Below are 64,554 nucleotides of genomic sequence, written 5' to 3' on the forward strand. Positions count from 1 at the left end.
GGAAACAGCAAGCAGAAAGAACAAGAGAGGTTACATTGGGATGACGTTCTGTGGTAAAGAGAAAATGCTAGGAGAGAGCTTTCAAATATTAGAGGACATGAATTGAGGGAGCAAATGTATAAATCAAAACCTGAGGGGGAGGTATAGCACGAAAGCTTGCACAGCAGATTATAGTCTTAATGTTGCGTGTACCTGTCAGGGTATTCAAGAAGTTAAATTCTCACAAGTGCAGAGTTCATGATGAAATGCTGAATCTAGTCCCCCTCCAATTTAATTTTAATATAACTTTTCCATTCTTCATTACTGCAAAAAGCAAACAAAACAAAACCACATTGCATTACTATTTTCAAAATGGATTGAATGGCATATTCAACAGTGACTGTGTGATGCCAATATTCCCCACTCACTCGTAGTGAAGCACATATTGTACTAGTGTTGAAAGTAGGCCGGTAGAGTCAGGTACGCAGTACTGATAAAACAATAAGTGCCCGTCGTAAGTACCAGCTCCGCAACAGTGCGGGCATCACATTAGTGACGTGGATGAACATATATGGATAAGCCCATATTAAGGCATCACGTGACCAGAGCCGTCACTGACTGGGTATACGTAAAGACGCAGGGAGATGCAAGGAAAGGGAGGGAGAGAGACAGGGAGAAGATGTGAAACGGAGGAAGGCACGGATGGAGGGAGTTCTTCCGAGCTTCTGCGGGCCTCTCTCTTTCACTGGTGCATGCCGGGAGCTGGTCCCAACATCCACAAAGTGTGTGTGTATTATTGGTTGTATTTTATGGGGGTAGGAGGGTAGTGTGTATATTGTGTGTGTGGGAGTATTATATTGTGTGTAGAGGTGCAGAGGAGAGTACTAGATTGTGTATCTTGTGTAAGGGTGTTGTGTATATTGTGTTTGGAGCTATAATATTATTGGGGAGATTAGTATTGAGGAGGTATTATAGTGTGTATTGTGGGGAGTATTAGTGTGTGTATTGTTTGTGGGTGACAGATGCTGGGGGTATGCAGCAATCCCTGCACTGAGGTCCGAGGCGGCTCTGCATCGCTCGCACGCACTGTGGACGACCAAGCATGTGCCCATGATAATCATGGCCTTAGAGGGATGAGTGTGTCAGAGCCTAGAAGGGGTATATATATAATGGAGGAGGGAGGAGGAAGGAGGAGGAGGGAGGAGGAGATGATAGCTTTGTAAAAGTTAACAAGATAGTTAGTTTAAGCAGAAAGTGAGGAGAGGTTAGAGATAAGGGTAGATGTCAGAGGAGAGAGTTCAATTAAGCTGAGGTATCGAGTAGGACAGGGGTGAGGGGAATGAGAGGTGGTGGATGAGAGCAGAAGAGGTCATGTACAAATAGACCTTGTTAGTCAGAGAGCAGTCATTCCAGAGGGCACGTGAGAAGTGAAGAGTAAAGTGAGACATGGAATGTGGATTACATTAGATGGGTTAATACGCTTAGCAGGGAGGTGGAGAGAGAGAGGCAAGAGGCAGAGAGTGGTGCAGGGGTTGAGGAAGAGATGTTGCATGTACCTTATCAGAACATTAAAGAACATCAATTCACACTGGTGCAGAGTTGATGATGAATCCAGTTCACCTCCAATTCAATTTTAACAGAAATGTTTCATTCTTCATTACTGAAAAAAAAGAAAAGTAAAAAACATTTCATTACTATTTTCAAAATGGATTGAATTCCCCCAACAATGACTATGTGTTACCAATATATCCCTCTCAGTCCCACTGCAGCATATACTGTACCAGTGTGAAAGTAGGAAGGTACACAGTACCGGTAAAACAATACGTGCCGGTACTATGCACCATATGAATTATAAGGGGATGTAAATCTCCCAGTCTCTCTCCATATCCGCAACAGAGCGGGCTCCGGTCAGTGGCATGGATGCCCATATATGGGTATGCTCATATTTGGGCATCCCATGTCACTGACCGGAGCCGGCTCTGAGTATAGGGATATATGCGGAGACGCAGAGGTGCAAGGAAATGGGAGGAGGCACGGTGAGAAACAGGGAGAGACCACAGGAAGATAGAGGGCAACAACTTCCACAAGGTACTTGTATGGGTATAATTGTTTGTATTTTGTGCAGAGGGGGTAATTTCAGATAAAATACAATTCTCCACCCTCTACGAAACAATTCCACTTTGTTCAGTAAGCCAGAAAGTCTTGGTCCCATGTGGACTGAATTTAATGCAAATAAGGTCCTTAATACACAAGTAAAGAATAAAGTTACTTATTCTCTACTGTAAGAAGTGCCACATTGCCCACTATTTGGGTCCTGTGCCCAGATTGTGACCATGCATGGCAGAGGTGAGATTCCCCCAACTCCAATTTGCTACACTCTCCAAGAGAGATAATTGTGATCAGAGGTGGAACTAGGGGAGGGTGTGAGCAGGGTCACTGCCCAGGGAGTAACCTGACTGGGGGCACGGAAATCTCATTTAGTGCATATGTTGCGGCACTGCATTGATTGACCGGTCAATCTGCACTGCTGCCTGTCACAGTGACATCCTGATCGGGCACTGTGATCAGCTATAGCACTGACCCAGGTGAGATAGTTCAGCACTTTACAAGGAGGGAACAGATGTTGTGGGTGACAGATGCTGGAGGTAGGCCAAGACTGTTGGCCAGAGTAACGTGGAGACTTACTGCACTCTGCATGCCCATCCTCTCCCTGACATCAGGGGAAGGAAGTGGCCCTGGGGTGTGTGTAGGTATGCCAGATGTCAGTGTATGCATAAGTAAGTATGCCTGTGTAGTGGGAGGTGTAGGGGCGTTAAGCTGGAGGACTTAAAACAGGCACAAAAGCACATAGATACCTCTGATTATACCGCACCAAATGCTGATAATATCATGCTGTAGCTGCACTTTACAGAAGATGATGCAGATGTCATCATTGGTTGGTGGGTTCATTAAATCAATCCATCATATCATAACCACACTGTGCATATGATGTACTGAATCAGTAACACCAGGAAGACATCTCCATGTTAGGAGTAGAGTTGAAGTTAACAGAATATGTCCAGCACTGTGGTGTGTAGCCCATAAATAATAATTGTGCACATTACCAGAACAACATACTGTCAACTGCAAGATCATTTTGCTGCTTGTAGCGTATGCTCATCCTGTACAGTGTTGTAGTAGATCCGTCTCTTCAGTGTTCACTGCAACAAAAGTAAGACATTGCATTAATATTACAGACGTTTGGGGGCTGAAATCTCACTTCGCTGCGGACAATTTCCCTTTGCATAAGATTCTTGTGATTATGTCAATGATGATCAATAACTGCATCATAACACAGCCGCTCTATACAGAAGATGTACTTGCTCTCAATGGTCATGGAGGTAATACGTCACACAATGTACAGATATAGCAAGGATTATTTCTCCCACTGGTGCATTATGGCATTATGATGGGAAATGTTGTGAGATTCTGCATTATCAGCATCACTGAATCTTTTGGAAATTAAGTGATATTCTATGTTTTAATGCAATATTATGGATGATCAGCCGGTAAAATAATAATAGCTTGCTGTATCTGTAGCCATGCTCTACCCATGATGTGCTGAACCAATGACTGCAGAGAGATTCAGAGTGGTAAACATGACTGGAACGCATCTCTGAATAATGGGCAGCAAAGCAGTGCAGAATAGGAGGTGAAAGTATTTAAAATGGAAGATCCTTAGCAGCTGTGTGGGGAGTAGACAGTACAGACTGACCAAGTAAATGGTAAAAGGAGTAACTTCAACATTACTTGGCTTTGTTCTCCACATTGAAGCTTTCCTCCTCTTTAAATCACTAATACTGATGCCATGTGTAACCTGTACTGAGAGTTATATAATCTACTGGCCTAGATGAAACCATATGATGCAAACAGGATCCATCCCACTCCAGATTCATAGAATTGAACCACCTCAACCTTTCATAACAATCACATAGAACTGCAGCTGTGCGCTACTGCACATGTTCTTGTTATGAATGGTAGTAGATGTGGTCCTTGGGTCTTTACTTCATACTGTAGCCACACTCTACTCATGATGTATTGAATCAATGAAAACTTGCATGGTTCAGATCACAGGAAGGGGTAGAGTAGAGATGAAAATATTCAATGTGAAACCCGTAGCAGCCGGATTGTGTGGAGTCAATAAAACGACAAATACTAAATGGTAAATGAGAAATATACACATTGCTTATCTGTCTCTGTGTAGTAATTTTCCTTCTCTTCAACTGTCCTTCAAATTTTCTCTTTTGCAAGAAAAGGAACACATGGCTTCAATATTCACTTCTGTTCTGCAGTCATCCCTCCTGAAATAAAAGTTAAGCATTGCATTGTTATTATGATAATACATACAATAAACCTTGCTCCAAACCATTTGATGCAAAGCAAATCCACCTCCCACCCACAGCTGTGCTCCTTCTAGAGCATGCATGTCAAACTCCAGTCCTCGAGGGTCCCAAACAGGCCAGGTTTTCAGTAGGGATATCCTGAAAACCTGGCCTGTTTGCTGCCCTCGAGGACTGGAGTTTGACATCCTTGTTCTTGAGCTTCTACCACGCAAGTCATCCATGTGAGTGACACTGTACTGCAGTCCTGGTCTGCACACAATCTACTGAATCAATGACATCACACTGTAAAGGCAATCTACAAGATGTATTAGTTGTCCACACTTCCGAAATGTTACTTTTATGTCCAAATCACTTATTCCCATGACCTGATATTTGTATTTGTTATTTATAGGATTGTCACAAAGAGTTGATGAGGTCACCAAATGATAGTATGTAGAGAGAAAGAGAGATCTCAGAACAGAGCCCTGATGTATACCCACAGACAGATCAATAGAAGACGAAGACATGTTAGCAACAGAGATGGAGAATGTGTGACAGGAAAGTTATGATGAAAACCAGGATAGAACTGTGTTACGGATACCAAGAGAGAGTTTAGAATATGAAGGAGGAGAGTGATTGAGAGCATCAAACGCAGCAGATAGATCAAGTAGGATTAGTAGGGAAAAGTGACCTTGGGAATTTGCTTTAAGCACAGTCTGTAGAACGAGCTGTACGAAAGGCAGGTTGTAAAGGATCCAGGAGGGCATGTGATTTAAGAATGTTGACATTCTAGCAATTAGGAGACAAACAGCAGGAGGGATACAGGGCGGTAGTTAGTAAGGCACATAGGGTGTAGGTTGTTTCTGAGAAAAGGGTGACCACTACAGGCTTAAAGTAAGAGGGTAAAGAGCCAGAGAATAGGGAGGAATTGAAGATGTGGGTGAGAGTGGGGACTAAGAGATGCAGTAAGGTGTGAGGGGATACGATCTAGAGGGCATGTGGTAGAGGGAGAAGAGAAGATGATTAGCTTCCAGCTCTGTAAGAGAAGAAAAGGAGTCAAATGCAGAAGGAGAATTAGGTAGAAGGAGAGAAGGGGGAAGGGACAGAAGGAATCTCCTTGTGGGTGGCATCCACCTTGCCTCTGAAGTAGTCAAATGCTTGAGGAGAAGTGAAGGAAGGATGGCAAGTGTGAGGAGAAGGTTAGTGGAGGGAGTCAAATACAGGGAAAAAAAGACAGCGTAAATTAAATTTGAGTGTTGATGAATGTGAAAAAAAAGTAGTGTGGTTTGGCCCCAGAGAGCAGCTTTATACAGGACTGGAGACATTTTTACTGTAGAAAAATCAAATATCAATTGTGTGATTTCCTTCATAGGCATTAAGAACAGCGAGTGGAAGTGTGATGAACATGTTTGGGAATTTAGCCAAGGGTGTGGGCTAGAGGGACAAGTGTGTCAGAGCCTAGAGGGGGCATATAGATAGGAGGATAGCATTGTAAGAGTTAATAAGATTGTTAGTTTAAGCGGAAAGAGAGAGAGAGCAGAGAGGTTAGAGTAGATGTCAGAGGAGAGTTTAATTAAGCAGAGGCAAATCAGTGGGACAGGTAAGATGGGGTGAGGGGAATGACTGATTGTGAATGATGAGAGCAGAAGAGGTCATGTACAACTAGAGCCTTGTTAGTCAGAGAACGGACATTCCAGATGGCATAGGAGAAGGGAAGAGAAAAGTAAGGAAAGGAATGTGGATTACATTAGATAGGTTAACACTCTAAGCAGGGAGGCAGAGGCAGGGAGGCCCGATGTGTATATGAGCAGGTTCAAGATTATAAGAGATATCCCACACATCAGCAAACATAGAAGGAGACACAGAGATAGGTGTAGAGAGAGACAGAGATAGCTCTATGTAGAGAGAGAGGGACGTAGAGAGAATGAGACAGATAGGCGCAGAGAGAGGGGGCGCAGAGAGAGGAGGCGCCAAAAGAGGGGGCGCAGAGAGAGGGGGCACAGAGAATAGGATATTAAAGAGTGCTTTTCATTGAGCAGTGCAGAAATAGCTGCAATAGAGGTCTGTACAAATGGTGCAGTGTGTAGACACATGCAAAGGTAGGGGAAGGAAAGAGGAGAACATGTGGATAAAAGCAGGAGTGTGGAAGTTAGAGAAATTAGAAAAGTTTAACAGAGGAGTGAGGAAACAGCAAGCAGAAAGAACAAGAGAGAGGTTACATTGGGATGACGTTCTGTGGTAAAGAGAAAATGCTAGGAGAGAGCTTTCAAATATTAGAGGACATGAATTGAGGGAGCAAATGTATAAATCAAAACCTGAGGGGGAGGTATAGCACGAAAGCTTGCACAGCAGATTATAGTCTTAATGTTGCGTGTACCTGTCAGGGTATTCAAGAAGTTAAATTCTCACAAGTGCAGAGTTCATGATGAAATGCTGAATCTAGTCCCCCTCCAATTTAATTTTAATATAACTTTTCCATTCTTCATTACTGCAAAAAGCAAACAAAACAAAACCACATTGCATTACTATTTTCAAAATGGATTGAATGGCATATTCAACAGTGACTGTGTGATGCCAATATTCCCCACTCACTCGTAGTGAAGCACATATTGTACTAGTGTTGAAAGTAGGCCGGTAGAGTCAGGTACGCAGTACTGATAAAACAATAAGTGCCCGTCGTAAGTACCAGCTCCGCAACAGTGCGGGCATCACATTAGTGACGTGGATGAACATATATGGATAAGCCCATATTAAGGCATCACGTGACCAGAGCCGTCACTGACTGGGTATACGTAAAGACGCAGGGAGATGCAAGGAAAGGGAGGGAGAGAGACAGGGAGAAGATGTGAAACGGAGGAAGGCACGGATGGAGGGAGTTCTTCCGAGCTTCTGCGGGCCTCTCTCTTTCACTGGTGCATGCCGGGAGCTGGTCCCAACATCCACAAAGTGTGTGTGTATTATTGGTTGTATTTTATGGGGGTAGGAGGGTAGTGTGTATATTGTGTGTGTGGGAGTATTATATTGTGTGTAGAGGTGCAGAGGAGAGTACTAGATTGTGTATCTTGTGTAAGGGTGTTGTGTATATTGTGTTTGGAGCTATAATATTATTGGGGAGATTAGTATTGAGGAGGTATTATAGTGTGTATTGTGGGGAGTATTAGTGTGTGTATTGTTTGTGGGTGACAGATGCTGGGGGTATGCAGCAATCCCTGCACTGAGGTCCGAGGCGGCTCTGCATCGCTCGCACGCACTGTGGACGACCAAGCATGTGCCCATGATAATCATGGCCTTAGAGGGATGAGTGTGTCAGAGCCTAGAAGGGGTATATATATAATGGAGGAGGGAGGAGGAAGGAGGAGGAGGGAGGAGGAGATGATAGCATTGTAAAAGTTAACAAGATAGTTAGTTTAAGCAGAAAGTGAGGAGAGGTTAGAGATAAGGGTAGATGTCAGAGGAGAGAGTTCAATTAAGCTGAGGTATCGAGTAGGACAGGGGTGAGGGGAATGAGAGGTGGTGGATGATGAGAGCAGAAGAGGTCATGTACAAATAGACCTTGTTAGTCAGAGAGCAGTCATTCCAGAGGGCACGTGAGAAGTGAAGAGTAAAGTGAGACATGGAATGTGGATTACATTAGATGGGTTAATACGCTTAGCAGGGAGGTGGAGAGAGAGAGGCAAGAGGCAGAGAGTGGTGCAGGGGTTGAGGAAGAGATGTTGCATGTACCTTATCAGAACATTAAAGAACATCAATTCACACTGGTGCAGAGTTGATGATGAATCCAGTTCACCTCCAATTCAATTTTAACAGAAATGTTTCATTCTTCATTACTGAAAAAAAAGAAAAGTAAAAAACATTTCATTACTATTTTCAAAATGGATTGAATTCCCCCAACAATGACTATGTGTTACCAATATATCCCTCTCAGTCCCACTGCAGCATATACTGTACCAGTGTGAAAGTAGGAAGGTACACAGTACCGGTAAAACAATACGTGCCGGTACTATGCACCATATGAATTATAAGGGGATGTAAATCTCCCAGTCTCTCTCCATATCCGCAACAGAGCGGGCTCCGGTCAGTGGCATGGATGCCCATATATGGGTATGCTCATATTTGGGCATCCCATGTCACTGACCGGAGCCGGCTCTGAGTATAGGGATATATGCGGAGACGCAGAGGTGCAAGGAAATGGGAGGAGGCACGGTGAGAAACAGGGAGAGACCACAGGAAGATAGAGGGCAACAACTTCCACAAGGTACTTGTATGGGTATAATTGTTTGTATTTTGTGCAGAGGGGGTAATTTCAGATAAAATACAATTCTCCACCCTCTACGAAACAATTCCACTTTGTTCAGTAAGCCAGAAAGTCTTGGTCCCATGTGGACTGAATTTAATGCAAATAAGGTCCTTAATACACAAGTAAAGAATAAAGTTACTTATTCTCTACTGTAAGAAGTGCCACATTGCCCACTATTTGGGTCCTGTGCCCAGATTGTGACCATGCATGGCAGAGGTGAGATTCCCCCAACTCCAATTTGCTACACTCTCCAAGAGAGATAATTGTGATCAGAGGTGGAACTAGGGGAGGGTGTGAGCAGGGTCACTGCCCAGGGAGTAACCTGACTGGGGGCACGGAAATCTCATTTAGTGCATATGTTGCGGCACTGCATTGATTGACCGGTCAATCTGCACTGCTGCCTGTCACAGTGACATCCTGATCGGGCACTGTGATCAGCTATAGCACTGACCCAGGTGAGATAGTTCAGCACTTTACAAGGAGGGAACAGATGTTGTGGGTGACAGATGCTGGAGGTAGGCCAAGACTGTTGGCCAGAGTAACGTGGAGACTTACTGCACTCTGCATGCCCATCCTCTCCCTGACATCAGGGGAAGGAAGTGGCCCTGGGGTGTGTGTAGGTATGCCAGATGTCAGTGTATGCATAAGTAAGTATGCCTGTGTAGTGGGAGGTGTAGGGGCGTTAAGCTGGAGGACTTAAAACAGGCACAAAAGCACATAGATACCTCTGATTATACCGCACCAAATGCTGATAATATCATGCTGTAGCTGCACTTTACAGAAGATGATGCAGATGTCATCATTGGTTGGTGGGTTCATTAAATCAATCCATCATATCATAACCACACTGTGCATATGATGTACTGAATCAGTAACACCAGGAAGACATCTCCATGTTAGGAGTAGAGTTGAAGTTAACAGAATATGTCCAGCACTGTGGTGTGTAGCCCATAAATAATAATTGTGCACATTACCAGAACAACATACTGTCAACTGCAAGATCATTTTGCTGCTTGTAGCGTATGCTCATCCTGTACAGTGTTGTAGTAGATCCGTCTCTTCAGTGTTCACTGCAACAAAAGTAAGACATTGCATTAATATTACAGACGTTTGGGGGCTGAAATCTCACTTCGCTGCGGACAATTTCCCTTTGCATAAGATTCTTGTGATTATGTCAATGATGATCAATAACTGCATCATAACACAGCCGCTCTATACAGAAGATGTACTTGCTCTCAATGGTCATGGAGGTAATACGTCACACAATGTACAGATATAGCAAGGATTATTTCTCCCACTGGTGCATTATGGCATTATGATGGGAAATGTTGTGAGATTCTGCATTATCAGCATCACTGAATCTTTTGGAAATTAAGTGATATTCTATGTTTTAATGCAATATTATGGATGATCAGCCGGTAAAATAATAATAGCTTGCTGTATCTGTAGCCATGCTCTACCCATGATGTGCTGAACCAATGACTGCAGAGAGATTCAGAGTGGTAAACATGACTGGAACGCATCTCTGAATAATGGGCAGCAAAGCAGTGCAGAATAGGAGGTGAAAGTATTTAAAATGGAAGATCCTTAGCAGCTGTGTGGGGAGTAGACAGTACAGACTGACCAAGTAAATGGTAAAAGGAGTAACTTCAACATTACTTGGCTTTGTTCTCCACATTGAAGCTTTCCTCCTCTTTAAATCACTAATACTGATGCCATGTGTAACCTGTACTGAGAGTTATATAATCTACTGGCCTAGATGAAACCATATGATGCAAACAGGATCCATCCCACTCCAGATTCATAGAATTGAACCACCTCAACCTTTCATAACAATCACATAGAACTGCAGCTGTGCGCTACTGCACATGTTCTTGTTATGAATGGTAGTAGATGTGGTCCTTGGGTCTTTACTTCATACTGTAGCCACCCTCTACTCATGATGTATTGAATCAACGAAAACTTGCATGGTTCAGATCACAGGAAGGGGTAGAGTAGAGATGAAAATATTCAATGTGAAACCCGTAGCAGCCGGATTGTGTGGAGTCAATAAAACGACAAATACTAAATGGTAAATGAGAAATATACACATTGCTTATCTGTCTCTGTGTAGTAATTTTCCTTCTCTTCAACTGTCCTTCAAATTTTCTCTTTTGCAAGAAAAGGAACACATGGCTTCAATATTCACTTCTGTTCTGCAGTCATCCCTCCTGAAATAAAAGTTAAGCATCGCATTGTTATTATGATAATACATACAATAAACCTTGCTCCAAACCATTTGATGCAAAGCAAATCCACCTCCCACCCACAGCTGTGCTCCTTCTAGAGCATGCATGTCAAACTCCAGTCCTCGAGGGTCCCAAACAGGCCAGGTTTTCAGTAGGGATATCCTGAAAACCTGGCCTGTTTGCTGCCCTCGAGGACTGGAGTTTGACATCCTTGTTCTTGAGCTTCTACCACGCAAGTCATCCATGTGAGTGACACTGTACTGCAGTCCTGGTCTGCACACAATCTACTGAATCAATGACATCACACTGTAAAGGCAATCTACAAGATGTATTAGTTGTCCACACTTCCGAAATGTTACTTTTATGTCCAAATCACTTATTCCCATGACCTGATATTTGTATTTGTTATTTATAGGATTGTCACAAAGAGTTGATGAGGTCACCAAATGATAGTATGTAGAGAGAAAGAGAGATCTCAGAACAGAGCCCTGATGTATACCCACAGACAGATCAATAGAAGACGAAGACATGTTAGCAACAGAGATGGAGAATGTGTGACAGGAAAGTTATGATGAAAACCAGGATAGAACTGTGTTACGGATACCAAGAGAGAGTTTAGAATATGAAGGAGGAGAGTGATTGAGAGCATCAAACGCAGCAGATAGATCAAGTAGGATTAGTAGGGAAAAGTGACCTTGGGAATTTGCTTTAAGCACAGTCTGTAGAACGAGCTGTACGAAAGGCAGGTTGTAAAGGATCCAGGAGGGCATGTGATTTAAGAATGTTGACATTCTAGCAATTAGGAGACAAACAGCAGGAGGGATACAGGGCGGTAGTTAGTAAGGCACATAGGGTGTAGGTTGTTTCTGAGAAAAGGGTGACCACTACAGGCTTAAAGTAAGAGGGTAAAGAGCCAGAGAATAGGGAGGAATTGAAGATGTGGGTGAGAGTGGGGACTAAGAGATGCAGTAAGGTGTGAGGGGATACGATCTAGAGGGCATGTGGTAGAGGGAGAAGAGAAGATGATTAGCTTCCAGCTCTGTAAGAGAAGAAAAGGAGTCAAATGCAGAAGGAGAATTAGGTAGAAGGAGAGAAGGGGGAAGGGACAGAAGGAATCTCCTTGTGGGTGGCATCCACCTTGCCTCTGAAGTAGTCAAATGCTTGAGGAGAAGTGAAGGAAGGATGGCAAGTGTGAGGAGAAGGTTAGTGGAGGGAGTCAAATACAGGGAAAAAAAGACAGCGTAAATTAAATTTGAGTGTTGATGAATGTGAAAAAAAAGTAGTGTGGTTTGGCCCCAGAGAGCAGCTTTATACAGGACTGGAGACATTTTTACTGTAGAAAAATCAAATATCAATTGTGTGATTTCCTTCATAGGCATTAAGAACAGCGAGTGGAAGTGTGATGAACATGTTTGGGAATTTAGCCAAGGGTGTGGGCTAGAGGGACAAGTGTGTCAGAGCCTAGAGGGGGCATATAGATAGGAGGATAGCATTGTAAGAGTTAATAAGATTGTTAGTTTAAGCGGAAAGAGAGAGAGAGCAGAGAGGTTAGAGTAGATGTCAGAGGAGAGTTTAATTAAGCAGAGGCAAATCAGTGGGACAGGTAAGATGGGGTGAGGGGAATGACTGATTGTGAATGATGAGAGCAGAAGAGGTCATGTACAACTAGAGCCTTGTTAGTCAGAGAACGGACATTCCAGATGGCATAGGAGAAGGGAAGAGAAAAGTAAGGAAAGGAATGTGGATTACATTAGATAGGTTAACACTCTTAGCAGGGAGGCAGAGGCAGGGAGGCCCGATGTGTATATGAGCAGGTTCAAGATTATAAGAGATATCCCACACATCAGCAAACATAGAAGGAGACACAGAGATAGGTGTAGAGAGAGACAGAGATAGCTCTATGTAGAGAGAGAGGGACGTAGAGAGAATGAGACAGATAGGCGCAGAGAGAGGGGGCGCAGAGAGAGGAGGCGCCAAAAGAGGGGGCGCAGAGAGAGGGGGCACAGAGAATAGGATATTAAAGAGTGCTTTTCATTGAGCAGTGCAGAAATAGCTGCAATAGAGGTCTGTACAAATGGTGCAGTGTGTAGACACATGCAAAGGTAGGGGAAGGAAAGAGGAGAACATGTGGATAAAAGCAGGAGTGTGGAAGTTAGAGAAATTAGAAAAGTTTAACAGAGGAGTGAGGAAACAGCAAGCAGAAAGAACAAGAGAGAGGTTACATTGGGATGACGTTCTGTGGTACAGAGAAAATGCTAGGAGAGAGCTTTCAAATATTAGAGGACATGAATTGAGGGAGCAAATGTATAAATCAAAACCTGAGGGGGAGGTATAGCACGAAAGCTTGCACAGCAGATTATAGTCTTAATGTTGCGTGTACCTGTCAGGGTATTCAAGAAGTTAAATTCTCACAAGTGCAGAGTTCATGATGAAATGCTGAATCTAGTCCCCCTCCAATTTAATTTTAATATAACTTTTCCATTCTTCATTACTGCAAAAAGCAAACAAAACAAAACCACATTGCATTACTATTTTCAAAATGGATTGAATGGCATATTCAACAGTGACTGTGTGATGCCAATATTCCCCACTCACTCGTAGTGAAGCACATATTGTACTAGTGTTGAAAGTAGGCCGGTAGAGTCAGGTACGCAGTACTGATAAAACAATAAGTGCCCGTCGTAAGTACCAGCTCCGCAACAGTGCGGGCATCACATTAGTGACGTGGATGAACATATATGGATAAGCCCATATTAAGGCATCACGTGACCAGAGCCGTCACTGACTGGGTATACGTAAAGACGCAGGGAGATGCTAGGAAAGGGAGGGAGAGAGACAGGGAGAAGATGTGAAACGGAGGAAGGCACGGATGGAGGGAGTTCTTCCGAGCTTCTGCGGGCCTCTCTCTTTCACTGGTGCATGCCGGGAGCTGGTCCCAACATCCACAAAGTGTGTGTGTATTATTGGTTGTATTTTATGGGGGTAGGAGGGTAGTGTGTATATTGTGTGTGTGGGAGTATTATATTGTGTGTAGAGGTGCAGAGGAGAGTACTAGATTGTGTATCTTGTGTAAGGGTGTTGTGTATATTGTGTTTGGAGCTATAATATTATTGGGGAGATTAGTATTGAGGAGGTATTATAGTGTGTATTGTGGGGAGTATTAGTGTGTGTATTGTTTGTGGGTGACAGATGCTGGGGGTATGCAGCAATCCCTGCACTGAGGTCCGAGGCGGCTCTGCATCGCTCGCACGCACTGTGGACGACCAAGCATGTGCCCATGATAATCATGGCCTTAGAGGGATGAGTGTGTCAGAGCCTAGAAGGGGTATATATATAATGGAGGAGGGAGGAGGAAGGAGGAGGAGGGAGGAGGAGATGATAGCATTGTAAAAGTTAACAAGATAGTTAGTTTAAGCAGAAAGTGAGGAGAGGTTAGAGATAAGGGTAGATGTCAGAGGAGAGAGTTCAATTAAGCTGAGGTATCGAGTAGGACAGGGGTGAGGGGAATGAGAGGTGGTGGATGAGAGCAGAAGAGGTCATGTACAAATAGACCTTGTTAGTCAGAGAGCAGTCATTCCAGAGGGCACGTGAGAAGTGAAGAGTAAAGTGAGACATGGAATGTGGATTACATTAGATGGGTTAATACGCTTAGCAGGGAGGTGGAGAGAGAGAGGCAAGAGGCAGAGAGTGGTGCAGGGGTTGAGGAAGAGATGTTGCATGTACCTTATCAGAACATTAAAGAACATCAATTCACACTGGTGCAGAGTTGATGATGAATCCAGTTCACCTCCAATTCAATTTTAACAGAAATGTTTCATTCTTCATTACTGAAAAAAAAGAAAAGTAAAAAACATTTCATTACTATTTTCAAAATGGATTGAATTCCCCCAACAATGACTATGTGTTACCAATATATCCCTCTCAGTCCCACTGCAGCATATACTGTACCAGTGTGAAAATAGGAAGGTACACAGTACCGGTAAAACAATACGTGCCGGTACTATGCACCATATGAATTATAAGGGGATGTAAATCTCCCAGTCTCTCTCCATATCCGCAACAGAGCGGGCTCCGGTCAGTGGCATGGATGCCCATATATGGGTATGCTCATATTTGGGCATCCCATGTCACTGACCGGAGCCGGCTCTGAGTATAGGGATATATGCGGAGACGCAGAGGTGCAAGGAAATGGGAGGAGGCACGGTGAGAAACAGGGAGAGACCACAGGAAGATAGAGGGCAACAACTTCCACAAGGTACTTGTATGGGTATAATTGTTTGTATTTTGTGCAGAGGGGGTAATTTCAGATAAAATACAATTCTCCACCCTCTACGAAACAATTCCACTTTGTTCAGTAAGCCAGAAAGTCTTGGTCCCATGTGGACTGAATTTAATGCAAATAAGGTCCTTAATACACAAGTAAAGAATAAAGTTACTTATTCTCTACTGTAAGAAGTGCCACATTGCCCACTATTTGGGTCCTGTGCCCAGATTGTGACCATGCATGGCAGAGGTGAGATTCCCCCAACTCCAATTTGCTACACTCTCCAAGAGAGATAATTGTGATCAGAGGTGGAACTAGGGGAGGGTGTGAGCAGGGTCACTGCCCAGGGAGTAACCTGACTGGGGGCACGGAAATCTCATTTAGTGCATATGTTGCGGCACTGCATTGATTGACCGGTCAATCTGCACTGCTGCCTGTCACAGTGACATCCTGATCGGGCACTGTGATCAGCTATAGCACTGACCCAGGTGAGATAGTTCAGCACTTTACAAGGAGGGAACAGATGTTGTGGGTGACAGATGCTGGAGGTAGGCCAAGACTGTTGGCCAGAGTAACGTGGAGACTTACTGCACTCTGCATGCCCATCCTCTCCCTGACATCAGGGGAAGGAAGTGGCCCTGGGGTGTGTGTAGGTATGCCAGATGTCAGTGTATGCATAAGTAAGTATGCCTGTGTAGTGGGAGGTGTAGGGGCGTTAAGCTGGAGGACTTAAAACAGGCACAAAAGCACATAGATACCTCTGATTATACCGCACCAAATGCTGATAATATCATGCTGTAGCTGCACTTTACAGAAGATGATGCAGATGTCATCATTGGTTGGTGGGTTCATTAAATCAATCCATCATATCATAACCACACTGTGCATATGATGTACTGAATCAGTAACACCAGGAAGACATCTCCATGTTAGGAGTAGAGTTGAAGTTAACAGAATATGTCCAGCACTGTGGTGTGTAGCCCATAAATAATAATTGTGCACATTACCAGAACAACATACTGTCAACTGCAAGATCATTTTGCTGCTTGTAGCGTATGCTCATCCTGTACAGTGTTGTAGTAGATCCGTCTCTTCAGTGTTCACTGCAACAAAAGTAAGACATTGCATTAATATTACAGACGTTTGGGGGCTGAAATCTCACTTCGCTGCGGACAATTTCCCTTTGCATAAGATTCTTGTGATTATGTCAATGATGATCAATAACTGCATCATAACACAGCCGCTCTATACAGAAGATGTACTTGCTCTCATTGGTCATGGAGGTAATACGTCACACAATGTACAGATATAGCAAGGATTATTTCTCCCACTTGTGCATTATGGCATTATGATGGGAAATGTTGTGAGATTCTGCATTATCAGCATCACTGAATCTTTTGGAAATTAAGTGATATTCTATGTTTTAATGCAATATTATGGGTGATCAGCCGGTAAAATAATAATAGCTTGCTGTATCTGTAGCCATGCTCTACCCATGATGTGCTGAACCAATGACTGCAGAGAGATTCAGAGTGCTAAACATGACTGGAACGCATCTCTGAATAATGGGCAGCAAAGCAGTGCAGAATAGGAGGTGAAAGTATTTAAAATGGAAGATCCTTAGCAGCTGTGTGGAGAGTAGACAGTACAGACTGACCAAGTAAATGGTAAAAGGAGTAACTTCAACATTACTTGGCTTTGTTCTCCACATTGAAGCTTTCCTCCTCTTTAAATCACTAATACTGATGCCATGTGTAACCTGTACTGAGAGTTATATAATCTACTGGCCTAGATGAAACCATATGATGCAAACAGGATCCATCCCACTCCAGATTCATAGAATTGAACCACCTCAATCTTTCATAACAATCACATAGAACTGCAGCTGTGCGCTACTGCACATGTTCTTGTTATGAATGGTAGTAGATGTGGTCCTTGGGTCTTTACTTAATACTGTAGCCACCCTCTACTCATGATGTATTGAATCAACGAAAACTTGCATGGTTCAGATCACAGGAAGGGGTAGAGTAGAGATGAAAATATTCAATGTGAAACCCGTAGCAGCCGGATTGTGTGGAGTCAATAAAACGACAAATACTAAATGGTAAATGAGAAATATACACATTGCTTATCTGTCTCGGTGTAGTAATTTTCCTTCTCTTCAACTGTCCTTCAAATTTTCTCTTTTGCAAGAAAAGGAACACATGGCTTCAATATTCACTTCTGTTCTGCAGTCATCCCTCCTGAAATAAAAGTTAAGCATCGCATTGTTATTATGATAATACATACAATAAACCTTGCTCCAAACCATTTGATGCAAAGCAAATCCACCTCCCACCCACAGCTGTGCTCCTTCTAGAGCATGCATGTCAAACTCCAGTCCTCGAGGGTCCCAAACAGGCCAGGTTTTCAGTAGGGATATCCTGAAAACCTGGCCTGTTTGCTGCCCTCGAGGACTGGAGTTTGACATCCTTGTTCTTGAGCTTCTACCACGCAAGTCATCCATGTGAGTGACACTGTACTGCAGTCCTGGTCTGCACACAATCTACTGAATCAATGACATCACACTGTAAAGGCAATCTACAAGATGTATTAGTTGTCCACACTTCCGAAATGTTACTTTTATGTCCAAATCACTTATTCCCATGACCTGATATTTGTATTTGTTATTTATAGGATTGTCACAAAGAGTTGATGAGGTCACCAAATGATAGTATGTAGAGAGAAAGAGAGATCTCAGAACAGAGCCCTGATGTATACCCACAGACAGATCAATAGAAGACGAAGACATGTTAGCAACAGAGATGGAGAATGTGTGACAGGAAAGTTATGATGAAAACCAGGATAGAACTGTGTTACGGATACCAAGAGAGAGTTTAGAATATGAAGGAGGAGAGTGATTGAGAGCATCAAACGCAGCAGATAGATCAAGTAGGATTAGTAGGGAAAAGTGACCTTGGGAATTTGCTTTAAGCACAGTCTGTAGAACGAGCTGTACGAAAGGCAGGTTGTAAAGGATCCAGGAGGGAATGTGATTTAAGAATGTTGACATTCTAGCAATTAGGAGACAAACAGCAGGAGGGATACAGGGCGGTAGTTAGTAAGGCACATAGGGTGTAGGTTGTTTCTGAGAAAAGGGTGACCACTACAGGCTTAAAGTAAGAGGGTAAAGAGCCAGAGAATAGGGAGGAATTGAAGATGTGGGTGAGAGTGGGGACTAAGAGATGCAGTAAGGTGTGAGGGGATACGATCTAGAGGGCATGTGGTAGAGGGAGAAGAGAAGATGATTAGCTTCCAGCTCTGTAAGAGAAGAAAAGGAGTCAAATGCAGAAGGAGAATTAGGTAGAAGGAGAGAAGGGGGAAGGGACAGAAGGAATCTCCTTGTGGGTGGCATCCACCTTGCCTCTGAAGTAGTCAAATGCTTGAGGAGAAGTGAAGGAAGGATGGCAAGTGTGAGGAGAAGGTTAGTGGAGGGAGTCAAATACAGGGAAAAAAAGACAGCGTAAATTAAATTTGAGTGTTGATGAATGTGAAAAAAAAGTAGTGTGGTTTGGCCCCAGAGAGCAGCTTTATACAGGACTGGAGACATTTTTACTGTAGAAAAATCAAATATCAATTGTGTGATTTCCTTCATAGGCATTAAGAACAGCGAGTGGAAGTGTGATGAACATGTTTGGGAATTTAGCCAAGGGTGTGGGCTAGAGGGACAAGTGTGTCAGAGCCTAGAGGGGGCATATAGATAGGAGGATAGCATTGTAAGAGTTAATAAGATTGTTAGTTTAAGCGGAAAGAGAGAGAGAGCAGAGAGGTTAGAGTAGATGTCAGAGGAGAGTTTAATTAAGCAGAGGCAAATCAGTGGGACAGGTAAGATGGGGTGAGGGGAATGACTGATTGTGAATGATGAGAGCAGAAGAGGTCATGTACAACTAGAGCCTTGTTAGTCAGAGAACGGACATTCCAGATGGCATAGGAGAAGGGAAGAGAAAAGTAAGGAAAGGAATGTGGATTACATTAGATAGGTTAACACTCTTAGCAGGGAGGCAGAGGCAGGGAGGCCCGATGTGTATATGAGCAGGTTCAAGATTATAAGAGATATCCCACACATCAGCAAACATAGAAGGAGACACAGAGATAGGTGTAGAGAGAGACAGAGATAGCTCTATGTAGAGAGAGAGGGACGTAGAGAGAATGAGACAGATAGGCGCAGAGAGAGGGGGCGCAGAGAGAGGAGGCGCCAAAAGAGGGGGCGCAGAGAGAGGGGGCACAGAGAATAGGATATTAAAGAGTGCTTTTCATTGAGCAGTGCAGAAATAGCTGCAATAGAGGTCTGTACAAATGGTGCAGTGTGTAGACACATGCAAAGGTAGGGGAAGGAAAGAGGAGAACATGTGGATAAAAGCAGGAGTGTGGAAGTTAGAGAAATTAGAAAAGTTTAACAGAGGAGTGAGGAAACAGCAAGCAGAAAGAACAAGAGAGAGGTTACATTGGGATGACGTTCTGTGGTAAAGAGAAAATGCTAGGAGAGAGCTTTCAAATATTAGAGGACATGAATTGAGGGAGCAAATGTATAAATCAAAACCTGAGGGGGAGGTATAGCACGAAAGCTTGCACAGCAGATTATAGTCTTAATGTTGCGTGTACCTGTCAGGGTATTCAAGAAGTTAAATTCTCACAAGTGCAGAGTTCATGATGAAATGCTGAATCTAGTCCCCCTCCAATTTAATTTTAATATAACTTTTCCATTCTTCATTACTGCAAAAAGCAAACAAAACAAAACCACATTGCATTACTATTTTCAAAATGGATTGAATGGCATATTCAACAGTGACTGTGTGATGCCAATATTCCCCACTCACTCGTAGTGAAGCACATATTGTACTAGTGTTGAAAGTAGGCCGGTAGAGTCAGGTACGCAGTACTGATAAAACAATAAGTGCCCGTCGTAAGTACCAGCTCCGCAACAGTGCGGGCATCACATTAGTGACGTGGATGAACATATATGGATAAGCCCATATTAAGGCATCACGTGACCAGAGCCGTCACTGACTGGGTATACGTAAAGACGCAGGGAGATGCTAGGAAAGGGAGGGAGAGAGACAGGGAGAAGATGTGAAACGGAGGAAGGCACGGATGGAGGGAGTTCTTCCGAGCTTCTGCGGGCCTCTCTCTTTCACTGGTGCATGCCGGGAGCTGGTCCCAACATCCACAAAGTGTGTGTGTATTATTGGTTGTATTTTATGGGGGTAGGAGGGTAGTGTGTATATTGTGTGTGTGGGAGTATTATATTGTGTGTAGAGGTGCAGAGGAGAGTACTAGATTGTGTATCTTGTGTAAGGGTGTTGTGTATATTGTGTTTGGAGCTATAATATTATTGGGGAGATTAGTATTGAGGAGGTATTATAGTGTGTATTGTGGGGAGTATTAGTGTGTGTATTGTTTGTGGGTGACAGATGCTGGGGGTATGCAGCAATCCCTGCACTGAGGTCCGAGGCGGCTCTGCATCGCTCGCACGCACTGTGGACGACCAAGCATGTGCCCATGATAATCATGGCCTTAGAGGGATGAGTGTGTCAGAGCCTAGAAGGGGTATATATATAATGGAGGAGGGAGGAGGAAGGAGGAGGAGGGAGGAGGAGATGATAGCATTGTAAAAGTTAACAAGATAGTTAGTTTAAGCAGAAAGTGAGGAGAGGTTAGAGATAAGGGTAGATGTCAGAGGAGAGAGTTCAATTAAGCTGAGGTATCGAGTAGGACAGGGGTGAGGGGAATGAGAGGTGGTGGATGAGAGCAGAAGAGGTCATGTACAAATAGACCTTGTTAGTCAGAGAGCAGTCATTCCAGAGGGCACGTGAGAAGTGAAGAGTAAAGTGAGACATGGAATGTGGATTACATTAGATGGGTTAATACGCTTAGCAGGGAGGTGGAGAGAGAGAGGCAAGAGGCAGAGAGTGGTGCAGGGGTTGAGGAAGAGATGTTGCATGTACCTTATCAGAACATTAAAGAACATCAATTCACACTGGTGCAGAGTTGATGATGAATCCAGTTCACCTCCAATTCAATTTTAACAGAAATGTTTCATTCTTCATTACTGAAAAAAAAGAAAAGTAAAAAACATTTCATTACTATTTTCAAAATGGATTGAATTCCCCCAACAATGACTATGTGTTACCAATATATCCCTCTCAGTCCCACTGCAGCATATACTGTACCAGTGTGAAAATAGGAAGGTACACAGTAGCGGTAAAACAATACGTGCCGGTACTATGCACCATATGAATTATAAGGGGATGTAAATCTCCCAGTCTCTCTCCATATCCGCAACAGAGCGGGCTCCGGTCAGTGGCATGGATGCCCATATATGGGTATGCTCATATTTGGGCATCCCATGTCACTGACCGGAGCCGGCTCTGAGTATAGGGATATATGCGGAGACGCAGAGGTGCAAGGAAATGGGAGGAGGCACGGTGAGAAACAGGGAGAGACCACAGGAAGATAGAGGGCAACAACTTCCACAAGGTACTTGTATGGGTATAATTGTTTGTATTTTGTGCAGAGGGGGTAATTTCAGATAAAATACAATTCTCCACCCTCTACGAAACAATTCCACTTTGTTCAGTAAGCCAGAAAGTCTTGGTCCCATGTGGACTGAATTTAATGCAAATAAGGTCCTTAATACACAAGTAAAGAATAAAGTTACTTATTCTCTACTGTAAGAAGTGCCACATTGCCCACTATTTGGGTCCTGTGCCCAGATTGTGACCATGCATGGCAGAGGTGAGATTCCCCCAACTCCAATTTGCTACACTCTCCAAGAGAGATAATTGTGATCAGAGGTGGAACTAGGGGAGGGTGTGAGCAGGGTCACTGCCCAGGGAGTAACCTGACTGGGGGCACGGAAATCTCATTTAGTGCATATGTTGCGGCACTGCATTGATTGACCGGTCAATCTGCACTGCTGCCTGTCACAGTGACATCCTGATCGGGCACTGTGATCAGCTATAGCACTGACCCAGGTGAGATAGTTCAGCACTTTACAAGGAGGGAACAGATGTTGTGGGTGACAGATGCTGGAGGTAGGCCAAGACTGTTGGCCAGAGTAACGTGGAGACTTACTGCACTCTGCATGCCCATCCTCTCCCTGACATCAGGGGAAGGAAGTGGCCCTGGGGTGTGTGTAGGTATGCCAGATGTCAGTGTATGCATAAGTAAGTATGCCTGTGTAGTGGGAGGTGTAGGGGCGTTAAGCTGGAGGACTTAAAACAGGCACAAAAGCACATAGATACCTCTGATTATACCGCACCAAATGCTGATAATATCATGCTGTAGCTGCACTTTACAGAAGATGATGCAGATGTCATCATTGGTTGGTGGGTTCATTAAATCAATCCATCATATCATAACCACACTGTGCATATGATGTACTGAATCAGTAACACCAGGAAGACATCTCCATGTTAGGAGTAGAGTTGAAGTTAACAGAATATGTCCAGCACTGTGGTGTGTAGCCCATAAATAATAATTGTGCACATTACCAGAACAACATACTGTCAACTGCAAGATCATTTTGCTGCTTGTAGCGTATGCTCATCCTGTACAGTGTTGTAGTAGATCCGTCTCTTCAGTGTTCACTGCAACAAAAGTAAGACATTGCATTAATATTACAGACGTTTGGGGGCTGAAATCTCACTTCGCTGCGGACAATTTCCCTTTGCATAAGATTCTTGTGATTATGTCAATGATGATCAATAACTGCATCATAACACAGCCGCTCTATACAGAAGATGTACTTGCTCTCATTGGTCATGGAGGTAATACGTCACACAATGTACAGATATAGCAAGGATTATTTCTCCCACTTGTGCATTATGGCATTATGATGGGAAATGTTGTGAGATTCTGCATTATCAGCATCACTGAATCTTTTGGAAATTAAGTGATATTCTATGTTTTAATGCAATATTATGGGTGATCAGCCGGTAAAATAATAATAGCTTGCTGTATCTGTAGCCATGCTCTACCCATGATGTGCTGAACCAATGACTGCAGAGAGATTCAGAGTGCTAAACATGACTGGAACGCATCTCTGAATAATGGGCAGCAAAGCAGTGCAGAATAGGAGGTGAAAGTATTTAAAATGGAAGATCCTTAGCAGCTGTGTGGAGAGTAGACAGTACAGACTGACCAAGTAAATGGTAAAAGGAGTAACTTCAACATTACTTGGCTTTGTTCTCCACATTGAAGCTTTCCTCCTCTTTAAATCACTAATACTGATGCCATGTGTAACCTGTACTGAGAGTTATATAATCTACTGGCCTAGATGAAACCATATGATGCAAACAGGATCCATCCCACTCCAGATTCATAGAATTGAACCACCTCAATCTTTCATAACAATCACATAGAACTGCAGCTGTGCGCTACTGCACATGTTCTTGTTATGAATGGTAGTAGATGTGGTCCTTGGGTCTTTACTTCATACTGTAGCCACCCTCTACTCATGATGTATTGAATCAACGAAAACTTGCATGGTTCAGATCACAGGAAGGGGTAGAGTAGAGATGAAAATATTCAATGTGAAACCCGTAGCAGCCGGATTGTGTGGAGTCAATAAAACGACAAATACTAAATGGTAAATGAGAAATATACACATTGCTTATCTGTCTCTGTGTAGTAATTTTCCTTCTCTTCAACTGTCCTTCAAATTTTCTCTTTTGCAAGAAAAGGAACACATGGCTTCAATATTCACTTCTGTTCTGCAGTCATCCCTCCTGAAATAAAAGTTAAGCATTGCATTGTTATTATGATAATACATACAATAAACCTTGCTCCAAACCATTTGATGCAAAGCAAATCCACCTCCCACCCACAGCTGTGCTCCTTCTAGAGCATGCATGTCAAACTCCAGTCCTCGAGGGTCCCAAACAGGCCAGGTTTTCAGTAGGGATATCCTGAAAACCTGGCCTGTTTGCTGCCCTCGAGGACTGGAGTTTGACATCCTTGTTCTTGAGCTTCTACCACGCAAGTCATCCATGTGAGTGACACTGTACTGCAGTCCTGGTCTGCACACAATCTACTGAATCAATGACATCACACTGTAAAGGCAATCTACAAGATGTATTAGTTGTCCACACTTCCGAAATGTTACTTTTATGTCCAAATCACTTATTCCCATGACCTGATATTTGTATTTGTTATTTATAGGATTGTCACAAAGAGTTGATGAGGTCACCAAATGATAGTATGTAGAGAGAAAGAGAGATCTCAGAACAGAGCCCTGATGTATACCCACAGACAGATCAATAGAAGACGAAGACATGTTAGCAACAGAGATGGAGAATGTGTGACAGGAAAGTTATGATGAAAACCAGGATAGAACTGTGTTACGGATACCAAGAGAGAGTTTAGAATATGAAGGAGGAGAGTGATTGAGAGCATCAAACGCAGCAGATAGATCAAGTAGGATTAGTAGGGAAAAGTGACCTTGGGAATTTGCTTTAAGCACAGTCTGTAGAACGAGCTGTACGAAAGGCAGGTTGTAAAGGATCCAGGTGGGCATGTGATTTAAGAATGTTGACATTCTAGCAATTAGGAGACAAACAGCAGGAGGGATATAGGGCGGTAGTTAGTAAGGCACATAGGGTGTAGGTTGTTTCTGAGAAAAGGGTGACCACTACAGGCTTAAAGTAAGAGGGTAAAGAGCCAGAGAATAGGGAGGACTTGAAGATGTGGGTGAGAGTGGGGACTAAGAGATGCAGTAAGGTGTGAGGGGATACGATCTAGAGGGCATGTGGTAGAGGGAGAAGAGAAGATGATTAGCTTCCAGCTCTGTAAGAGAAGAAAAGGAGTCAAATGCAGAAGGAGAATTAGGTAGAAGGAGAGAAGGGGGAAGGGACAGAAGGAATCTCCTTGTGGGTGGCATCCACCTTGCCTCTGAAGTAGTCAAATGCTTGAGGAGAAGTGAAGGAAGGATGGCAAGTGTGAGAAGAAGGTTAGTGGAGGGAGTCAAATACAGGGGAAAAAAGACAGAGTAAATTAAATTTGTGTGTTGATGAATGTGGAAAAAAAAGTAGTGTGGTTTGGCCCCAGAGAGCAGCTTTATACAGGACTGGAGACATTTTTACTGTAGAAAAATCAAACATCAAGTGTGAGATTTCCTTCATAGGCATTAAGAACAGTGAGTGGAAGTGTGATGAACATGTTTGGGAATTTAGCCAAGGGTGTGGGTTAGAGGGACGTGTGTGTCAGAGCTTGAAGGGGCATATAGAGGATAGCATTGTAAGAGTTAATAAGATTGTCAGTTTAAGCAGAAAGAGAGAGAGAGAGCAGAGAGGTTAGAGTAGATGTCAGAGGAGAGTTTAATTAAGCAGAGGAAAATCAGTGGGACAGGTAAGATGGGGTGAGGGGAATGACTGATTGTGAATGATGAGAGCAGAAGAGGTCATGTACAACTAGAGCCTTGTTAGTCAGAGAACGGACATTCCAGAGGGCATAGGAGAAGGGAAGAGAAAAGTAAGGAAAGGAATGTGGATTACATTAGATAGGTTAACACTCTTAGCAGGGAGGCAGAGGCAGGGAGACCCGATGTGTATATGAGCAGGTTCAAGATTATAAGAGATATCCCACACATCAGCAAACATAGAAGGAGACACAGAGATAGGTGTAGAGAGAGACAGAGATAGCTCTATGTAGAGAGAGAGGGACGTAGAGAGAATGAGACAGATAGGCGCAGAGAGAGAGGGGGCGCAGAGAGAGAGGGGGCGCAGAGAGAGAGGGGGCGCAGAGAGAGAGGGGGCGCAGAGAGAGAGGGGGCGCAGAGAGAGAGGGGGCGCAGAGAGAGAGGGGGCGCAGAGAGAGAGGGGGCGCAGAGAGAGAGGGGGCGCAGAGAGAGAGGGGGCGCAGAGAATAGGATGTACATGAGTGCTTTTCATTGAGCAGTGCAGAAATAGCTGCAATAGAGGTCTGTACAAATGGTGCAGTGTGTAGACACATGCAAAGGTAGGGGAAGGAAAGAGGAGAACATGTGGATAAAAGCAGGAGTGTGGAAGTTAGAGAAATTAGAAAAGTTTAACAGAAAAGTGAGGAAACAGCAAGCAGAGAGAACAAGAGAGAGGTTACATTGGGATGACGTTCTGTGGTAGAGAGAAAATGCTAGGAGAGAGCTTTCAAATATTAGAGGACATGACTTGAGGGAGCAAATGTATAAATCAAAACCTTAGTTGGAGGTATAGCACGAAAGCTTGCACAGCAGATTATAGTCTTAAAGTTGCGTGTACTGCTGCGGCACAGTTTATTCGAGCATTTGCCCGTTCTGTGCCGCAGCAGTAGCCTGGCGCGCGCCCGAGTGTGACGGGCGCACGCCGGAGCAGCGGAAGAGCGCCCTCCGATCGGGGCGCTCTCCCTACCGCTGCCGGGTCCGCCGGGTCCCCCGGAACCCCCTGCCGCTGTCCCGCGATCGCGGGACACCAGGGCTCCCTCGGGGAGCCCCTGGACACGCGTGCAGGGGGCGCACGCTCCCGATGACGCGTGACCGCGCGTCTATGACGCGCGGCACGCCGAGGGGCGGCCACTAGCAAGCCGGGAGATTTCCCGGCTTGCGGTACCGACCACACTTCAATAAAGTGTGTCGGTAGTGTACCTCTCAGGGCATTCAAGAAGGTAAATTCTCACAAGTGCAGAGTTCATGATGAAATGCTGAATCCAGTTCCCCTCCAATTTAATTTTAATATAACTTATAACATTCTTCATTACTGCAAAAAGCAAACAAAACAAAACCACATTGCATTACTATTTTCAAAATGGATTGAATGGCATATTCAACAGTGACTGTGTGATGCCAATATTCCCCACTCACTCGTAGTGAAGCACTTATTGTACTAGTGTTGAAAGTAGGCCGGTAGAGTCAGGTACGCAGTACTGATAAAACAATAAGTGCGCGTCGTAAGTACCAGCTCCGCAACAGTGCGGGCATCACATTAGTGACGTGGATGAACATATATGGATAAGCCCATATTAAGGCATCACGTGACCAGAGCCGTCACTGACTGGGTATACGTAAAGACGCAGGGAGATGCAAGGAAAGGGAGGGAGAGAGACAGGGAGAAGATGGGAAACGGAGGGAGGCACGGATGGAGAGAGGGAGTTCTTCCGAGCTTCTGCTGGCCTCTCTCTTTCACTGGTGCATGCCGGGAGCTGGTCCCAACATCCACAAAGTGTGTGTGTATTATTGGTTGTATTTTATGGGGGTAGGAGGGTAGTGTGTATATTGTGTGTGTGGGAGTATTATATTGTGTGTAGAGGTGCAGAGGAGAGTACTAGATTGTGTATCTTGTGTAAGGGTGTTGTGTATATTGTGTTTGGAGCTATAATATTATTGGAGAGATTAGTATTGAGGAGGTATTATAGTGTGTATTGTGGGGAGTATTAGTGTGTGTATTGTTTGTGGGTGACAGATGCTGGGGTATGCAGCAATCCCTGCACTGAGGTCCGAGGCGGCTCTGCATCGCTCGCACGCACTGTGGATGACCAAGCATGTGCCCATGATAATCATGGCCTTAGAGGGATGAGTGTGTCAGAGCCTAGAAGGGGCATATAAATATATAATGGAGGAGGGAGGAGGGAGGAGGAGGAGATGATAGCATTGTAAAAGTTAACAAGATAGTTAGTTTAAGCAGAAAGTGAGGAGAGGTTAGAGATAAGGGTAGATGTCAGAGGAGAGAGTTCAATTAAGCTGAGGTATCGAGTAGGACAGGGGTGAGGGGAATGAGAAGTGGTGGATGATGAGAGCAGAAGAGGTCATGTACAAATAGACCTTGTTAGTCAGAGAGCAGACATTCCAGAGGGCACGTGAGAAGTGAAGAGTAAAGTGAGACATGGAATGTGGATTACATTAGATGGGTTAATACGCTTAGCAGGGAGGTGGAGAGAGAGAGGCAAGAGGCAGAGAGTGGTGTAGGGGTTGAGGAAGAGATGTTGCATGTACCTTATCAGAACATTAAAGAACATCAATTCACACTGGTGCAGAGTTGATGATGATTCCAGTTCACCTCCAATTCAATTTTAACAGAACTTTTTCATTCTTCATTACTGCAAAAAAAAAAGTATAAAACATTGCATTACTATTTTCAAAATGGATTGAATTCCCCCAACAATAACTATGTGTTACCAATATATCCCTCTCAGTCCCACTGCAGCACATACTGTACCAGTGTGAAAGTAGGAAGGTACACAGTAACGGTAAAACAATACGTGCCGGTACTATGCACCATATGAATTATAAGGGGATGTAAATCTCCCAGTCTCTCTCCATATCCGCAACAGAGTGGGCTCCGGTCAGTGGCATGGATGCCCATGTATGGATATGCTCATATTTGGGCATCCCATGTCACTGACCGGAGCCGGCTCTGAGTATAGGGATATATGCGGAGACGCAGAGGTGCAAGGAAATGGGAGGAGGCACGGTGAGAAACAGGGAGAGACCACAGGAAGATAGAGGGCAACAACTTCCACAAGGTACATGTATGTGTATAATTGTTTGTATTTTGTGCAGAGGGGGTAATTTCAGATAAAATACAATTCTCCACCCTCTACGAAACAATTCCACTTTGTTCAGTAAGCCAGAAAGTCTTGGTCCCATGGGGACTGAATTTTAATGCAAATAAGGTCCTTAATACACAAGTAAAGAATATAGTTACTTATTCTCTACTGTAAGAAGTGCCACATTGCCCACTATTTGGGTCCTGTGCCCAGATTGTGACCATGCATGGCAGAGGTGAGATTCCACCAACACCAATTTGCTACACTCTCCAAGAGAGATAATTGTGGTCAGAGGTGGAACTAGGGGAGGGGGTGAGCAGGGTCACTGCCCAGGGAGTAACCTGACAGGGGGCACGGAAATCTCATTTAGTGCATATGGTGCGGCACTGCATTGATTGACCGGTCAATCTGCACTGCTGCCTGTCACAGTGACATCATGATCGGGCACTGTGATCAGCTATAGCACTGACCCAGGTGAGATAGTTCAGCACTTTACAAGGAGGGAACAGATGTTGTGGGTGACAGATGCTGGGGGTAGGCCAAGACTGTTGGCCAGAGTAACGTGGAGACTTACTGCACTCTGCATGCCAATCCTCTCCCTGACATCAGGGGAAGAAGTGGCCCTGGGGTGTGTGTAGGTATGCCAGATGTCAGTGTATGCATAAGTAAGTATGTCTGTGTAGTGGGAGGTGTAGGGGCGTTAAGCTGGAGGACTTAAAACAGGCACACATCTCACTTCGCTGCGGACAATTTCCCTTTGCATAAGATTCTTGTGATTATGTCAATGATGATCAATAACTGCATCATAACACAGCCGCTCTATACAGAAGATGTACTTGCTCTCAATGGTCATGGAGGTAATACGTCACACAATGTACAGATATAGCAAGGATTATTTCTTCCTCTGGTGCATTATGGCATTATGATGGGAAATGTTGTGAGATTCTGCATTATCAGCATCACTGAATCTTTTGGAAATTAAGTGATATTCTATGTTTTAATGCAATATTATGGATGATCAGCCGGTAAAATAATAAAAGCTTTCTGTATCTGTAGCCATGCTCTACCCATGATGTGCTGAATCAATGACTGCAGAGAGATTCAGAGTGGTAAACATGACTGGAACGCATCTCTAAATAATGGGCAGCAAAGCAGTGCAGAATAGGAGGTGAAAGTATTTAAAATGGAAGACCCTTAGCAGCTGTGTGGGGAGTAGACAGTACAGACTGACCAAGTAAATGGTAAAAGGAGTAACTTCAACATTACTTGGCTTTGTTCTCCACATTGAAGCTTTCCTCCTCTTTACATCACTAATACTGATGCCATGTGTAACCTGTACTGAGAGTTATATAATCTACTGGCCTAGATGAAACCATGTGATGCAAACAGGATCCATCCCACTCCAGATTCATAGAATTGAACCACCTCAACCTTTCATAACAATCACATAGAACTGCAGCTGTGCGCTACTGCACATGTTCTTGTTATGAATGGTAGTAGATGTGGTCCTTGGGTCTTTACTTCATACTGTAGCCACACTCTACTCATGATGTATTGAATCAATGAAAACTTGCATGGTTCAGATCACAGGAAGGGGTAGAGTAGAGATGAAAATGTTCAATGTGAAACCCGTAGCAGCCGGATTGTGTGGAGTCAATAAAACGACAAATACTAAATGGTAAATGAGAAATATACACATTGCTTATCTGTCTCTGTGTAGTAATTTTCATTCTGTTCAACTGTCCTTCAAATTTTCTCTTTTGCAAGAAAAGGAACACATGGCTTCAATATTCACTTCTGTTCTGCAGTCATCCCTCCTGAAATAAAAGTTAAGCATTGCATTGTTATTATGATAATACATACAATAAACCTTGCTCCAAACCATTTGATGCAAAGCAAATCCACCTCCCACCCACAGCGGTGCTCCTTCTAGAGCATGCATGTCAAACTCCAGTCCTCGAGGGTCCCAAACAGGCCAGGTTTTCAGTAGGGATATCCTGAAAACCTGGCCTGTTTGCTGCCCTCGAGGACTGGAGTTTGACATCCTTGTTCTTGAGCTTCTACCACGCAAGTCATCCATGTGAGTGACACTGTACTGCAGTCCTGGTCTGCACACAATCTACTGAATCAATGACATCACACTGTAAAGGCAATCTACAAGATGTATTAGTTGTCCACACTTCCGAAATGTTACTTTTATGTCCAAATCACTTATTCCCATGACCTGATATTTGTATTTGTTATTTATAGGATTGTCACAAAGAGTTGATGAGGTCACCAAATGATAGTATGTAGAGAGAAAGAGAGATCTCAGAACAGAGCCCTGATGTATACCCACAGACAGATCAATAGAAGACGAAGACATGTTAGCAACAGAGATGGAGAATGTGTGACAGGAAAGTTATGATGAAAACCAGGATAGAACTGTGTTACGGATACCAAGAGAGAGTTTAGAATATGAAGGAGGAGAGTGATTGAGAGCATCAAACGCAGCAGATAGATCAAGTAGGATTAGTAGGGAAAAGTGACCTTGGGAATTTGCTTTAAGCACAGTCTGTAGAACGAGCTGTACGAAAGGCAGGTTGTAAAGGATCCAGGAGGGAATGTGATTTAAGAATGTTGACATTCTAGCAATTAGGAGACAAACAGCAGGAGGGATACAGGGCGGTAGTTAGTAAGGCACATAGGGTGTAGGTTGTTTCTGAGAAAAGGGTGACCACTACAGGCTTAAAGTAAGAGGGTAAAGAGCCAGAGAATAGGGAGGAATTGAAGATGTGGGTGAGAGTGGGGACTAAGAGATGCAGTAAGGTGTGAGGGGATACGATCTAGAGGGCATGTGGTAGAGGGAGAAGAGAAGATGATTAGCTTCCAGCTCTGTAAGAGAAGAAAAGGAGTCAAATGCAGAAGGAGAATTAGGTAGAAGGAGAGAAGGGGGAAGGGACAGAAGGAATCTCCTTGTGGGTGGCATCCACCTTGCCTCTGAAGTAGTCAAATGCTTGAGGAGAAGTGAAGGAAGGATGGCAAGTGTGAGGAGAAGGTTAGTGGAGGGAGTCAAATACAGGGAAAAAAAGACAGCGTAAATTAAATTTGAGTGTTGATGAATGTGAAAAAAAAGTAGTGTGGTTTGGCCCCAGAGAGCAGCTTTATACAGGACTGGAGACATTTTTACTGTAGAAAAATCAAATATCAATTGTGTGATTTCCTTCATAGGCATTAAGAACAGCGAGTGGAAGTGTGATGAACATGTTTGGGAATTTAGCCAAGGGTGTGGGCTAGAGGGACAAGTGTGTCAGAGCCTAGAGGGGGCATATAGATAGGAGGATAGCATTGTAAGAGTTAATAAGATTGTTAGTTTAAGCGGAAAGAGAGAGAGAGCAGAGAGGTTAGAGTAGATGTCAGAGGAGAGTTTAATTAAGCAGAGGCAAATCAGTGGGACAGGTAAGATGGGGTGAGGGGAATGACTGATTGTGAATGATGAGAGCAGAAGAGGTCATGTACAACTAGAGCCTTGTTAGTCAGAGAACGGACATTCCAGATGGCATAGGAGAAGGGAAGAGAAAAGTAAGGAAAGGAATGTGGATTACATTAGATAGGTTAACACTCTTAGCAGGGAGGCAGAGGCAGGGAGGCCCGATGTGTATATGAGCAGGTTCAAGATTATAAGAGATATCCCACACATCAGCAAACATAGAAGGAGACACAGAGATAGGTGTAGAGAGAGACAGAGATAGCTCTATGTAGAGAGAGAGGGACGTAGAGAGAATGAGACAGATAGGCGCAGAGAGAGGGGGCGCAGAGAGAGGAGGCGCCAAAAGAGGGGGCGCAGAGAGAGGGGGCACAGAGAATAGGATATTAAAGAGTGCTTTTCATTGAGCAGTGCAGAAATAGCTGCAATAGAGGTCTGTACAAATGGTGCAGTGTGTAGACACATGCAAAGGTAGGGGAAGGAAAGAGGAGAACATGTGGATAAAAGCAGGAGTGTGGAAGTTAGAGAAATTAGAAAAGTTTAACAGAGGAGTGAGGAAACAGCAAGCAGAAAGAACAAGAGAGAGGTTACATTGGGATGACGTTCTGTGGTAAAGAGAAAATGCTAGGAGAGAGCTTTCAAATATTAGAGGACATGAATTGAGGGAGCAAATGTATAAATCAAAACCTGAGGGGGAGGTATAGCACGAAAGCTTGCACAGCAGATTATAGTCTTAATGTTGCGTGTACCTGTCAGGGTATTCAAGAAGTTAAATTCTCACAAGTGCAGAGTTCATGATGAAATGCTGAATCTAGTCCCCCTCCAATTTAATTTTAATATAACTTTTCCATTCTTCATTACTGCAAAAAGCAAACAAAACAAAACCACATTGCATTACTATTTTCAAAATGGATTGAATGGCATATTCAACAGTGACTGTGTGATGCCAATATTCCCCACTCACTCGTAGTGAAGCACATATTGTACTAGTGTTGAAAGTAGGCCGGTAGAGTCAGGTACGCAGTACTGATAAAACAATAAGTGCCCGTCGTAAGTACCAGCTCCGCAACAGTGCGGGCATCACATTAGTGACGTGGATGAACATATATGGATAAGCCCATATTAAGGCATCACGTGACCAGAGCCGTCACTGACTGGGTATACGTAAAGACGCAGGGAGATGCAAGGAAAGGGAGGGAGAGAGACAGGGAGAAGATGTGAAACGGAGGAAGGCACGGATGGAGGGAGTTCTTCCGAGCTTCTGCGGGCCTCTCTCTTTCACTGGTGCATGCCGGGAGCTGGTCCCAACATCCACAAAGTGTGTGTGTATTATTGGTTGTATTTTATGGGGGTAGGAGGGTAGTGTGTATATTGTGTGTGTGGGAGTATTATATTGTGTGTAGAGGTGCAGAGGAGAGTACTAGATTGTGTATCTTGTGTAAGGGTGTTGTGTATATTGTGTTTGGAGCTATAATATTATTGGGGAGATTAGTATTGAGGAGGTATTATAGTGTGTATTGTGGGGAGTATTAGTGTGTGTATTGTTTGTGGGTGACAGATGCTGGGGGTATGCAGCAATCCCTGCACTGAGGTCCGAGGCGGCTCTGCATCGCTCGCACGCACTGTGGACGACCAAGCATGTGCCCATGATAATCATGGCCTTAGAGGGATGAGTGTGTCAGAGCCTAGAAGGGGTATATATATAATGGAGGAGGGAGGAGGAAGGAGGAGGAGGGAGGAGGAGATGATAGCATTGTAAAAGTTAACAAGATAGTTAGTTTAAGCAGAAAGTGAGGAGAGGTTAGAGATAAGGGTAGATGTCAGAGGAGAGAGTTCAATTAAGCTGAGGTATCGAGTAGGACAGGGGTGAGGGGAATGAGAGGTGGTGGATGAGAGCAGAAGAGGTCATGTACAAATAGACCTTGTTAGTCAGAGAGCAGTCATTCCAGAGGGCACGTGAGAAGTGAAGAGTAAAGTGAGACATGGAATGTGGATTACATTAGATGGGTTAATACGCTTAGCAGGGAGGTGGAGAGAGAGAGGCAAGAGGCAGAGAGTGGTGCAGGGGTTGAGGAAGAGATGTTGCATGTACCTTATCAGAACATTAAAGAACATCAATTCACACTGGTGCAGAGTTGATGATGAATCCAGTTCACCTCCAATTCAATTTTAACAGAAATGTTTCATTCTTCATTACTGAAAAAAAAGAAAAGTAAAAAACATTTCATTACTATTTTCAAAATGGATTGAATTCCCCCAACAATGACTATGTGTTACCAATATATCCCTCTCAGTCCCACTGCAGCATATACTGTACCAGTGTGAAAGTAGGAAGGTACACAGTACCGGTAAAACAATACGTGCCGGTACTATGCACCATATGAATTATAAGGGGATGTAAATCTCCCAGTCTCTCTCCATATCCGCAACAGAGCGGGCTCCGGTCAGTGGCATGGATGCCCATATATGGGTATGCTCATATTTGGGCATCCCATGTCACTGACCGGAGCCGGCTCTGAGTATAGGGATATATGCGGAGACGCAGAGGTGCAAGGAAATGGGAGGAGGCACGGTGAGAAACAGGGAGAGACCACAGGAAGATAGAGGGCAACAACTTCCACAAGGTACTTGTATGGGTATAATTGTTTGTATTTTGTGCAGAGGGGGTAATTTCAGATAAAATACAATTCTCCACCCTCTACGAAACAATTCCACTTTGTTCAGTAAGCCAGAAAGTCTTGGTCCCATGTGGACTGAATTTAATGCAAATAAGGTCCTTAATACACAAGTAAAGAATAAAGTTACTTATTCTCTACTGTAAGAAGTGCCACATTGCCCACTATTTGGGTCCTGTGCCCAGATTGTGACCATGCATGGCAGAGGTGAGATTCCCCCAACTCCAATTTGCTACACTCTCCAAGAGAGATAATTGTGATCAGAGGTGGAACTAGGGGAGGGTGTGAGCAGGGTCACTGCCCAGGGAGTAACCTGACTGGGGGCACGGAAATCTCATTTAGTGCATATGTTGCGGCACTGCATTGATTGACCGGTCAATCTGCACTGCTGCCTGTCACAGTGACATCCTGATCGGGCACTGTGATCAGCTATAGCACTGACCCAGGTGAGATAGTTCAGCACTTTACAAGGAGGGAACAGATGTTGTGGGTGACAGATGCTGGAGGTAGGCCAAGACTGTTGGCCAGAGTAACGTGGAGACTTACTGCACTCTGCATGCCCATCCTCTCCCTGACATCAGGGGAAGGAAGTGGCCCTGGGGTGTGTGTAGGTATGCCAGATGTCAGTGTATACATAAGTAAGTATGCCTGTGTAGTGGGAGGTGTAGGGGCGTTAAGCTGGAGGACTTAAAACAGGCACAAAAGCACATAGATACCTCTGATTATACCGCACCAAATGCTGATAATATCATGCTGTAGCTGCACTTTACAGAAGATGATGCAGATGTCATCATTGGTTGGTGGGTTCATTAAATCAATCCATCATATCATAACCACACTGTGCATATGATGTACTGAATCAGTAACACCAGGAAGACATCTCCATGTTAGGAGTAGAGTTGAAGTTAACAGAATATGTCCAGCACTGTGGTGTGTAGCCCATAAATAATAATTGTGCACATTACCAGAACAACATACTGTCAACTGCAAGATCATTTTGCTGCTTGTAGCGTATGCTCATCCTGTACAGTGTTGTAGTAGATCCGTCTCTTCAGTGTTCACTGCAACAAAAGTAAGACATTGCATTAATATTACAGACGTTTGGGGGCTGAAATCTCACTTCGCTGTGGACAATTTCCCTTTGCATAAGATTCTTGTGATTATGTCAATGATGATCAATAACTGCATCATAACACAGCCGCTCTATACAGAAGATGTACTTGCTCTCAATGGTCATGGAGGTAATACGTCACACAATGTACAGATATAGCAAGGATTATTTCTCCCACTGGTGCATTATGGCATTATGATGGGAAATGTTGTGAGATTCTGCATTATCAGCATCACTGAATCTTTTGGAAATTAAGTGATATTCTATGTTTTAATGCAATATTATGGATGATCAGCCGGTAAAATAATAATAGCTTGCTGTATCTGTAGCCATGCTCTACCCATGATGTGCTGAACCAATGACTGCAGAGAGATTCAGAGTGGTAAACATGACTGGAACGCATCTCTGAATAATGGGCAGCAAAGCAGTGCAGAATAGGAGGTGAAAGTATTTAAAATGGAAGATCCTTAGCAGCTGTGTGGGGAGTAGACAGTACAGACTGACCAAGTAAATGGTAAAAGGAGTAACTTCAACATTACTTGGCTTTGTTCTCCACATTGAAGCTTTCCTCCTCTTTAAATCACTAATACTGATGCCATGTGTAACCTGTACTGAGAGTTATATAATCTACTGGCCTAGATGAAACCATATGATGCAAACAGGATCCATCCCACTCCAGATTCATAGAATTGAACCACCTCAACCTTTCATAACAATCACATAGAACTGCAGCTGTGCGCTACTGCACATGTTCTTGTTATGAATGGTAGTAGATGTGGTCCTTGGGTCTTTACTTCATACTGTAGCCACCCTCTACTCATGATGTATTGAATCAACGAAAACTTGCATGGTTCAGATCACAGGAAGGGGTAGAGTAGAGATGAAAATATTCAATGTGAAACCCGTAGCAGCCGGATTGTGTGGAGTCAATAAAACGACAAATACTAAATGGTAAATGAGAAATATACACATTGCTTATCTGTCTCTGTGTAGTAATTTTCCTTCTCTTCAACTGTCCTTCAAATTTTCTCTTTTGCAAGAAAAGGAACACATGGCTTCAATATTCACTTCTGTTCTGCAGTCATCCCTCCTGAAATAAAAGTTAAGCATTGCATTGTTATTATGATAATACATACAATAAACCTTGCTCCAAACCATTTGATGCAAAGCAAATCCACCTCCCACCCACAGCTGTGCTCCTTCTAGAGCATGCATGTCAAACTCCAGTCCTCGAGGGTCCCAAACAGGCCAGGTTTTCAGTAGGGATATCCTGAAAACCTGGCCTGTTTGCTGCCCTCGAGGACTGGAGTTTGACATCCTTGTTCTTGAGCTTCTACCACGCAAGTCATCCATGTGAGTGACACTGTACTGCAGTCCTGGTCTGCACACAATCTACTGAATCAATGACATCACACTGTAAAGGCAATCTACAAGATGTATTAGTTGTCCACACTTCCGAAATGTTACTTTTATGTCCAAATCACTTATTCCCATGACCTGATATTTGTATTTGTTATTTATAGGATTGTCACAAAGAGTTGATGAGGTCACCAAATGATAGTATGTAGAGAGAAAGAGAGATCTCAGAACAGAGCCCTGATGTATACACTGGCGACACACTTTATTCGAGCTTGGCTAGTGCCACGAATTCGGGTATACCCGGGTGTATTGAGGTTTGTGACTGTTTTCTGCCCGAGTACATTGAGTTATTTTCCAAGCAGGGATTGAAGCATTTTATTCCCGCTGGCTGCAATACTGCACAGTATATATATATAAACTGCATTACAATTCATGAATTTATGCCATCTGGTAGACACGCGAAGCATTGCAGCCTATTAAATCCTAATCATTATCATTTAACAGATCAGCCGCCCATCAGCCAGGCATGAACCCAGGCTGGGAAGGCAAATGCAACGGGGCTTGTCAGAGGTTAGGAGTGGCGCATTCCAGGTATCTGCCAGGTACATACCGGGTATTTGCTCGAATAAAGTGTGTCGGTGCAGTACCCACAGACAGATCAATAGAAGACGAAGACATGTTAGCAACAGAGATGGAGAATGTGTGACAGGAAAGTTATGATGAAAACCAGGATAGAACTGTGTTACGGATACCAAGAGAGAGTTTAGAATATGAAGGAGGAGAGTGATTGAGAGCATCAAACGCAGCAGATAGATCAAGTAGGATTAGTAGGGAAAAGTGACCTTGGGAATTTGCTTTAAGCACAGTCTGTAGAACGAGCTGTACGAAAGGCAGGTTGTAAAGGATCCAGGAGGGAATGTGATTTAAGAATGTTGACATTCTAGCAATTAGGAGACAAACAGCAGGAGGGATACAGGGCGGTAGTTAGTAAGGCACATAGGGTGTAGGTTGTTTCTGAGAAAAGGGTGACCACTACAGGCTTAAAGTAAGAGGGTAAAGAGCCAGAGAATAGGGAGGAATTGAAGATGTGGGTGAGAGTGGGGACTAAGAGATGCAGTAAGGTGTGAGGGGATACGATCTAGAGGGCATGTGGTAGAGGGAGAAGAGAAGATGATTAGCTTCCAGCTCTGTAAGAGAAGAAAAGGAGTCAAATGCAGAAGGAGAATTAGGTAGAAGGAGAGAAGGGGGAAGGGACAGAAGGAATCTCCTTGTGGGTGGCATCCACCTTGCCTCTGAAGTAGTCAAATGCTTGAGGAGAAGTGAAGGAAGGATGGCAAGTGTGAGGAGAAGGTTAGTGGAGGGAGTCAAATACAGGGGAAAAAAGACAGCGTAAATTAAATTTGTGTGTTGATGAATGTGGAAAAAAAAGTAGTGTGGTTTGGCCCCAGAGAGCAGCTTTATACAGGACTGGAGACATTTTTACTGTAGAAAAATCAAACATCAAGTGTGAGATTTCCTTCATAGGCATTAAGAACAGTGAGTGGAAGTGTGATGAACATGTTTGGGAATTTAGCCAAGGGTGTGGGTTAGAGGGACGTGTGTGTCAGAGCTTGAAGGGGCATATAGAGGATAGCATTGTAAGAGTTAATAAGATTGTCAGTTTAAGCAGAAAGAGAGAGAGAGAGCAGAGAGGTTAGAGTAGATGTCAGAGGAGAGTTTAATTAAGCAGAGGAAAATCAGTGGGACAGGTAAGATGGGGTGAGGGGAATGACTGATTGTGAATAATGAGAGCAGAAGAGGTCATGTACAACTAGAGCCTTGTTAGTCAGAGAACGGACATTCCAGAGGGCATAGGAGAAGGGAAGAGAAAAGTAAGGAAAGGAATGTGGATTACATTAGATAGGTTAACACTCTTAGCAGGGAGGCAGAGGCAGGGAGACCCGATGTGTATATGAGCAGGTTCAAGATTATAAGAGATATCCCACACATCAGCAAACATAGAAGGAGACACAGAGATAGGTGTAGAGAGAGACAGAGATAGCTCTATGTAGAGAGAGAGGGACGTAGAGAGAATGAGACAGATAGGCGCAGAGAGAGGGGGTGCAGAGAGAGAGGGGGTGCAGAGAGAGAGGGGGCGCAGAGAGAGAGGGGGCGCAGAGAGAGAGGGGGCGCAGAGAGAGAGGGGGCGCAGAGAGAGAGGGGGCGCAGAGAGAGAGGGGGCGCAGAGAGAGAGGGGGCGCAGAGAGAGAGGGGGCGCAGAGAGAGAGGGGGCGCAGAGAGAGAGGGGGCGCAGAGAGAGAGGGGGCGCAGAGAGAGGGGGCGCAGAGAATAGGATGTACATGAGTGCTTTTCATTGAGCAGTGCAGAAATAGCTGCAATAGAGGTCTGTACAAATGGTGCAGTGTGTAGACACATGCAAAGGTAGGGGAAGGAAAGAGGAGAACATGTGGATAAAAGCAGGAGTGTGGAAGTTAGAGAAATTAGAAAAGTTTAACAGAAAAGTGAGGAAACAGCAAGCAGAGAGAACAAGAGAGAGGTTACATTGGGATGACGTTCTGTGGTAGAGAGAAAATGCTAGGAGAGAGCTTTCAAATATTAGAGGACATGACTTGAGGGAGCAAATGTATAAATCAAAACCTGAGGGGGAGGTATAGCACGAAAGCTTGCACAGCAGATTATAGTCTTAAAGTTGCGTGTACCTCTCAGGGCATTCAAGAAGGTAAATTCTCACAAGTGCAGAGTTCATGATGAAATGCTGAATCCAGTTCCCCTCCAATTTAATTTTAATATAACTTATCCATTCTTCATTACTGCAAAAAGCAAACAAAACAAAACCACATTGCATTACTATTTTCAAAATGGATTGAATGGCATATTCAACAGTGACTGTGTGATGCCAATATTCCCCACTCACTCGTAGTGAAGCACTTATTGTACTAGTGTTGAAAGTAGGCCGGTAGAGTCAGGTACGCAGTACTGATAAAACAATAAGTGCGCGTCGTAAGTACCAGCTCCGCAACAGTGCGGGCATCACATTAGTGACGTGGATGAACATATATGGATAAGCCCATATTAAGGCATCACGTGACCAGAGCCGTCACTGACTGGGTATACGTAAAGACGCAGGGAGATGCAAGGAAAGGGAGGGAGAGAGACAGGGAGAAGATGGGAAACGGAGGGAGGCACGGATGGAGAGAGGGAGTTCTTCCGAGCTTCTGCTGGCCTCTCTCTTTCACTGGTGCATGCCGGGAGCTGGTCCCAACATCCACAAAGTGTGTGTGTATTATTGGTTGTATTTTATGGGGGTAGGAGGGTAGTGTGTATATTGTGTGTGTGGGAGTATTATATTGTGTGTAGAGGTGCAGAGGAGAGTACTAGATTGTGTATCTTGTGTAAGGGTGTTGTGTATATTGTGTTTGGAGCTATAATATTATTGGAGAGATTAGTATTGAGGAGGTATTATAGTGTGTATTGTGGGGAGTATTAGTGTGTGTATTGTTTGTGGGTGACAGATGCTGGGGTATGCAGCAATCCCTGCACTGAGGTCCGAGGCGGCTCTGCATCGCTCGCACGCACTGTGGATGACCAAGCATGTGCCCATGATAATCATGGCCTTAGAGGGATGAGTGTGTCAGAGCCTAGAAGGGGCATATAAATATATAATGGAGGAGGGAGGAGGGAGGAGGAGGAGATGATAGCATTGTAAAAGTTAACAAGATAGTTAGTTTAAGCAGAAAGTGAGGAGAGGTTAGAGATAAGGGTAGATGTCAGAGGAGAGAGTTCAATTAAGCTGAGGTATCGAGTAGGACAGGGGTGAGGGGAATGAGAAGTGGTGGATGATGAGAGCAGAAGAGGTCATGTACAAATAGACCTTGTTAGTCAGAGAGCAGACATTCCAGAGGGCACGTGAGAAGTGAAGAGTAAAGTGAGACATGGAATGTGGATTACATTAGATGGGTTAATACGCTTAGCAGGGAGGTGGAGAGAGAGAGGCAAGAGGCAGAGAGTGGTGCAGGGGTTGAGGAAGAGATGTTGCATGTACCTTATCAGAACATTAAAGAACATCAATTCACACTGGTGCAGAGTTGATGATGATTCCAGTTCACCTCCAATTCAATTTTAACAGAACTTTTTCATTCTTCATTACTGCAAAAAAAAAAGTATAAAACATTGCATTACTATTTTCAAAATGGATTGAATTCCCCCAACAATAACTATGTGTTACCAATATATCCCTCTCAGTCCCACTGCAGCACATACTGTACCAGTGTGAAAGTAGGAAGGTACACAGTAACGGTAAAACAATACGTGCCGGTACTATGCACCATATGAATTATAAGGGGATGTAAATCTCCCAGTCTCTCTCCATATCCGCAACAGAGTGGGCTCCGGTCAGTGGCATGGATGCCCATGTATGGATATGCTCATATTTGGGCATCCCATGTCACTGACCGGAGCCGGCTCTGAGTATAGGGATATATGCGGAGACGCAGAGGTGCAAGGAAATGGGAGGAGGCACGGTGAGAAACAGGGAGAGACCACAGGAAGATAGAGGGCAACAACTTCCACAAGGTACTTGTATGGGTATAATTGTTTGTATTTTGTGCAGAGGGGGTAATTTCAGATAAAATACAATTCTCCACCCTCTACGAAACAATTCCACTTTGTTCAGTAAGCCAGAAAGTCTTGGTCCCATGGGGACTGAATTTTAATGCAAATAAGGTCCTCAATACACAAGTAAAGAATATAGTTACTTATTCTCTACTGTAAGAAGTGCCACATTGCCCACTATTTGGGTCCTGTGCCCAGATTGTGACCATGCATGGCAGAGGTGAGATTCCACCAACACCAATTTGCTACACTCTCCAAGAGAGATAATTGTGGTCAGAGGTGGAACTAGGGGAGGGGGTGAGCAGGGTCACTGCCCAGGGAGTAACCTGACAGGGGGCACGGAAATCTCATTTAGTGCATATGGTGCGGCACTGCATTGATTGACCGGTCAATCTGCACTGCTGCCTGTCACAGTGACATCATGATCGGGCACTGTGATCAGCTATAGCACTGACCCAGGTGAGATAGTTCAGCACTTTACAAGGAGGGAACAGATGTTGTGGGTGACAGATGCTGGGGGTAGGCCAAGACTGTTGGCCAGAGTAACGTGGAGACTTACTGCACTCTGCATGCCCATCCTCTCCCTGACATCAGGGGAAGGAAGTGGCCCTGGGGTGTGTGTAGGTATGCCAGATGTCAGTGTATGCATAAGTAAGTATGTCTGTGTAGTGGGAGGTGTAGGGGCGTTAAGCTGGAGGACTTAAAACAGGCACACATCTCACTTCGCTGCGGACAATTTCCCTTTGCATAAGATTCTTGTGATTATGTCAATGATGATCAATAACTGCATCACAGCCGCTCTATACAGAAGATGTACTTGCTATCAATGGTCATGGAGGTAATACGTCACACAATGTACAGATATAGCAAGGATTATTTCTTCCTCTGGTGCATTATGGCATTATGATGGGAAATGTTGTGAGATTCTGCATTATCAGCATCACTGAATCTTTTGGAAATTAAGTGATATTCTATGTTTTAATGCAATATTATGGACTATGGACTGTATCTGTAGCCATGCTCTACCCATGATGTGCTGAACCAATGACTGCAGAGAGATTCAGAGTGGTAAACATGACTGGAACGCATCTCTGAATAATGGGCAGCAAAGCAGTGCAGAATAGGAGGTGAAAGTATTTAAAATGGAAGATCCTTAGCAGCTGTGTGGGGAGTAGACAGTACAGACTGACCAAGTAAATGGTAAAAGGAGTAACTTCAACATTACTTGGCTTTGTTCTCCACATTGAAGCTTTCCTCCTCTTTACATCACTAATACTGATGCCATGTGTAACCTGTACTGAGAGTTATATAATCTACTGGCCTAGATGAAACCATGTGATGCAAACAGGATCCATCCCACTCCAGATTCATAGAATTGAACCACCTCAACCTTTCATAACAATCACATAGAACTGCAGCTGTGCGCTACTGCACATGTTCTTGTTATGAATGGTAGTAGATGTGGTCCTTGGGTCTTTACTTCATACTGTAGCCACACTCTACTCATGATGTATTGAATCAATGAAAACTTGCATGGTTCAGATCACAGGAAGGGGTAGAGTAGAGATGAAAATGTTCAATGTGAAACCCGTAGCAGCCGGATTGTGTGGAGTCAATAAAACGACAAATACTAAATGGTAAATGAGAAATATACACATTGCTTATCTGTCTCTGTGTAGTAATTTTCATTCTGTTCAACTGTCCTTCAAATTTTCTCTTTTGCAAGAAAAGGAACACATGGCTTCAATATTCACTTCTGTTCTGCAGTCATCCCTCCTGAAATAAAAGTTAAGCATTGCATTGTTATTATGATAATACATACAATAAACCTTGCTCCAAACCATTTGATGCAAAGCAAATCCACCTCCCACCCACAGCTGTGCTCCGTCTAGAGCATGCATGTCAAACTCCAGTCCTCGAGGGTCCCAAACAGGCCAGGTTTTCAGTAGGGATATCCTGAAAACCTGGCCTGTTTGCTGCCCTCGAGGACTGGAGTTTGACATCCTTGTTCTTGAGCTTCTAAAACGCAAGTCATCCATGTGAGTGACACTGTACTGCAGTCCTGCTCTGCACACAATCTACTGAATCAATGACATCACACTGTAAAGGCAATCTACAAGATGTATTAGTTGTCCACACTTCCGAAATGTTACTTTTATGTCCAAATCACTTATTCCCATGACCTGATATTTGTATTTGTTATTTATAGGATTTTCACATGTATTACTACTGTGAAACGCTATATACATTAATAGTGCTATATAAATAAATACATACACATTTATATATAATAATAATAACAGCATGTTCTTTTAAAGCGCTGCTAGTTTTACGTAGCGCTATACAGAGACATTTTGCAGACACAAGTCCCTGCCCCATAGAGCTTACAATCTATGACATTGGTGCCTGAGGCACAGAGGATATGAAGTGACTTGCCCAAGGTCACACACACACAAATATATATACATAAATATATACATATATACACACACACACACACACACACACATATATATGAAAACTAACACAGAAAAAAATAATCCCCTGAATAGCACTCTAACATACACAAATTGTATCAATAAAGGTTTATTAATCACATACACATAAATGGTTAAAATGAGGAGCAGTGGTGACCTACAAAGCTGTTATAAACTGAACCTTAAGGTGTGGGGAAAAATGCTACACTGCAGTAATAAGTACAACATGTGTAAATAAAGTGTAGAGGCAAGAAATATATGGAAATGAGAACACTCAGACCGGCCGGTCAAGTACTACCTAAGTTGAAGCCCCCTGTGTGAAGTGCTTGTATGAAACTAGTGTATAACTAACAAGCAAGGAAATGAATAAGTTAATTATATAAGTTAGTAATATGATCCAAGCCTATAGATATGAAACACACAGATGAGCAAAAAATTGGCAGATATAACTAACAAGCCAAAATAGGTAGCAAAAGTACTTAGACCAGTCCTGAGTGTACAGCAAAGTGTCCAGCAGAGTGATAGCATATATCCACAGCTTAACTGCTCGTAGGTTCAGGGAGAGTGAGTCTCAGCACATGCTCCCAGGGTTGCTTGGAGCACAGACTGCAAGATTCAGCGGAGAGAAGGAGAAACAGCTGAGATCACCACCACATCCTAGATGAGACAGACAAGTCCTGACATGCATGTTTCACCACTTGCTTGTCCGGGGGCTTAACATATAGACAGTTGATAGATGTATTTGAAGTTGCATATTCTGTGCCGTGGATTAATCAGTATACTGAAAGCAACTGAAGATGGTACAGTAGCTGTGATAGGTTGGCCTCATAGCTCCTCCTTCAATGGAGGAATCGGCTCACAGCAGTACTTAAAGTGAAAGTAAAATGAGAAATGAAATAAAATAAACACACACATTGAAAAATCACTCACCCGACTGAGAGCGCCTTCTACAGAGCGCTGTACCACTGCTCAGCTAGCAGCTAAAACGGTCTCATTTTCCCACCATTGAAGTTTACACATGTCCACGCCCCACTCTAACAAGACGCTGTGTACGGAAGCTCGCAGGAGACAAACTAGTGAGAGAAGGTGTAGCTGCTAGCCACACTCCACGAGGTGCATTGTGGGAAATGTAGTTCTTTGCCTGCTAGCTTCTCTGACTGGTTACTGATTACGTGATGTCACTAGGGGCGGGATTAGTGTGTTGCAATGTAACGGCCCGGCTGTATGATTGTCACAGAAGGGGGGAGCCTGAGAATGTCACGGATTTAATTACACATGTAATGATGTAATAACACAGCCATGAACTAAGACAGTATACATATGGTCATGTGATATTTATAATGCATTTATTAACATTATTGTGTGGATTTGGGCTGAATTAAACTTGTATGGGATTGTCACTTTAATATCACAGTACCACTACTGTTTTAACACTTATAATGACCTCCTGATTACAGATTATTAGGGACAGACTTAAAAAGGCCTGTGTAAATATTTATTATAGAGTGGCCTCTTTACTTTATAATATCAGGGAGTATCAGACAGGCCTGTGTTTATTTTTAATATACATTAGGGTGACCTGACTCCAGATTATTGGCCTTTCCCTCTGACAAATGCATATTTTCCTATACTGTGTTAATTTTGTTAGAACAAAATAAATATTCATGCGCTAAATGACAGTACCAGTGTGAGTCCCAATAAGAAGTAGTGAGGTAAAAACCATGGTACCAGCAACATATGTAACTGATGGGGAGGGTGCTAAAATATATGGAGTGTGGCGTCCTGATTGCTAAATGAGGTGTATTATATCATAAGTGCATATAACAATATCCCTCATAGCAATCTATTAAGAACCAACAAGAACTAGGTAGCACAATAATCAGTGCTGCAGTTATAGCCTAATAATAAGTATATATATATATATATATATATATATATATATATATATATATATATATATATATATATATATATATATATATATACAGTGTTCGACAAACCTATACATTTGCTCGCCCCGGGCGAGTGGATTTAACCCCCGGGCGAGTAAATATTGGCCCAAGCAGCACACGTTTGGTACTAGGTGGCGAGTAGATTTTTTTTGTGTGGCGAGTAGATTTTTTGGTGATTTGTCAACCACTGTATATATATATATATATATATATATATATACTGCTGCGGCCAAGTTTATTCGAGCATTTGCCCGTTCTTGGCCGCAGCAGTAGCCTGGCGCGCGCCCGAGAGTGACGGGCGCGCGCCGAAGCAGCGGAAGAGCGCCCTCCGATCGGGGCGCTCTCCCTACCGCTGCCGGGTCCGCCGGGTCCCCCGGAACCCCCTGCCGCTGTCCCGCGATCGCGGGACACCAGGGCTCCCTCGGGGAGCCCCTGGACGCGCGTGCAGGGGGCGCACGCTCCCGAAGACACGTGACCGCGCGTCTATGACTTCGAATAAAGTGTGTCGGTACTATATATATATATATATATATATATATATATATATATATATATATATATATATATGTAACCCATATTCCCCCACCCAATCGCAGATAGGGTGCATGTGAGGGGAGCTATATGTATTACCCAGTGTGGTGCTTTACCTGTGAGGCTCACAGGAGGCCTGAGCCTCCGCCAATGAGAGCCTGGGGTGTATCCTCCTGAACAATACTATATGGTGCAGCGCCTCCACCTGTGATGGCTCCAAGCAGAGCGGGAGTTGTTCCTCACAGGACAATAATATAATATCACGCACACAGCATATAAAAGAACAGTGACTTTTCTAACAGTAACATAACTATGCATGTCATACATTAAGTGTCTCTCTTCTAGGAGACACAGTAACTCACGTGTCTCGCAGGATGCAACCCCTCACCGTGTACCCACACCATGTCCAACTCCCCACACCACAACCCCACCCCCAAAGTAAGGTATGTGTGTGTGTGTGTGACTGCACAGCCACTATGTACTGATTTATAGTTGGTGCACTTATGGATGTTACCTGCCGAGCGCTCCAGCGCTAGGACCTGCAAACAGACTTCGCAAAGGATCCGACGGTGAAGATACGTCAGGGTTACCTTCCAGGGCGATCCCACCCGGTTGGTTGCTGCTGTGCTTGAAGAGGTCTGATCCTAAACCTCTGTAATGGTGCTGCGACAGTCTCTGCTTCCTTCACTTCTCTCTCTCTCTAAAGTGACAGGTTCCTGTACTAGGGCCTGTCCCTGTGACCACCCACCCTCACTAGTGGGAAGTCAGGGCCTCAACTCTAGCCTGGGGATTTCTGGCCTAGGGCAGAATCTCGCAGCTCTCTGCCCACCTTCTTTCCCCCTTTGTCCCCTAAGTCTCACTCACTCACGTGCTTCCCAGTCTGCTTCCTGACTGCACAAAACAATGTATCAAATTCCCTGCTGCAGAGAATCTGCAAGTCTCAGTGGCTGGTTGGTTGCAGGTGACAGGGAACATAGGGCATTCACCAGAGGCTGCTGGGGGATGTAGTCCACTCAGAACCTCTTTCCTATGGGGTCTGTGTGCGCGGTCTCTACTGCACCTGTGCAAAGCTGTAGTGGCCACCGCTACACATAACTGCACCTGCGCAACCTACCAGATCTCCTGTACACTTGTAATGGCCACCACTACCCTTGCCAACCTCTGCGTATTGCGCGAACCTCGCACCAAACACAACATGGCCGCTGTGGCTATCTGCGCATGCTCGAGCATCAGGGCCCCCGACGGCGCCGGCACAGATAGCGGCGCCAACTGGGAAAAGTCGCCATCCCCTTCCCCCACTGCCACAGGGGTAAGGCAAGGGGCAAAGGAACATCAGGGAAGCCGGGAGTGGCCCCCTTACATATATATATATATATATTGTGGTTGACAAATCACCCAAAAATCTACTCGCTGAACAAAAAAATCTACTCATCACCTAGCCCCGCCCCAGGCCCGCTTTAAAAAAAATTGAATAAATTCCTAGTAAGAACAACATTCGTTTTTGACATGTTTATTTATTGTATTACATTATACTACAATTAGTCCTTGTTAAGAGTGTGTGTGTGACACAGAGAGAGTGTGCGTGTGTGTGTGACACAGAGAGTGTGTGAGACACAGAGAGTGTGTGAGACAGAGAGTGTGTGAGACACAGAGAGTGTGTGAGATAGGGTGAGGCAGAGGGTGACAGGGTGAGGCAGAGGGTGACAGGGTGAGACAGAGAATGACAGGGTGATACCGAGAGATACAGAGGTTGACAGGGAGAAAATGGGTGACATGGTGTGACACAGGGTGACAGGGTGAGACAGAGGGTGACAGGGTGAGACAGAGGGTGACAGGGGGAAACAGAGGGTGACAGAAAGTGAGACAGAGGGTGACAGAAAGTGAGACAGAGGGCGACAGAAAGTGAGACAGAGGGAAACAGGGTGGGTGAGACACACACACACACACACACACACACACACACACACACACACTCTCCCTCTTACACACACACTCTCTCTCTCCCTCTCACACACACACACACACACAGACAGACATCAAACCCCTCCCCTCTGCGAGAGCGAGGGTCCGCCCTCACAAATTCCTCTATGCCTCTTATCAGCGGTGCAGACAGGAGATGAAATACAGCAGTGACCGCACGACCCTTCTTTTGGCGATGTTACATATATATACTGATAATAGTAAAAAGCAGAACAAATAATATAAAAAGGCAATTGCTTGCTTGGGAAGTAGCTTCTGCTGGGCCCAATTTGAGGAATCCCTTGTCAGTAGGGCCGCCAGCAGAAATCTTGGGGCCCAGGACAAATGCAAGGATCAGGCCCCCCTCCCTACCCCATAGCACACCTACCATGACATTTTTTTTAGGGCACAACTTTTACTCAAATGGTAGTGTTGCAAGGCCTATTTCACACCTCGCAAACCCCCCCATTTTACACTTTTTTATATTTTTATATATATATAAAAAGAGAGAGAGAGAGAGAGACAATCAAGTGGTTTCTTCTTCTCTTAGCCAAAGACGTACTACTCTATGTTCCTTTTCTCATTCTCCTATTTTTGTACCTTGGTATAATTGTATATACATACTTCACAGCATATGTTCCACCAAAGTAACTACGTCAGCGATGACAGCGACCAACAGTGGCACTACTGTGTTTAGGGTTCTACAGTGCACAGCCACCCTACACTACCCATCTGGTATTTCCACAGCCCAGATAGTTGAACAAACTGGCTGCGGTCCATATTACCTCTGACTCCAGCAATGCTTGGACAGTTTCCCCTATCTCTTTCTGCTCAATTTATTGGATACATAGCTTTGGATATATTTCAGCATTCTATGACACTCAGGATAGCGCTCATGATGTCATCAACAACCAGGGGACTCCCAATAGTTGCTATTATGTGATCAATTTTTACTGCACGCAGTCCTGAGTATACTATCAGCTTTGCCACAGTTGAGAGTCTGGCACATTTCTCTGCTGTACAAATGTGTCAGAGAACACATCCAGGCATTCAGTATACATCCCAGTTAGGCAGCGCTTATAGTAAGTGCGACGCGACGGGAGTAACGCTGGCGACTCAAAATTTGGAGCTGGGGAAATCAGATTTTTCAGAGGCTGTCGCCACATGTGACAGCCTCTGAACCAATCAATGCCCATGTCGCCAGCGACATCCCCGAAAGTTAAATTATAACTTTCGCAGGTGACGTCACCCGTCACTTCGCCAGTCGCGTTGCTGGCACTATAAGCATGACCTAGGGGAGGGCCCAGGAGACTCCCATACAACTCTGGAGAGTTTCTCTTAATTAAGGTAACTTTCCACTATGTGTCCTGTTCACAGCAATGCAGTACTAACTACATTTAAGCATGTCTGTAAGATACAAAAGTTAACCCATCATGCACCTTGGCCTAGGGAGGATTTGTTCCTATAAAGTACACCCAGTTTGGCAATGATTTTGGATGTCAGATTATCAATATGCAACTCAAATTTTAAATGGGAGTGAAACCAAATGCCAAGATATTTAAAATTAGTGACACTTTAGTTGGCTTCAATTAATTACTGCATTTATAAAATTCTGCAGAGCATCTAGTAACCTTGTAATATTAAGAGATGGCAGCCTTGGTATGTTATGCCTCTTTTTTCCTGTACACCGCAAAGGATTTTGTGGCCTATTCTAGTAACTCTGAAGTGAGGCAAACCACTTCTAAGTAGCTCTCTTTATGTGAATTGGCCTACTTTGCTATGCTGTAAGCCAGGCCTGCACAGTTCCAGTCCTCGAGAGCCGCAAACAGGCCAGGTTTTCAGGATACCCTAACCCTAACTTCTTTCACTGCAGCCATTGTAATCAGACACTGCTAATGGAGGGTATGATACATTCTCTACCACTGAAAGAATATACATCTCAGTGGTAGACGGCTGATAAGAAGCTGTTTCAGTCTGGTTCTGCCAATTCGATCGGTTTAAAAAATCCTCCATTTTCAGGTCTATGTATGTTGATCTGATTTCTTAGGCTTTCAAGACGTTATAGCAGTCCTGTTTTTAGTGCTCATTCTCTCCCCCTTTATCTCTCAACTTTTCTCTCTCCCTTTATCACTCACTCCCCCTTTATCTCCTTCTATATGACCCTTGCCCCACTTCCCCTGACTCAAACTAATCAATCTTTAATCACCTCTCTCTACCTCTTCTCCCTCTCCCACTCCCTTCTCGCTCCCTTCTCTCTCACTCTCCCTTCTCTCCATTTTTTCACTCGGACTCCCACTGGTATTAGTATCTCAGATTTATTTTGATTTTTGGTGTGCAACATTTTTCCACATTACATAGCACTTGTGAGCAAGACATCCAGTCCAGCCACGGCTGATGGGACACTGTTCTTTCACTGATCGCTATATCTGAGCTATTGGGAAACAATTTTAAACACTATTACATTCTCTGCTCTTTCTCTCAGCTGCTATCTCGGTCATTGTGCCCAGCATATGGCGTCATCAGGCATATTAATGCTTCCAACATCCCAGGAGAAAATGGTTATATTGTTTTGAACAAGGGGCCTATTTCTGATGACTTATTCCTGCATTAGTAATATGTGTCATATATCTTGGCTCAATCAGAGGCTTGGTTGAAAACTGAGCCCCTGATGGAACCACATGTGCTTAAGGTGGGATATCCTGAAAACCTGACCTGTTGGACAGGCTTGAGTACTGGAGTTGAGAACCCCTGTTCAAACATTTATCTTCCTACCAGTACATAGGTAATTTCAAGAAATTAAACAAAAAAAGGTAGAAAAACTTTAAACAGCAAAATAACCATACAGTAACTTGTAAACCTTGAGAAATGCATCTTAATAGGGTCATGTCACACTGAAAATATAGTATTCCCAGGTTTAACCCTTGCATTCATCAGCCAGATATGTTGAATCTTTAAGTTGCATTCATTGTTTTGAAATAGACTTGGTATTTTATGTCTCTTTTTTCCTGTACACCGTAAAGGATTTTGCGGCCTAGTCTAGAAACTCTGAAGTGAGACAAATCACTTCGAAAGAGCACTCTAGATGCGAATTGGCATGGTTTGCTATGCTGCAAGCCCTTCTCCCATGTCCAATCTGTATCTAAAAAGGCTTTGTACGAAGCTGTTTCAGTCTGGTTCTGCCAATTCGATCGGTTTTAAAAAATCCTTCATTTTCAGTGTATGTTGATCTGATTTCTTAGGCTTTAAAAACATTAAAGCAGTCCTGTTTTAAGAGCTCATTCTCTCCCCCTTTCTCTCTCCCTTTATCACTCACTCCCCCTTTATCTCTCTCGATATGACCCTTGCCTTACTTCCCCGACTAAAACTGCCCCCTCTTTAAACACCACTCTTTACCTCTGCTCTCTCTCCCTCTCCCTTCTCTCTCCCTCTCCCTTCTCTCTCATTTTCCCTTCTATCTCACATTCCCTTCTCTCTCACTTTCCCTTCTCTCCATTTTTTCACCCTGACTCCCACTCTATTTCTTTCACTCAACCCGTCTCTTGCTCTCACACATACTGCACCGACACACTTTATTAGAGCAAATACACGGTATGTACCTGGCAGATACCTGGAATGCGCCGCTCCTCACCTCTGACAAGCCCCGTTGCATTTGCCTTCCCAGCCTGGGTTCATGCCTGGCTGATGGGCGGCTGATCTGTTAAATGATAATGATTAGGATTTAATAGGCTGCAATGCTTCGCGTGTCTGCCAGATGGCATAAATTCATGAATTGTAATGCAGTATATATATATATACTGTGCAGTATTGCAGCCAGCGGGAATAAAATGCTTCAATCCCTGCCTGGAAAATAACTCAATGCACTCGGGCAGAAAACAGTCACAAACCTCAATACACCCGGGTATACCCGAATTCGTGGGGCTAGCCAAGCTCGAATAAAGTGTGTCGCCAGTGTACTCCCAAAGAGTAACCCTAGAAAATACAAGAGATATCTAGAAATCTAATTGCAAGGTAATAAGTCACATTAAGTGAAATGCACAATGGAATAGTCCCCCCCTTTTTTTTAAAAAACGGTAGATTCCTTACATTTTAGCTATTTGCACTTCTATATTTGTAACACTGGTAATTGCTATAATAACACTGTTACTTTTTTTTAGTTTGTACATGCACACACACAATTAAATGACCTACTGTATCTCAGTACCTCAGATAGACACAGACACACACACACGCCTATGCAGTAAGCGTTCATAAGCCACTTATCAAGCACTTAATGCCTACTGCTATTCAGTAAGCAGTGATAGTGGGTGATAAGGCGGGAAGGTTGGAAGAGATCACGTGCCACTACATGGGTATTCTGAAGTATACACAGCGTGAAGTGTTCGAATAAAGGCCGCTGCTGCTGCAGCTGTACATTCATATGTGCAATAATGAAAGAAAAATCAATGGCGTCTATCCTCATACAATGAGTTTTGGATTCAAATAAGGCATTTCATAGCACAAGGAGAAAAACATATTAGTTAGTAATTTTGCATTTAAAATGGGAAATGCTCAATAATATAATAATATAATTTATAATAATATAATATAGGTCCCTGCCCCATGGAGCTTACAATCTATGTTTTTGGTGCCTGAGGCACAGGGAGATAAAGTGACTTGCCCAAGGTCACAAGGATCTGACACCAGGAATTGAACCAGGCCCCAGGCTTCAAACTCTCAGTGCCACTCAGTGTCTTTTACTCACTGAGCCACTCCCTCTCCACAAGAGTGCAAGAGTGCAAGAGTGCAAGAGTGCAAGAGTGCAAGAGAGCAAGAAAGCAAGAAAGAAAGAAAGCAACTGTCTATACTTCCTAATGTGTGGATTCAGAATCACAAACATGAAAAAATATATAATTAAGCAATAATTAAGAGCGGAGAGAAAAATACTAAAATAATTCAGTCAATTCATAGTGAATTAAAAGAAATTAGAGAATTAGTACATGTAAAATATTTTTATTTGTTAAGAATAGATTGATTTAAGATGACACACACACATACACACACACACACACACACACACACACACACACACAATTAAATGACATATCCCTGGACCTCAGACACACACACTGACATTACAATAAGCAGAATAGATACATTTAGTTTTTGTTACAATTTGTCTCACTCCCAGTTGTAAGACATCAATCATTGTAAACTCTTGAACTCCAGGATGAGTTTGCAGCAAAGCTTCATGGGCACTGTAGTTTTTTTGTCTGCTACAAATTCTCTAATTGGTCACTGATCATGTGATGTCAGATGGGCCTGGGCTTTAATTCAAAGTGTTTAACCGAGTGGTGTGTGTCTCAAATACAGTAAGTTGCTTTATTTTTTTATCTCTGGGAATCTTCTGTGATTAAAGAGGGTCTGTTACTGAAAAAGCACAAAGCTGCTGATTACTTTCTGTTTAATAGAGAAATATTCATAAGGTATCAGTGTTTATTTGAGATGTGTCTGTACCTGAAAGGCTCAACCACCCCTGTTTGTGGGGCTCTTGTGTATGAAATAGCCCAGAGCAAGTACCCCTAGAGATAATATACACACATACACACCCACATACTGTAATGTGTGTGTGTGTGTGTGTGTGTGTGTGTGTGTGTGTATATATATCCACTTTTTATTGTCTCTATAAGAGTTCTGATAAAGATTGTAAATACTGTAAATGTTTATCAGTTGATCAAAAAAGATTTGATCAGAAGAGTTGCCCTGTAAATTATCTATTCAGAGCAGCAATACCAGTATATATGTTAGACAGTGATTGTGGTTTGAATGGTGAATTTTGCAAGTATCTATCTGCGAGTTAATAACATACAAAACATTTACAGACCTGCTGTTATTACTCTGTGAGTTATGATATGATCTCAAACTGTGATTTTTGCCAACATTTGTTTGCTAGCTAGCCACATACAAATCAATTACAGACCTGCTGTTATTACTCTGAGAGTCATGATATGATGATATATGGCAAGAGATCCAAATAATCCTCATCCTATTTACATATCAGCCACAAAAAGGGATTTTTAATCATGTATATGTGTTTTTAATTATCTATGTAGAATTAATAAAATGTTATTATTTTCTGATATCCGCAGTGATTCTGGCCAACCTGACAGATCTGCAGTAATATACTGCAAGACCAATTTGTTTGCTAGCTAGCCACATGCAAATCAATTACAGACCTGCTGTTATTACTCTGAGAGTCATGATATGATGATATATGGCAATAGATTCAAATAATCCTCATCCTATTTACATATCAGCCACAAAAAGGGATTTTTAATAATGTATATGTGTTTTTAATTATCTATGTAGAATTAATAAAATTTTATTATTTTCTGATATCCGCAGTGATTCTGGCCAACCTGACAGATCTGCAGTAATATACTGCAAGACCAATTTGTTTGCTAGCTAGCCACATACAAATCAATTACAGACCTGCTGTTATTACTCTGAGAGTCATGATATGATGATATATGGCAATAGATCCAAATAATCCTCATCCTATTTACATATCAGCCACAAAAAGGGATTTTTAATCATGTATATGTGTTTTTAATTATCTATGTAGAATTAATAAAATTTTATTATTTTCTGATATCCGCAGTGATTCTGGCCAACCTGACAGATCTGCAGTAATATACTGCAAGACCAATTTGTTTGCTAGCTAGCCACATACAAATCAATTACAGACCTGCTGTTATTACTCTGAGAGTCATGATATGATGATATATGGCAATAGATCCAAATAATCCTCATCCTATTTACATATCAGCCACAAAAAGGGATTTTTAATCATGTATATGTGTTTTTAATTATCTATGTAGAATTAATAAAATTTTATTATTTTCTGATATCCGCAGTGATTCTGGCCAACCTGACAGATCTGCAGTAATATACTGCAAGACCAATTGTTGTCTACCTTTACCATACGAATGACAATAGAGTGCTGTATATAAGGGGAACTCTTCTGATCAAATCTTTTTTGATCAACACTGATAAACATTATATCTATACCCCTTGAGCACCTGTCGTTTGATCCTATATACCTATTCATAACGGTGATTGCGGTCACATTCACGTACTTTAAATACTGTACATGTTAATTTTTCTTTGGTTTGAAATATGGTATTCATTGGTTTATCATCAACCAGCCCTGTTTGTGGGTGGCTCTTTGCATAGTTCTGTGTATTCTCTGTGTTTTTTCTGTTAAGTTTGCTGAGTAACCTTGTGATATAAAGAGATGGCAGCCTTAGTTTGTTATGCCTCTTTTTTTCCCTGTAAACCTCAATGGCTTTTGCGGCCTATCCTAGCCACTCTGAAGTGAGACAAACCGCTTCTAAAGAGTACTCTAGATGCAAATGTAAATAAAAAGTATAATAGAATTTGAACACATGGCTGCTCAACTCAAGTCCTTAAGCCACGAAACATGTCTGAATTTCAGGATTTTCCAGCTTCAGCACAAGTGGCTCAAACAGAGGCTTGTTTGAAGACAGAGACCCTGATTGAGCCACCTGTGCTGAAGCAGGGACTGATTAAAGCATCTGTGTTGAAGCTTGGATATCCTGAACACCTGACCTCCCTTCTCTCTCTCCCTTTCCCTTCTCTCTCTTTCCATTCTCAACCTCACCCTCTCCCTTCTCTCTCTCTCTCCCTCTCCCTTCTCTCTCTCCCCCTCCCTTCTCTCTCCCTCTCCCTTATAACTCCCTCGTCATTCCCTCTCCCTCTCCCTTCTCTCTCTCAACCATTCCTTTCTCTCTCACCCTCTTCCTTCTCTCTGTCTCTCCCTCTCTCTTCTCTCTCTCGCCCTTCTCTCTCCTCTCTCCCTCTCCCTTCTCTCTCCCTCTCCCTTCTCTCTCCCTTTTCCTTGTCACTCCCTCATCACTCTCTCTCTCTCCCTCTCTCTCTCTCTCTCTCTCTCTCTCTCTCTCTCTCTCTCTCTCTCTCTCTCTCTCTCTCTCTCTCTCTCTCTCTCTCTCTCTCCCTTCTCCATCTTCCTTCTTCTCCATCTCCCTTCTCTCTACATCTACCTTCTCTCTCTCCGTATCCCTTCTCTCTCTCCCTATCCCTTCTCTCTCTCCCTATCCCTTCTCTCTCTCCCTCTTCCTTCTCTCTCCCTATCCCTTGTCGCTCCCTCTCCCTTGTTTCTACCTCTCCCTTGTCTCTCCATTCTCTCTCCCTCTTCCTTCTCTCTCCCTCTTCCTTCTCTCTCCCTCTTCCTTCTCTCTCCCTCTTCCTTCTCTCTCCCTCTTCCTTCTCTCTCCCTCTTCTTTCTCTCTCCCTCTTCCTTCTCTCTCCCTCTTCCTTCTCTCTCCCTCTTCCTTCTCTCTCCCTCTTCCTTCTCTCTCCCTTTTCCTTTCCCCTCCCTTTTCCTTCTCTCTCCCTCTCCCTTCTCTCTCCCTCCTCTCTTCCTTGTCACCCCCTTCTCTCTCCCTATCCCTTCTCTCTCCCTTTCCTTGTCTCTCCCTCTCCCTTGTCTCTCCATTCTCTCTCCCTTTCCTTCTCTCTCCCTTTTCCTTCTCTCTCCCTTTTCCTTCTCTCTCCCTTTTCTTTCTCTCTCCCTTTTCTTTCTCTCTCCCTTTTCTTTCTCTCTCCCTTCTCTCTCCCTTCTCTCTCCCTTCTCTCTCCCTTTTCTCACTCCCTTCTCTATCCCTCTGCCTTCTCTCTCCCTTCTCTCTCCCTATCCCTTCTCTCTCCCTCTTCCTTCTCTCTCCCTCTTCCTTCTCTCTCCCTCTTCCTTCTCTCTCCCTTTCCAATCTCTCTCCCTTTTCCTTGTCTCTCCATTCTCTCCCTTTTCCTTTCCCCTCCCCTTTCCTTCGCTCTCCCTCTCCCTTCTCTCTCTCTCCACTCCCTTCTCTCTCTCTCTCCCCCTCCCTTCTCTCTCCCTCTCCCTTATAACTCCCTCATAATTCCCTCTACCTCTCTCTCTCCCTCTCCCTTCTCTCTCTCTCCCTTTCCCTTCTCTCTCACCCTCTTCCTTCTGTCTGTCTCTCCCTCTCCCTTCTCTCTCTCTCCCTTCTCTCTCTACTCTCTCCCTCTCCCTTCTCTCTCCCTCTCCCTTCTCTCTCCCTCTCCCTTCTCTCTCCCTTTTCCTTGTCACTCCCTCATCACTCTCTTTCTCTCCCTTCTCTCTCTCTCTCCCTTCTCTCTCTCCCTCTTCCTTCTCTCTCCCTATCCCTTGTCGCTCACTCTCCCTTGTTTCTACCTCTCCCTTGTCTCTCCATTCTCTCTCCCTCTTCCTTCTCTCTCCCTCTTCCTTCTCTCTCCCTCTTCCTTCTCTCTCCCTCTTCCTTCTCTCTCCCTCTTCCTTCTCTCTCCATCTTCCTTCTCTCTCCCTCTTCCTTCTCTCTCCCTTTTCCTTTCCCCTCCCTTTTCCTTCTCTCTCCTTCTCTCTCCCTTCTCTCTCCCTCCTCTCTCCCGTGTCACTCCATTCTCTCTCCCTCTCCCTTCTCTCTCCCTATCCCTTCTCTCTCCCTTTCCTTGTCGCTCCCTCTCCCTTGTTTCTACCTCTCCCTTGTCTCTCCATTCTCTCTTCCTTTTCCTTCTCTCTCCCTTTTCCTTCTATCTCCCTTTCCTTCTCTCTCCCTTTTCCTTCTCTCTCCCTTTCCCTTCTCTCTCCCTTTTCTTTCTCTCTCCCTTCTCCATATCCACATTTATTGACTATAAGAGTTCTGATAAAGATTGTAAGTACTGTAACTTGTAATGTTTATGCGGTTAGAAATATGGTATTCATTGGTTTATCATCAACCAGCCCTGTTTGTGGGTGGCTCTTGTGTATGAAATAGTCCATAGCACCTACCCCTAGAGATAATGTACACATACACACCCACATACTGTAATGTGTGTGTGTGTGTGTGTGTGTATATCCACATTTATTGTCTACAAGGGTACTGATAAAGATTGTAAGTACTGTAACTTGTAATGTTTATGCAGTTTGAAATATGGTATTAATTGGTTTATCATCAACCAGCCCTGTTTGTGGGGCTCTTTTGTGTGAAATAGCCCAGAGCACCTACCCCTAGAGATAATGTACACATATACACCCACATACTGTAATGTGTGTGTTTATATCCACATTTATTGTCTATAAGAGTTCTGATAAAGATTGTAAGTACTGTAACTTGTAATGTTTATGTGGTTTTAAATATGGTATTCATTGGTTTATCATCAACCAGCCCTGTTTGTGGGGCTCTTGTGTATGAAATTCCCCAGAGCACCTACCCCCTTTATTGTCTCCATAAGAGTTCTGTTAAAGATTGTAAATACTGTGAATGTTAATGTTTCTGTGGTTTGAAATTTGGTATTCATTGGTTTATCATCAACCAGTTCTGTTTGTGGGTGGCTCTTTGCATTGTTCTGTGTATTCTCTGTGTTTTTCTGTTATGTTTGCTGAGTAACCTTGTGATATAAAGAGATGGCAGCCTTGGTTTGTTATGCCTCTTTTTTCCTGTACACAGCAAAAGATTTTGCGGCCTATTCTAATCACTCTTAAGTGAGACAAACCGCTTCTAAAGAGCACTCTAGATGCAAATGTAAATAATAGGTATCATAGAATTTGAACACATGGCTGCTCAACTCAAGTCCTTAATCCCCCAAACTGGTCTGAATTTCAGGATTTTACAGCTTCAGCACAATTTTACAGCTTCAGCACAAGTGGCTCAAACAGAGGCTTGTTTGAAGACAGAGACCCTGATTGAGCCACCTGTGCTGAAGCAGGGACTGATTAAAGCATCTGTGTTGAAGCTTGAATATCCTGAACACCTGACCTCCCTTCTCTCTCCCTTTCCCTTCTCTCTCTCTCCCTTCTCAACCTCTCCCTCTCCCTTCTCTCTCTCTCCCTCTCCCTTCTCTCTCTCTCTCCCTCTCCATTCTCTCTCTCTCCCCCTCCCTTCTCTCTCCCTCTCCCTTATAACTCCCTCGTCATTCCCTCTCCCATCTCTCTCTCTCCCTTTCCCTTCTCTCTCACCCTCTTCCTTCTCTCTCCCTCTCCCTCTCCCTTCTCTCTCTCTCCCTTCTCTCTCTCCTCTCTCCCTCTCCCTTTTCTCTCCCTCTCCCTTCTCTCTCCCTTTTCCTTGTCACTCCCTCATCACTCTCTCTCTCCCTTCTCTCTCTCTCTCTCTCTCTCTCTCTCTCTCTCCCCTCTCTCTCTCTCCCTTCTCTCTCTCTCCCTTCTCCATCTTCCTTCTTTCTCCATCTCCCTTCTCTCTACATCTACCTTCTCTCTCTCCGTATCCCTTCTCTCTCTCCGTATCCCTTCTCTCTCTCCCTATCCCTTCTCTCTCTCCCTATCCCTTTTCTCTCTCCCTCTTCCTTCTCTCTCCCTATCCCTTGTCGCTCCCTCTCCCTTGTTTCTACCTCTCCCTTGTCTCTCCATTCTCTCTCCCTCTTCCTTCCCTCTCCCTCTTCCTTCTCTCCCCATCTTCCTTCTCTCTCCATCTTCCTTCTCTCTCCATCTTCCTTCTCTCTCCCTCTTCCTTCTCTCTCCCTCTTCCTTCTCTCTCCCTTTCCAATCTCTCTCCCTTTTCCTTGTCTCTCCATTCTCTCCCTTTTCCTTTCCCCTCCCCTTTCCTTCGCTCTCCCTCTCCCTTCTCTCTCTCTCCACTCCCTTCTCTCTCTCTCTCCCCCTCCCTTCTCTCTCCCTCTCCCTTATAACTCCCTCATAATTCCCTCTACCTCTCTCTCTCCCTCTCCCTTCTCTCTCTCTCCCTTTCCCTTCTCTCTCACCCTCTTCCTTCTGTCTGTCTCTCCCTCTCCCTTCTCTCTCTCTCCCTTCTCTCTCTCCTCTCTCCCTCTCCCTTCTCTCTCCCTCTCCCTTCTCTCTCCCTTTTCCTTGTCACTCCCTCATCACTCTCTTTCTCTCCCTTCTCTCTCTCTCTCCCTTCTCTCTCTCCCTCTTCCTTCTCTCTCCCTATCCCTTGTCGCTCACTCTCCCTTGTTTCTACCTCTCCCTTGTCTCTCCATTCTCTCTCCCTCTTCCTTCTCTCTCCCTCTTCCTTCTCTCTCCCTCTTCCTTCTCTCTCCCTCTTCCTTCTCTCTCCATCTTCCTTCTCTCTCCCTCTTCCTTCTCTCTCCCTTTTCCTTTCCCCTCCCTTTTCCTTCTCTCTCCTTCTCTCTCCCTTCTCTCTCCCTCCTCTCTCCCGTGTCACTCCATTCTCTCTCCCTCTCCCTTCTCTCTCCCTATCCCTTCTCTCTCCCTTTCCTTGTCGCTCCCTCTCCCTTGTTTCTACCTCTCCCTTGTCTCTCCATTCTCTCTTCCTTTTCCTTCTCTCTCCCTTTTCCTTCTATCTCCCTTTCCTTCTCTCTCTCTTTTCCTTCTCTCTCCCTTTCCCTTCTCTCTCCCTTTTCTTTCTCTCTCCCTTCTCCATATCCACATTTATTGACTATAAGAGTTCTGATAAAGATTGTAAGTACTGTAACTTGTAATGTTTATGCGGTTAGAAATATGGTATTCATTGGTTTATCATCAACCAGCCCTGTTTGTGGGTGGCTCTTGTGTATGAAATAGTCCATAGCACCTACCCCTAGAGATAATGTACACATACACACCCACATACTGTAATGTGTGTGTGTGTGTGTGTGTATATCCACATTTATTGTCTACAAGGGTACTGATAAAGATTGTAAGTACTGTAACTTGTAATGTTTATGCAGTTTGAAATATGGTATTAATTGGTTTATCATCAACCAGCCCTGTTTGTGGGGCTCTTTTGTGTGAAATAGCCCAGAGCACCTACCCCTAGAGATAATGTACACATATACACCCACATACTGTAATGTGTGTGTTTATATCCACATTTATTGTCTATAAGAGTTCTGATAAAGATTGTAAGTACTGTAACTTGTAATGTTTATGTGGTTTTAAATATGGTATTCATTGGTTTATCATCAACCAGCCCTGTTTGTGGGGCTCTTGTGTATGAAATTCCCCAGAGCACCTACCCCCTTTATTGTCTCCATAAGAGTTCTGTTAAAGATTGTAAATACTGTGAATGTTAATGTTTCTGTGGTTTGAAATTTGGTATTCATTGGTTTATCATCAACCAGTTCTGTTTGTGGGTGGCTCTTTGCATTGTTCTGTGTATTCTCTGTGTTTTTCTGTTATGTTTGCTGAGTAACCTTGTGATATAAAGAGATGGCAGCCTTGGTTTGTTATGCCTCTTTTTTCCTGTACACAGCAAAAGATTTTGCGGCCTATTCTAATCACTCTTAAGTGAGACAAACCGCTTCTAAAGAGCACTCTAGATGCAAATGTAAATAATAGGTATCATAGAATTTGAACACATGGCTGCTCAACTCAAGTCCTTAATCCCCCAAACTGGTCTGAATTTCAGGATTTTACAGCTTCAGCACAATTTTACAGCTTCAGCACAAGTGGCTCAAACAGAGGCTTGTTTGAAGACAGAGACCCTGATTGAGCCACCTGTGCTGAAGCAGGGACTGATTAAAGCATCTGTGTTGAAGCTTGGATATCCTGAACACCTGACCTCCCTTCTCTCTCTCCCTTTCCCTTCTCTCTCTCTCCCTTCTCAACCTCTCCCTCTCCCTTCTCTCTCTCTCCCTCTCCCTTCTCTCTCTCTCTCCCTCTCCATTCTCTCTCTCTCCCCCTCCCTTCTCTCTCCCTCTCCCTTATAACTCCCTCGTCATTCCCTCTCCCTTCTCTCTCTCTCCCTTTCCCTTCTCTCTCACCCTCTTCCTTCTCTCTCCCTCTCCCTCTCCCTTCTCTCTCTCCCTTCTCTCTCTCCTTTCTCCCTCTCCCTTCTCTCTCCCTCTCCCTTCTCTCTCCCTTTTCCTTGTCACTCCCTCATCACTCTCTTTCTCTCCCTTCTCTCTCTCCCTCTTCCTTCTCTCTCCCTATCCCTTGTCACTCCCTCTCCCTTGTTTCTACCTCTCCCTTCTCTCTCCCTCTCCCTCCTCTCTCCCTTTTCCTTGTCACTCCCTCATCACTCTCTCTCTCCCTTCTCTCTCTCTCTCTCTCTCTCCCTTCTCTCTCTCTCCCTTCTCCATCTTCCTTCTTTCTCCATCTCCCTTCTCTCTCCCTCTTCCTTCTCTCTCCCTATCCCTTGTCACTCCCTCTCCCTTGTTTCTACCTCTCCCTTCTCTCTCCCTCTCCCTCCTCTCTCCCTTTTCCTTGTCACTCCCTCATCACTCTCTCTCTCCCTTCTCTCTCTCCTCTCTCCCTCTCCCTTCTCTCTCCCTCTCCCTCCTCTCTCCCTTTTCCTTGTCACTCCCTCATCACTCTCTTTCTCTCCCTTCTCTCTCTCTCTCCCTTCTCTCTCTCCCTCTTCCTTCTCTCTCCCTATCCCTTGTCACTCCCTCTCCCTTGTTTCTACCTCTCCCTTCTCTCTCCCTCTCCCTCCTCTCTCCCTTTTCCTTGTCACTCCCTCATCACTCTCTCTCTCCCTTCTCTCTCTCTCTCTCTCTCTCCCTTCTCTCTCTCTCCCTTCTCCATCTTCCTTCTTTCTCCATCTCCCTTCTCTCTCCCTCTTCCTTCTCTCTCCCTATCCCTTGTCACTCCCTCTCCCTTGTTTCTACCTCTCCCTTCTCTCTCCCTCTCCCTCCTCTCTCCCTTTTCCTTGTCACTCCCTCATCACTCTCTCTCTCCCTTCTCTCTCTCTCTCACTCTCCCTCTCTCGTCTCTCCTCCCTCTCCCTCCTCTCTCCTTTCCTTGTCACTCCCTCATCACTCTCTTTCTCTCCCTTCTCTCTCTCTCTCCCTTCTCTCTCTCCCCTCTTCCTTCTCTCTCCCTATCCCTTGTCACTCCTCTCCCTTGTTTCTACCTCTCCTTCTCTCTCCCTCTCCCTCCTCTCTCCCTTTTCCTTGTCACTCCCTCATCACTCTCTCTCTCCTTCTCTCTCTCTCTCTCTCTCTCTCTCTCTCTCTCTCTCCCTTCTCTCTCTCCCTTCTCCATCTTCCTTCTTTCTCCATCTCCCTTCTCTCTACATCTACCTTCTCTCTCTCCGTATCCCTTCTCTCTCTCCGTATCCCTTGTCTCTCTCACCTATCCCTTCTCTCTCTCCCTATCCCTTTTCTCTCTCCCTCTTCCTTCTCTCTCCCTATCCCTTGTCGCTCCCTCTGCCTTGTTTCTACCTCTCCCTTGTCTCTCCATTCTCTCTCCCTCTCCTTCCCCTTCCCTCTCCCCTTCCTTCCCTCTCCCTCTTCCTTCTCTCTCCATCTTCCTTCTCTCTCCATCTTCCTTCTCTCTCCATCTTCCTTCTCTCTCCTCTTCCTTCTCTCTTCCCTCTTCCTTCTCTCTCCCTCTTCCTTCTCTCTCCCTTTCCATTCTCTCTCCCTTTTCCTTCCGCTCCCCTTTCCTTCTCTCTCCCTCTCCTTCTCTCTCCCTCCTCTCTCCCTTGTCACCCCCTCCTCTCTCCCTCTCCCTTCTCTCTCCCTATCCCTTCTCTCTCCCTTTCCTTGTCTCTCCCTCTCCCTTGTCTCTCTCATTCTCTCTCCCCTTTTCCTTCTCTCTCCCTTTTCCTTCTCTCTCCCTTTTCCTTCTCTCTCCCTTTTCCTTCTCTCTCCTTTCCCTTCTCTCTCCCTTTTCTTTCTCTCTCCCTTTTCTCACTCCCTTCTCTATCCCTCTGCCTTTCTCTCCCTTCTCTCTCCCTATCCCTTCTCTCTCCCTCTTCCTTCTCTCTCCCTCTTCCGTCTCTCTCCCTTTCCATGCTCTCTCCCTTTTCCTTATCTCTCCATTTCTCTCCCTTTTCCTTTCCCCTCCCCTTTC

The 64,554-nt window shown here is 44.1% G+C and overlaps 1 long non-coding RNA gene across 1 annotated transcript; it reads right to left on the reverse strand.

Moving 5' to 3' along the window:
* Positions 1-39,984: 39,984 nt before the first annotated feature.
* Positions 39,985-45,424, reverse strand: LOC142476933 (uncharacterized). Its single transcript, XR_012792069.1, has 4 exons — positions 45,292-45,424; positions 43,541-43,660; positions 41,316-41,419; positions 39,985-40,083 (listed from the first exon to the last, which is right to left on the reverse strand). It is a non-coding gene; the product is annotated as an uncharacterized LOC142476933 (long non-coding RNA).
* Between the last annotated feature and the right edge of the window lie 19,130 nt (positions 45,425-64,554).

Source organism: Ascaphus truei, unplaced genomic scaffold (assembly GCF_040206685.1).
Source record: "Ascaphus truei isolate aAscTru1 unplaced genomic scaffold, aAscTru1.hap1 HAP1_SCAFFOLD_1797, whole genome shotgun sequence".
NCBI lineage: Eukaryota > Metazoa > Chordata > Amphibia > Anura > Ascaphidae > Ascaphus > Ascaphus truei.